This window comes from Trachurus trachurus (genome assembly GCF_905171665.1).
Source record: "Trachurus trachurus genome assembly, chromosome: 21".
NCBI lineage: Eukaryota > Metazoa > Chordata > Actinopteri > Carangiformes > Carangidae > Trachurus > Trachurus trachurus.
The window spans coordinates 17,005,055-17,056,004 of NC_139899.1; the positions used below are offsets into that span (position 1 = coordinate 17,005,055).

The following is a 50,950-nucleotide window of genomic DNA, read 5'->3' on the forward strand; positions in this document are numbered from 1 at the left end:
AGAGGGTTAGGGTTAGCAGCTAAAAGCATCTGAGCTGAGTGAACAGCACAATCACTGAATCAGATTTCACTCTGAATAATATCAAAAAAATAGTGTGTCTGCAGCAGCAGCAGCATTTCACCCTGAAGGTTGTTATGTAATCTGTGACGTATATGGAGTGCTGACTTCATCATAATCTGTGGCATAAAATATTTCATTTTGCATTTAAAGTATAAAGGGGGGGTCCAATAAGCATAATACAGTACTTGGGGGTAAAGGGAAATAATCTGGGCTGTTACAATGGCTATAACATCCTATGGTGGCCCTGGGGCTAAATTGGACTTCTATTGACCCCCAAAGTAAAACTGACTGGTTTAGAGCTATTTGATTTTTAATTATTCAACTGACTGAAAATGAATAGGAAGTTTGGATTGACTGATTAATATTTTTGGTAATTTATCTTTTAATAGTGGCCGAATACCACCTGTGCCTTTTTGGCACAGAAGAAGTAAATATAACAAAACTGTTAAGATCAGATAATTGGGAACAATCAGAATAAATAGTGGGCTATCCTATGCCTGAAGGCTCAAACAGCAGCAACTGTCACCCTTGGTCACAAGATGTGACATGGGAGAAACCAGCAGGGCTCCATTTGCAGAGCTCAGTGGTTGAGGGCACATACCAGGTCAATAAATCAGGGAGGTATTTAGGGCCAAGGCCATTTAAGGCCTTAAAAGGGAGCAGTAAAAACTGAAATCAATTTAAAATTTCACAGAAAGCCAATGTAAAGACATAAGTACTGAAGAGTGACCTTACGCCTCGGCTCTTTTTGTCTGGTAAGTTACTACAAAACACTAACCAATGATGACAATGGAGGGGGTCCTGGCTGATACCTATTGTAGATATTAGAATTCAATTTCCAATTTATTATTATATTGGTTGCTTCATCCATTCATTTATATACAATAGTCAAGCAAAGACAAGGGCAAGACCACATTTTTGTGCAGTTAATAAAACCAATCCTAATTTAAGAGATTATCTTGGGTTGAAAGCCTACTGTTTTGACTTGATGTTAAAACAAGTTTGTGTCAAAGACTACCCCTGGTTTCCCCTTTACCTCCCTCCCTTCAGGATGTAAAATCAAAGAGGTAAGATACAAGATAAGCTGGGCTGCTGTGGGTATGGATAACTGAGTGTTGTCTGCATCATAAGGGTAAAAAAAATGTGTCTTCAAATGACTGGTCTGGGCCATTATTTAGATCTTTCCATAGGCCTGTGGAAAACAGGAGGGGACCAAGAGGTGAGCCCAGGGAGGATGCCCCATCTCACTCAAGTGGGTCTTTGAAAGTGGAACTTTCAATGGTAACCAAAAAAAAAGAGGTCCTAGCTAGATGCTAAAAGGGCTAAAAGCTCAAATATGTAGCCAGCCTACCTATGATTCCTGCCTTTGTACCCTTGAATCACATGAACCAAGTGCTCACAAGAAGTCAGAAGTGTTCAATATATAACATCTATAAAAAAAATATATATATGTTGAGGTAAAAATGTATATTCTGAGAAGCTGGTTTCAGACTTTTGGAACCAGGCTTTGATGTGGGTAAACATGTCGACGATATTTGCAAACATTTGGACACATAGGCCTACCGCTTCTTATATTTTATATGTATATGTGTCATACAATATTATATACTAATATTAATATAATACCCACTTACTAGGGAAGAGATGGTCCTGAAGTTTTCTACTCCGAGTCCGAGCCCTGTGGGATCCGCCGCCATGTTTTGCGCCCAGCCGCCGGCCGCCCATCGTGTTTGATCCATTCCGGTGATTTCTTCCCGCTTAAAAGCAATCTTGCTGCAGGGAGGAGCGAGCGGAGTGCAGCTGAGCTGAGCTGAGCATCACAGCCCGCATTCAAGGAAACAGGCAAACACAGCACTTTTTTGACTTTCCACAATGTTCTAGCCTCCGTAACATCACACGTCTGTTCACACGAAGAAACACGCGCATCGGATGTGGACCCCTACGGAGGCCGTGTGTCTCTGAGGACCTGGGAATCTCTGCCCAGTCAAGGGAGACCCCTCCTCTCAATTGTTTCCTGCGCCAAGAACTGTAAAGACATGGTCATCAATCCGCAGCTGTGGTAAGGCAACGAGCTTTTCCTCTTTTCTCTTTGAAGGCGACCACGGCAGCGACAGTGTAGCTTATAGAGGGGGAACTACCGTGTCACAACACTGCTGCTGCTGCTGCTGCTGCTTCTGCTGCGTTGGATGAAGGCGCAGAGCCGCTGCTGCCGCTGCTGCTGCTGCTGCTGTGGGGCTTTATCGGGCCGCTCAGACACACAGAGGACCCCAGCATCTCATCTCTTTTGTATTTGCATCCAGTGAGTGAATCACCGAGGACCAGTCAGACATGAGCACATAGCCACCACCACCACCGCTGACTTAGCTTAGCTGCTGCTGCTATAGGCTGGCTGACACACAACAGGGAGCCGTGTATTCAAAACATGCATGTCCCAACATCACGAGGACATGAGCCTGATGTAGGACTCCCCCTCCTACACACACCACCAAAGGAGGAAAAAAAAAAAAAAAAAAAAAACATGGATGCAGCGGTGGGGGTAATGAGGCAGCCAACTCTGTACCTGACTTTGAAGAAGTAGACGTAATGCGTCACTGACATTTTCACCTTTTTTTTTTTAAACTGAGCTCCATGGTTTCTCCCACTGTCCCATCAGATCACTGTCATCACATATTAGAGGACTATTGATGGACGTGACCTCCACTCATAATCTCTTCTTTCACATCCCACTCTATATGTTGTCAGTGTTGTGTGATGATACCAACTAATTGAAAGTTAGCCAACTTCTGTCACTTAAAGAGATTGGCCCCACAACAACATCACTCTGCCTGTTTTTTTCCCCCAAACTGAAGGTCAGCCAGTGACTTTGCAGTTGTTTAAAATAGCACAGATTCACATAAATTAAAGAGCAGCAGCCGGGGCTGGAAAGCTGGATGCATTTGTGGTTTAACACTGGCAATGCCCTCTTGAATAGATATTGCTTTGATCAGCAGCGATGATTGATTTTCTGATATATTTCTTGGCCCCGGCCTGGAGAGAACCTCCTCCTGAAGGTGTCCCCGTCCCATTTAGACGAAATCTTTTGCAGAGATTGTTCGTCTCATCCTTTGAGAAAAGGAGAGGGGGTAAAGCGGAGGAGGCAAACCTCACTTTGATGCTAAAAATACTGTATACAGACAGATTGTCTTTTCTTCCTACATTTCAGTAAGGGGGAAAGCATATAAATACTAATAATCTTTACACTTTTAATTAGCTTAAACGTTCGACAAGTAATATATGGCTTCAAGGCCCATGACTCATCTATAACCTTTTGTTTGCTTTAATGATTGATTGCCAATAATCACCAGCCTGTTGTCTGATCACTCTATTAGTATAATTAGTTTTTGGTTTTCATATTTTCTGGACGTAAAGACTTTGACATGAAAAATAAAAATCCAAACACCAGATTCTAACATGATGCCTGAATTCTAGTTGCAGTACTAACACGACACTTAGTATTATATCTAACTTAGATGAGCTGCCTATAAACTAGTTTTCTTCAAAAACCAGAGTTAAAGACTTAACAAACTCAGCCAAGCATCTAAAGCCAAATTCTGTGTTGTTTTGACTGTGAGAATGAATTATGGGGGTTTTCACCAGGCAACAATTGTCTGGATCTTCAGTGCCAACTTTTGGTTTCTGACCGTTTCCACTTCTCAAGTTTCCAATATTGGCACAAGTGAGGCAGTACTAAAAGTATTGCAGTGTGATACCCAGCTCTACCTAGATGATGTAATGTGTGCAGGGCAGGATAAACTGGCTCTGTCCAGTTGTTGTTGTTGTTGTTTTAAAAAAGAGGCAGGCCTATTTCAAAGATGCTCCCTGCTTCAATACGTCATCCATTTAGCCTGCTACGGTATCCCCAGGTAAATGGTGAAAACACCTCTGCGCTGATCGATATGCATTATTAGCCAGTTGTAAATTCAGACAATGGCTGTCCTCGAAGACCCTGTAATATAATCTTGGGACATGAGTCTGTTTTTGTTGGCCCACTTAAATTATGCAACATAGAGAGGGGGTGGGGGGGGGTCACATCAGCAAACGTGGTTGGAGTGCTGGTCGATAATGCGATATTGTGGGTGGTTTTGGGTGAAGTGACAACACAAACATGAATGTCTCTCTCCTCTCCTATCAAGGCACAGTTACCGTCATGCTTCGTTCATCGTGTTACATGTTTGTGAGGACTGATGCCGTTAACGTTGGTCTGGTTTAATGTGCCGCAAACAGCAGTGGAGTGATGATGAATCACCTTTTCCTCCTTCTTATTTTCGGTTGGTTTTGTTTGGCTTTGAGACCTGCGGTGCTGCTTGTCATCCTGGGTGTCTAAATCTTAAGTTTATTTTCCTCCCCGCTCTCAGATCTCTTGGAGCTGAGGCTCACAGATCGAGGGATTACAGGGGTCCTCTGAACCTCTCTCTCTAGACGGCTCTGGCTTCGCTCTCCCTGGCTTGACCCACATCAGGGCAGATGATAGTCACTGCTTTATTTGTGACACTTTTATTGATCCCTGAGGTAGAAATTTGACTTTTCACTTGCCACCCTCCACTAAAGTCACAGCCCATTTTCAGCTAAAAAAAAAAAAAAGACAAAGAGCCTGTGGGGAATTAAGCAGCTCGTTCAGAGACATTTCAGTAGAGCAGACTGTCATTATTGCAGGTGAGTGAACCTTCGTAAAGGGCGCCACAAAGTAAAATAATTCAGCAAAATGATTCACATGGCCACAGGCGCTGTTACTGTACCTGAGAGCATATTTGTTGGATTATGTAATGCACTCACCAGTACTCAATTAAAATAACTAGAGCTCCTCAAAATTGACCTTGACACCCTGATTACAGTATAGTATGTGGTAATGACATTATCTTTTTTAATTTGCTCAGTTGATGCTGTGAAAAAGAGGGAGATGTGACATTGACACTATAGAACTATACCCTGCTGAGGAATCGACCAACTAAAGGACTGAATAAATGGGTGTGAGTGTATTTACTCCATCAGATCTCAGCAGTTGCAATCACATGCTCATCCTTAACGCTGACCAGTCTAGGATATGTTGTGCTGCTAACGAAGACGACAGAATAGTCACAAATGGAGCCCTTGTCTCCTGTTAATTCCCAATCATTAGGGCTGTTTACTCAGCTTGTTTTAAGAGTCTCCAGAGTCTAGTTTAATCAACCTGATATGAATGTGTGGCCTCAATCGTAAATTGTGCAAAAAAACATAACATGGTGGTATATGATCAGATGAAAGCACCAGAGGTCAAATTGTTTTTTTTGTTTTTGTTTTATACTATAAGTTCGGTATGTTGGTGATTGAGCTGAAAGTGTGTTTTGCTGTGAGAGGAACAGATGCAAAAGGGAAGTGAGAGTCTTCTAGGCCTTTTTATAGAAGTGGAGCCTCACAATTGGTATATTATAGTTAATGTATATTTTAATCTTGCATATTGATGTGTCACTTTTCTATAGATTAAAATGGCAAAAGCTCACTCTGTGCAGACTTAACCTAACTTAAGTCTGTGCCATTTTGTCAGGTGTGTGTGTGCAGCAAGACTCATTTACACAACAGTGAAAGTTCACTTATGATTTTTACTGTTGTTTGCACCGTATACAGTTCTCATGTTGCAGTACTTTACTGGTATGTTTCCACCCACTGGGGATAAACAGTAATTGAGCAGAGGCAGGGGTGTATAGACCAGAGGGGATTCCTCCAAATTGCACCCACAGTATATAAGTTCTGCAGTGTCAAGATTTTATTGCTCATCCACATCAGATAGATAAACTGAATTTGATAGCATTAGGACAACTAACCCCCATGGCAGCAGTGAATCTAGTGAAGTTGTTAAAGTTTGGTGGCATTTTACCCCAACATGAGGCATTGTAAGAATGTCGACAGAAGGCTCGTTTCCTCAGACTGTAACATACTAGTGTCATTGTTGCTTCTTGTAACTGAAAGACCCCTCTTTGTCCAGTTGTATGGGCAGCAACAGTTGACCATCTGGACCTTTTCCACATAATATCGAGATGTATAGTTTTTTGACTTGAAAGATCAAAATTGAGAGTCACTCTGTAACCTATATGCTTAATGGATGTCTTTGGATATCATGTTTTGAAAAATTAATTTCCTGGATTGCAATATGACAGCTCACATCTTCAGTAGCATCAGACAAAACCAATAAATGATAATGTGTTTGTCTCCCTGGGACCTTTTTTTTTTTTTTTAACAGTACATTTCATCTAATAACTGTGTTATCCTAAAATTAGGCCATTGTGACATGGGATTAGATCTCACTGTGCTGACACAGCATGCTTTATTTTCACCAAAACACACTCCCACACAATCATTTAACAACCACAATTTTGTAAAGGCACTAAAGCCAGGTGTTCACAAAGTGCTGTTGTAGTATCCACATAGCAGGGAATGCCTTGTACTCCTGCTTAGAGGGCCATAATCATGGTGACTGGATTTAGAAGATTAAGCTCATGGCTAATCGAGTCCCGGGCAGACGTTCCCCAACATGGTGACTGGCCTCATATGCAGCAGCACCGCTGTTCGTCGAACACACGGAAACAGACACTTTCACCTGCTTGTAAAGTGAAAGTTAAAGAAACTGGTGATGTTTCAGATTGTAGGTTTACACTATAAATCCTCTGTGTTGCTCACCGCAGCAGCAGCTACTATCTTCATTAGGACTTACGGGCCAACAACAGCTGGTCAGTTTAGGCAGCCACTTAAACTATTTTGCGTTTCAGTGTGTGCACAGCATCACAACATGTAATTCACATTGGCTGGGCTGTAATGATACGTTCTGCAGAAGTGAAAAAGAAGGGAGCATGATTATTGTTAAACGTCGTCATAGTTGCAAGTTTTCACTTCACTTTTGCTCACACGACCTTTTCTTAAAATGGGCTTTGGTCACTCTGACTCATCCTCATGTGCTGATGGTCGGCTCTTTGTGTCTTTATGTATAGTAATCTTAACCTATAGCATGCACATGCACATGCAGAGACTGCCAGTGTGTTAAAACAGTCAAGTTTACACTGAAAGTACTCCCACCTCTGCTTCCTTATTAGGTCAAGGAGAGTGGATCTATTAAATAGGCTAAGTGGCATACACTATCTGAATGGACTTAGCACCTTGTCTTACAGTAGCTTAGATCCTCGTTGGCTTAAGGCAGGGCAGGGATGATGACGTTGCAGAAGGATCTGAATTATAGATGATAGTATGTATGTGTGTGTGTGTGTGTGTGTGTGTGTGTGTGTGTGTGTGTGTGAGTGAGTATACTGCAACACCATTGCATGTGAGAGTACATACTGCTGAAGTGTGCAGAGCTGCGCCATGGACCGGGGGAGTTCCCCTGACACATGGGAGAGCTAACAGACACATCCTGTAGCTAAAACCACAGGGAGCTCCAGAGATGTATACAATAGCCATGAACAACAACAGTCTGTGATGTTGAAATCCTGCAATCCTTAACCGTTTTCTGTGCAGATTTTGCCTCTGTGCTTTGCCTCGTTCCATAGTAAAAAAAAAAAAAGTGACATTAGTTGAATAATGCCAAAATGTAATGTAGAACATAAAATAGATTCAATGTAATATTGTGTCCTGATATGAGACTTGATTTTGTTAAGTTAATTTTACCTTTATCCAGTTAATAAAAGGTGTAAAAAGTACAGAGTATTTCAGAGGTAGATCTGGATCAGTTACATTGAATTTGAGGTGATGGAGTGGTGTGCTGTGCTCTCAGAGTGGTGTTCCAGTTGTTTTTTAATTGATCTATTTAGTCTTTATCAATACAAAATGGGAAAATGGTCATTGATCATCAATTTATAAAAAGCCCAAAGATTTATCAATAAATAGTTTCAAATGTAACTGCACAGTGGTTGAAAATACAGCATTTCCTGCCTTTAGGTGCAGCACTAGTGACCCAGGTTAATAGATCACACCAGTGAAACAATGTGTTTCCTCCTACATGATTTATTGTTGAAGTGCTCAACACATTAGATATTATTCTGCGGGTCAGCATTGAGGTGTTTAATCAGAAACAGTGTTATTTGTTCTTGTAAAGGTCCAGTTACACCTCAGTATCTTACCAAGTGTCTCAGTTTCTAAACTGAGCAGGTTTTGTTTTCTACACTCTTGCGATCGATGTATGTTTTATAAGTGCTGAGACCTCCTCAGAGCCCAGACAATTACACAGCACAACAGCAGCCGGTGTTATAGGTGTCGGCATGGAGCAACATGGTGCCATGACTAATGATGAAAATGAGCACTCCCCGTTGCTCTCAGAAAAAAAAGGTTAACCAGGCATTTTAAATTGAGTTCATTTATTCAAATCGTGGCGCTGCAAGTGCCGACTGAGGTCTCATATTTAGACAGGACGTTGTTATCCATGGAGCCTGGGCTCATGTGTTTAAGCTGGTATAAGTTAGTTTTAACTGGTTTTTGACCCAACAAGTAGCGCTGTAGATACCTCCTAGTATCGATTTGGTATCGCCACTAATTAGCATCATTATCACAGTGGAAAGTGGATGTTTAAGGATTTATGCAGTCCTGTGGGATGATCTCAATCTTCTGCAGTGCAGGCGGTGACTGCAGTCATAAATTGACAATAGTGATTCGCCACATTTCCTAATTGAAAACACAGTTCAATGCCTTGATGTACAAAGATGCACTGTTTTCCATTGAACTGAAGCGAGTGCACGCACACAGTTAGAGGCTTGAGGTTGGAGCTGAAACGATTAGTTCATAGATTTTTCAATCAACAGAAAAATAATGGGCAATTATTTTAAAAATCAACCAATCATTACAGTAATTTATCAAGCAAAAATGGTGGAATACCACAATGTCTGAGGTCACAGCTCTTCGTATGGGAGGAATTTCTGCTTTTCTTTGACATACAGTAAACTGAACTGTTGGTCATTTTAAGTTTGCACTCTGAGCTCTGAAGTATTATGGACATGGATATTTTGATATTAAATTGACCAAATGGTATGTTGATTAATTGAAAAGATAATCTGCAAATTAATTGATAATGAAAATAACTGTGAGTTGCGGCCTTAGAAATAGGTTGAGTTTGGGTTTGACGTCATTGGGTGCATACCTCCGCTAAATGCAGAGTGTTGTGTAATCCTGAGTGGCACCAGTCTCATAGCAAACATAATGAAAGGCTTATCCAGTATTCCACATGTAATGAGAAGAATTTTAAAAACCCATGCTTCAAAGAACAGCTCAGGGTGTCTCTACTGAGCATCTGCTAGGTAACTGAACATACTGAGACTGGCGGAGGACAGTTCTTTAAGCCTAAGAAAAACCCAGTCGCTCGTTTCAAACGGGAATAAACTAGACCAAGTGGCGTTTGATCGATGGCAGCGTGGCTCTGTGTTCGGTATAAACAGCAGTACTGTGATGAAATGAGGATGATCATGAGGATGACACCACACGGTGTGTAAAATCCCTGTCTTTTGTTTCTCAGATCACCAGTGAGCAGTGAGCGAGAGGACGTGTCAGAGGATGCTCCTGATCTGCGTGATCCAGTGCTGAGGGAGGTCCACACAGCCAACTGGTCGGCGCCCACCATGTCTTACCACCAACACTACCAGCGCGGCCCCCACGGCCGCACCTTGAGCACTGAGGAGAGGAGCGCCACGCCAATCAACAAAACCTCCACACCAGTTCACAAGAGCGCCTCCTCCTCTTCTTCCTCCCAGCGCGACAGCCGGCAGGTAATTCTCAGGCAACAGGAGGAGAAAATCCATCTAGAAATATTCTTAGGGATGGGCTTTGAATGAAAGAAACTTGAGCAGAGGAGGAGGAGTGAACATAATGTTGAGTTGCTGCAGTCCTCTGTCAGTGGACACACTATGCAACAGATAAAAAACAGGCAGCTAGAAAAATAGTGTGACGATAAAAGTATGAGGACCAAGTTAGTTTTTATGAAACAGCTTCTTTGTTGACTAATGCTGTGGAGATGCAGATTTTTTTAAATCAATCTTGCATGTTTACCTCCTAAATCGACCTTACTACACGGCCAAAACATATGAGCATTGGTGCAAGTGCTCAAAACCAGTTCTAAGTAAAAACATCAGTGCAACAAAAGTCCTGGATAATGTTAAAACTGATGCATCAATTCAAGCTGCACTTTGCTGTTGTACCTGGTACAGGTGGAGGTGATGGCATTAACAACCTTATATTCTGTTTGGTGGTGTCGTCCAGTGATTACCAGTCGAAAGAGTCAGATGATAAATCTAGAAAAGTGCCTCAACCGAACCGTCTGAGGAATTCAGAGGGGAAATGTGTCTTTGATTTGTGGAACAACGCAGAAACATCTGAAACCTGTGGCAACAGGCTGCAAGTAAACAGAGTGTTACTGTGTTGTTTCCTATTGCATTTGCATTTACCTGCGTGTTGTTTCTATTCATCTGTGAAGTCACATGGCTGTCAGATCAATGTAGTGGTATGAGAGAACGTCAAAATTGTATCAATGCACAGTACTTGATTAATGATGCGCAACCTCTGCACTCACATTTAACAGGTCAATCACAGAGAAAGACATGGATGCTAAAAATGAAAGTAAAAACAAAAATCCTGATCAGTTTTGTCCACTGACAATCAAAAGTTGTTGTTTTTTTTATAAACTTTGTAAACGTATCTTCAAAAATTTTGACAAAAAAGTACAATTTTAGATCATTTTGAAAAGGAGAAAGTCAAATATCAGCTGTGAAGATTCAGATTGCAGATGCTGATATTAGATTACAGGAGACACACCATGTAGGATAATGTGCTAAGAGTCCATCTGATCATCTGACTAAGTCTAATCATTGCTTATTCGGAAAAATACTCAGGCGTCATGACCCCCTCTCAAAATAAACATCGAAAATACATTGAGAGCAACTGTTTCATGGTTGAAATTAGACTCAATCACTGAAGTGCCTTTCCATGTTTATATTTTGAGAATTGCTTTGGCTAAGTGGTTAGTTAAGTCTGTCAAATTGTTTTTCTAATTTTGCTGAGCAGTTACCTCCTCTGCTAATGACTAATGATGAATAGTTGATTCCCTGTGAAAAGTCCTAGGGCAAAATAAAAGTAATTGACTCTAAACCCTAAAAGACCTTATTGACAGATGAGCTGACTAATCAGCAGAGCGAGAGAAGCCCTAATTCCCTGGTGAGTAAATAAAAACCTTGCAGAGACACTGGTAAACAATGAGATATACTCTTATTTCACAGATCACAGGACAAGTGTTTAAACTTAACCTCCGGCGTAAGCCACCTGAAGCCCCCGGCCCTCCGTACCTCGACGGGCGACGTGCTGTGTCACTGTGGCCGTGCAGAAACAGGACACTGAAACTGGAATCTCTGACATCACAGCTTTTCCGTCGGCACTGGGTCATGAATGTTTCATGAGGGACAGGCGGAGGCTTGGTGCTCCACTGAACATGTGGCACGCTCTGGTATGCCGTGTTGGGGGCCCAGCTTGTGTCCGCGGGACATGGAGAAACGGGGTCTGTTTGAAAAGCAAAGAAGACGAGGGCCACAGCTTGATGAGGCAGACAGCTAACCCCTCCAACCCTCCTGTTCATTGTTCCTTTTTCTTTCTTTTTTTACTTTAATGTCGCCCACTTGCTTTTGATAACAAAGCCTTCACGGGTGGAAGGGTTCAGCATTTCATTTCCCTGACGCTTCGTAATCTTAAGGCTGAGTTCAACTCAGAGAAAGGTTATCTATAAGCACTTCTTCTCATATTCATCTCATTTAATCTGTTTAATGTGTTTTGCCAAAAAAGATAGCAACAAATTAAGTCTTCGTCCACCAGATCCCCCTCGATTCTACACAGCCTGCTCGATCAAGACCTCACAATAGTCGGCGCCGGTGTACGGAGAGAAACGGCAGCATGACCAGAATTTAATCGGGAATTAGCTTTTGATTGTCACAGCTGTTTTGTGTCATGGTTTAACAGTGTTTGCTAAATGATGCAATGAAGTGGCTGTCTGCAGGTGATTCAGACACTTGATGTGACGATCACAGAGGCAGGTGTATCGCTCACAACCACAGTCAGTCATACAAATCGTCTTCTGTTCTCTCAGGCAGTCTCAGGGGTTTAGCTCACAACCCTGATAAAGATGCACGAGGAGAAGGGCTTAATATGCTACCGGCATATTTCTAAGCTCATTTTAATAAACGCCGACTTTAAAGTCAGGGTGAAATATAAGTGAAAGTATCCTTAGCCACCATAACGTGTGACATATATCTGAGTGAAACCGACTCTATGGCGCAGTTTGGCTGCAGCTCCTCGGTTTTCAGTGGATATTACTTTGGTTGACTTTTAGTAGCTGCTCTGGAGATTTTGTTTTCATGACACCCTCTTCCTCAACAGATGTGGTTTGATGTTTGTTGTCATGAAAACTTAGATTTCCATTTTACTTAAAGCCCCTGTACAGACTTTTCATTTAGTGTTGATTTTGGCGGCCCCTGTGGACGAAAGCGGTGGTGTTTTGCCAGAATGAAGACTGCATTTCCCACTGTCATGAAGACGTTTGTTTAGATTTGTTTTGGAAATGCCGGAAAGAAGAGGGGACTTGCTTTTTTTTTTTTTTAGCAGCGTAATGTATCTATTCGTATCGTTTCGTCAGTGGTACGACCCGACCATGCCTTCCAGAGGTATAGAATTAGACTACTTAGAAATAGCGTATCTTCACATTGATGGGCTCATTTGCTGTTGTAGGTAACAGAGACACATCAGCAGAAACCAAAGACTTTTGCGTATCTAGTTAAAAGCTCCGCACAGGGGCTTTAACTGTACTTTCGGGAGGTTTTCCTCATTTTAGCCTAAAAGTTGATTTTTTTTTTACTTGCAACAGCTGAAAAAAACTTCTTACCACGAGATTCATTTAGAAGATGATCTGGAGCTTTTAGTTGTGTCACAATCTTCCTGATGACTTGAACTGTTGAGGATCATGTGATACAGTGGAAACCTCGGGTAATGCTGCTTTTTTATCTGTTGTTTCCAAGGTCAAGAATGAGCATAGATGAAATGACTTTTTTATTGGTATTGCACTGCACATCTGACTTTTTTTCAACATGGCAGAGGAGCAGGGAGCATCTGTGAACTTAGTTTGTGGATTAATCTTTATGACAGCATTATGCCCTCTGTTACTGTTTGCTTAGCTTGTTTTGTGCAGGGAGTTCTCAGTGAGACTCTGTGGAGAATACAGAGGAGAGTCCATCGTCCCGAGGGGGATCCTGAGGAAGCCCAGCAGACGCTGAGAAAAGACCGCAGCTAGACTGTAGCTGTCTTGGCTGGGGCCTCAGTTTTTGAGAAAAAAATGAGAGCTCGGCATTTTGTTGTGGTGGGGGGGGGGAAAGGCCGTAATGAGATCCAGCCCCCATTTTCTAAATCAATATATGTCACTTTCTCCTCTGCTGACAAGTACTGTTCACTCTGGAGACCCTCATGAGAGCAATTAGAGGCACCACCTGCAGTAAGCACACACACTCACATGCTAACCCACACAAACACTTAAGAGTTTGTGCATCAAGACGTTACACAACGAGTCAAGATGTCGGTCCAAATACCCAATTTTCTCTCTCGCTGCTTGTCATTTCCTGCTTAGATAAAAGACATTTTCAGCTTAGAGATAGTAGGAGGGATAGATGGGATCGCTGTGCTCTGTTTGTATTAAATATTTAAGAAAGATGCTTTTGATATACGAGAGCGTACAAGTCAATGATGTTATTATCGGTTGGTATAATATCAGATAGTGTCTGTTTTCATCATGATACTCATGTTACTGATGTTACTGCAGATGGAAAAATGAAGGAGCACTCCTCATCTTCTCCTGTACAGATGTCTGTCTGAGAAAATTAATGGAAACATGTAATTTATTGATTCCATTGCCTGGTTATCATAGTGTCTAATGTGCTGGTTTTGACATATCAGATCATATTATATTCTTTAGCACACAACAGACCGACTCAGAAGCAGGGGAAGTGATCTTGACAGACAACAGGGTGATTTTTCATCTTAGATCACAGACACGTTTGGCACAGTCTGTGCAAGCGGTGCCAGTCCTGCCATGAATATTTCCCTTTTTCTACTGAAGTTTTGCCATGATCTCCCCCGTGACATAAACCAGCTTAATGCCTCTGAGAGGAAGCATGGATGGAGTGAGCTGGAGTCAATCAGAATGAGCCTCAAGTGATTTTCTATATGGATTTGTTATTGGTCCAAAAACTAGATGAAACACACACACAATCAAAAACAGGATCTTTTATGAAGGAGTTTAAGTGTGTTATAGACTTAGAAAATACATAAAAATACAGATTAGTCTGTTTTTACAGTATGCTGCAGAAAGACTCTTTATCGTTAGGTTTGAATATGATTGTTTCCTTTGCTGAACAAGTAGCCCCAACACATTCTTTTTAGCCGACAAAAAATAAACTCAGAGTAAAGATAACGTTATTTATCCTGTAATCCCTGTTGTTTTTCTGAGGCAAGATAACTAAGTCGTTACCACAAGAAAATTAGCTTGTGTTCCCAAGATAACGAAATGGTTTAATTGGGATCTCAAGGTTATGGGATAAAACCAAATGATTGTAAATGCGTCCATCATCTTTAAACTTTGACTGAATGTTGTTTGAGTTGAACAATTCAATCATCTAACCTTTATTTTACTGTCTTTCGTGATCAGTGATTATGCTATTGTTTAGATTGAGAACTCCCATGAAAATGTAGAAAAATAATCGAATTCATTTTTTTTATCACTCTTTTTATTACATGATTATCTTTTATTGGAGGCTTAGTACTCTAAGGGGGGAATTAAAGGGAATCAATTAAAACACAGAGAGTTGGTTGGCGGTTTATGTTTATACAACGTCCTGAGCACTGTGGCCTGTTGATCGGAGAAGCAGGAAATGTAGGAGAAACATGTCATCAGAAGTAGGCTGTTGTGGTGATATTTATAGTACTGGTTTAGCCTCAGGTATCCCCATAGAGTGTTTGTCCTTTCCCCTGCTCAGGAAGACCTTAACTGTAATAGTTTGATTCATTGCAGCATTAAAGGGTCTGTTGTGCTACACTGCCGAGTGTCACTGCAGGTGATGGATCCCAGAAGACTTGGCCTGTGAAACTGACACAGGTATAGTGTTGGATTGATTTAGTCGATGATCAGGATTGTACTAGTCCTTTCACTGTCCGGTTTCTGCTTTTTGTTAACTTACTGGCATCTAACTAGACCTGGAAAAAGAGAAGGACAAAAAAGAACGGAGAAAAAAAGCCTAAATCGGGTCGATCTTCATCCATATCAAACAAACAGGCCCGCGGAACAAATCTTTTTAAATCTTGACACAGAAAAGCAGCAGACGGCTCCTTACTGAGTCTGCCACAAGATCCTTTATTAAAGAGGCAAACTCACCAAGAGGGACCGGCTCCTTCAGCTTTAAATTATTCTGCAGCGAGATCAATGAATGCAGGGAGAGTGCAGGAAATCACTTTGGCTTAATTCCGCTCTGTTTTCAGGGTCAAATAACAAAAGCAAACTCTCTGACTGTAGCAGTAATTTCCATATAAACCCGTCGTTGGCATATACCCTGCTATTTACTATAAGTAGAGTCAGGGGTTGTGCGGACTGTTCCTCATGGGGGAATTTGCTGATTTATATTGCTGATTGGTTTGAATGTTAAAAGGATGTGCAGCAGAGTGCATTGAATTGCAATGTTTGCTACACCCGCCATTCTTTATATAGTGTAGTATTGATTTATCAATTTAGACTCGAGTTGAAAGTCTGTTTGTAATGCTTCAGATAACACACTGGAAGTCTGTACATTGAGAGTTTCTCATGTGCTGCTGGCCCCGTTAGAGAGAGAGGGGGCTCATCCCGTGTGCATGTGTTCTGAAAGAAGAAGCTGTTGAGGTGTTGATCATTTCCCAGGCATCATTACACAGTTGACTTTTTCAATTGATAATGAGCCGGTTGCTTTGAATCTAAAGAGTACATTGCTGCCTTTTAAGGATATGATTGCTTTGAATGTTGAGGCCGATTTTTTTTTTTTTTTTTTTGGGCTAATGAAGTTGATCTCCTCCGCTTCCCTAGATGCACAGGGCCGCTGAAAGGAGGGGCTGCCGTCAGTGGAGAAACACGACCTCATTACCACACAGATCTGTTCGCCTGGCCATTAGATTAAACAAGCTGTTGTCTCCTTTTGTTAAATGTCCTGCAGACCAAGGTCGGGTGTCGCCACGCACACCCAGAGAGGTGTCTTGAAGATAGCACCGTGGCACCGGGCAGCAGAGAGACACTGGCTGTTATTTGGTTTGCCAGAGGAGCCTGTGCATGTTAAGAGTGTGGATTTTGACTCAAAGGCTCTGCCTCTACTGATTCAAGTATGAAATTAAAAATCTGACCTACTTCAAGGATATTAGGTTTGAATGTGTTCTATTCTATGAAAATATATGGCTGTGTTATGCTCAGATTTTTCTACAGAGAGTTGACAGGGTTTAAGGCTTTTACAACAAGACGGTAATGCAGTGAGAATACATGCTCTTTTGATGTCATTGTTGCTACATGTTTAACTCACAGGACACGGCTGAATACAACTGCAGCAGATGTTGCTGAATGCTAATTGGTGCTAAATCCTGATCGGTTCACAGAAGTACATTTTGCACAGTGGACAAAAGCAGTGACAACATATACTGTAGGGATAAAACTCTCCTGCATGATAACTAAAATGTTTCCGTGTGTTGGTCAATAAATTCTGGGAAATGTAGCTCTTTGTAAACTTGTAAAGGTTCTATATAAATAAAGTTATTATTATTGCTAACCGAGCTACAGTCAAATCTGTACATGAGTCCAACCCCGGTGTTGAATGAATACAATATTCAAATAGAAGTCAGCAGGTCTATCTTATTCTTCTTCTATTAAAGACTAGGTCATGGAGGTGCCGAATGGCGCAGTAGGTTGAGCAGGCGCCCCATATGTAGAGGCTACAGTCCTCCTCACTGCAGTCGGCCCTGGTTCGAATCCCGCATCGGTCGGCCCTTTACTGCATGTTATTCCCCCTCTCTCTGCCTCCCTATTTCCTGTCTCTCTCAACTATACTATCCAAGCATGATGGTGAAAGTTATTATAATGCAAGAGACTTGACTTTCACTCTAATTCAATCTTCAACAGTGATTTAGTCAAGGACCAGATTTATACATAAAAAGACCCAACAAAACCAAATCTAATGACCCATAATCATAAAAAATGTAACCTATACAAAACAAATCTGAAGTGTGTGAATACAATTTAAAACAAATTCCCACAAAGGTTTACAACTGATATAATTGTATGCTAGTGTACAGAATTTTGTTAATTAATGTACAATATTTGTCAGCGATTACAATTCTCCTATGAAGGCATATTTTACATTGTAGGATCTGTATTGTACTGTGATTCATTATGCCCCAGCCTCCACTCATGGGTGTTAATAGTAATTAGTACCATATTTGATAAGACAAGGCTTTGAAAATATCATACAAACAACAGAACTGTGCGTGCCAGTGCAATCAGTATCATCAGTGCAACAGGAGGATGATGATCCTTGACATGAATCAAAAGCTGTGATCCCATGGCTGCTGGTGTGACAGCCCCACCCCCGCCTCCACGCACTGGGACAACCGGTGCGATGCTTTTACCTGTCCCCGGCTGACCCTGCCATCCCTCTACTCCAGGGGCGTCACTTTGATTTACATTTCCACTAGAAGCAGGAAGAGCAGAGTCAGGAGAAAGCTAATGGAGTGGAAATGCTGAGGGAGCAGGTGGAATGTGAATGGGGCCGTATTTCTTTAAATGTGTAGCGGAGGGGAAAAGAATAAACAAGTATTGAGTGAGGAGGCAGATTTGTCTCAGTATTACTTGTGTGAACAAATTGACAATCTGTGTGTAAACGTGTAATCAGTAAATATTTAACACCTTGCACAAAGACTATACATAAAATACATGAATTCAGTGTATCCCGTTTGCTCTCATCTGTGTGTCCGACCGTAGACATGAGTGTATTTCTTGTTTTCTTATTATTATAGAGGAGTGAGTGGATTAGTTTTCACAGAGCTGTGTTTCTCCTCTCCTGTCCTGTAGGAGGTCGACAGCTGGGAAATCATTGAAGGGCTCAAAATCGGTCAGAGTAACGTCCAGAGGCCTGACAAACACGAGGGTTTTATGTTAAAGAAGCGGAAATGGCCCCTGAAAGGCTGGCACAAGGTAAGATCCACAGGCATACCAAGACACAAAAAAGCTTCCGCTACTGAAAACAAAAACCCACAGACTTTAAAACACAGCAACTCCCCGAATGTTAAACAGTTTGCTGTCTAGTGAAGTGCTTTTTCTTGAAAGAGGTTCTCCTTTTTTGTGCACTTTGCCTCACCCTCTCTGGGCCTCTTCTGCAAGCTTAGTGGAAATTTCATTTGAAGTCACCACCGTCAGCATCAGCTTAACTGTTGTCTTCTCTAAGCACGTGAGCACCAGTGGAAACCAGACCTCAATGTTAAAATATTTGAACTCACAACACCACATAACATTCAACATGGATGAGGGAATAACCTGGGAACAACTCTGAATTCATATTGAGTTGACAAAATAAACAGATGCTGTGTGATATGAATTTAATGTCTGCTCTTCCTGTCATTTAACTAACACGGTATTTGTGTGCTTATTTTCTCTGCAGCGGTTTTTTGTTCTGGACAATGGTATCCTGAAGTACTCAAAGTCCCCCATTGATGTAAGTAACCCTGACTATAACCCACAGGCGCAAACAGGGCAGGCCAGCCTGACATCAGCTCGGCTTGGCAGTGAGTCAGCAGAAACATCTGCAGCACCGATGGTGATGCTCAGTGTGTTTCAGGACGCCGGGGCACTTTGCAGAAAAACTACATTTCACATGACAGGATGAGAATGAGACACACGATTGTGATAAGCCCATGTATCCTGCACTTTAGTTTTTTTGGAGTCACTTTTACTGAGATTATTTCATCTTTAGAGTTTGACTGAGAACACAGTGGTGAGACTTATATTAATTAAATTTATTTTCCTGATTTTATTCGATTATTTGGCATATTTATGATCAGAAAGTAGTGAAAAATGTCAAATTAAAGTGACTTAAATTAATCCTATCAGACGAGTTTGATTAGGTAAGAAAAAAAAGCTGTTGTGTTCCAAATGAGTTTCATCATGTCAATCATGTAAAAGCAGAAATTGTTACAGTACTAGACTTTAGACGGTTTTTTTGGTCAAGTTTCACCACTTCACTATTTGTTGACCTGTATTTATGCAATCTTAATTGCACCATTTGTTACTGAATGGTTAATTACTCTATTAGTGTGATAATAAATAATCTGGTCACTGTAATTTACATACATTTGTGTGTTTATTTTCCTCCTAGACACAAACATGTACATAACTATATATGTTTTACCAAATTACCTGTAGCTAAGTTCCTCAACAGTATTTCCTCACACCCAACTAAACAGCAGCAGAGTGGGGGTATATGGCACAACTTCACCAACTTACAAGGTGCATGGAGAACGGAAGAAACTTGAAAAAGGACAGAAAAGCTCCAGCAACACTAAGAAAGAAAAATTAATAAGACCGACACGTTTCGTCTTATAGCTTTAATCAGGGTTCTTCAGGTTCTTAACAGCAGAAGTAGCCTCACTGATTTAAATGATAATTTATAAACAAAATAGATTCCAGCTCACTTTCTGTATGCCAAATGATAAATCATTTAACTTAGGTTAATTGTTTAAACTAAAACTGTTTGGATCATGAACTTTACAGTAAAGGACATGCTTGGTGGTGTGTGAAGGACGTTGGTTGTAAATGTTAGAAATACAATAATGTGAGCACCATATTTACAATGACTGTGTATTACTTGCCTCAGATCCAGAAAGGCAAACTTCATGGCAGCATTGACGTGGGCCTCTCAGTCATGTCCATCAAAAAGAGGGCCCGTCGCATCGACCTGGACACCGAGGAGCATATCTATCACCTGAAGGTAACACAAATGGGTACACTTAATACAGTGTTATTTTAACACAGAGGTCAGAGGATGACGGTTCAAAGCATTTCTCCGTCATCTTCTTCTTCAGGTGAAATCTCAAGAAATCTTTGATGCATGGGTGTCCAAGCTGCGTCACCACCGGCTCTACAGGCAGAACGAGATTGTGCGATCTCCGCGGGACGCCACCATGCGAACGTTTCCTCCCCCAGCTGCCATGGAGTCCCCCAAACCTGCTGCGACTGTCGTGCATGAAGCAAAGGTGAGTTTCCTACCCCATAAGATCCAACGCTACCTTAAAGACCCCCTCCCATGAAAATCGTGTTTTTCGTGCTTTTCACATGTTCCTGTGGCATTTTTCTTGTGTTAGAGGACATATCAGCAGAAAAGGAAGTGCAAAATTGCATTTCTGAGTTTTTCTGCCTTCAAACTGCTGTGAACCAATGGCAGACACAAACTGGCAGTTTCAGGGAGACTGGAGCTGACGTGTCACAGCTCCAGGGGAGGGCACTAGTGCTACAAGCTCCCGCCCCGCTCTGCATCTGGCTCAGAGGTGAAAGGCTTGACAGCTCGGTGTAGCTGTCAAGGTATAACAGGTATAGCTCACCTGGTAGAGCAGCTTGCACCGAGAGCAAGGACTATGTTCCAGCTGTCAGCGAGCGGGGGGTGGGGTGCGAGGAGGTGGCTGGGCAGGTGCAGAGCAGCGCAGTCTCCGCCCACCCTCCAGAGGTGCATTGCTAATGTGCATTGCTAATGAGCTGGTTTTAAAATGACCAAAAAGGGTCGCGGGAGGGGGACTTTAAAGTCCACTCAACTTTTGATTAGGTTAAAGACCCCCTAAACCCAAAATTGATTTTTTTTTAAATTATTAACATCAATGTAGTGTTTGGGTTCTGCTACAAGACATTTCAGCAGCAAAGTCTTTAATGCAGCCATAACTGAGCATTTTAAATTTGAAAATGCAGTTTCAAAGCCAGAGTCTGAAAAAGTTGGATTCAGGTTTTCAGCACCCAGTCAGGTTTAATACGTCAGAATCCCTAGCAACCAAGTTGTGTCACCATCACAGTTGTTCACTGTGATGGTGACACTTCAAATCTACAGCTAGATGTTCAACAACAGTATCTTTGGTTGACATGGCGGAGAGGCGTTATTGCCACCCTGAATGCGAGAGACCAGGGTTCGAATCTCAGTGCAAACCTCATGTTTTGACATCGCCTCTCCGTCTCCCCTGCCCCCGCTGACACGCTCCGCCGTTACCGAGCAACCTGGTGGCGGTGGGCGGGCGCAAGCCATGATGCATTTGCATACTCATGAATATTCATAGAACATGGCTTTTTCGATGAGGGAGAAGTAGTAGACGTGTTTTTAGCCTCTTTGAGAGTTTTTTTAACCAACTTTTTTGTGGGAAAGCAATTTTAATCAAAAAATAGTCATAGCAGAGCATTTTTACAAATTTTAAAATGCCTCTTTAGGGGGACTTTAAGAAACACCTCTTAAAACCTGGTAATGACCCTTGTTTGGAAGTTGGTTGTAATAAGTAATGGGTGTAATTATGCACTGCACAGATTTGATGTCGATATGAACTCTTCTTAACAGACCGATCTGACGATTTTTCATACTTCTGTGCTTTCAGGCTTAAAGTAGTTTCTCTCTTTGCTCAGAGTGCAATTACTTATTCAAGAAGGGTATGTCATGGGGAATGAGAGATTGCCTAGTTCTGTTTTTTTTTTTTTTTTTTTTTGTTGGAAAATAGGATAGTGTACCAAAATATCATCCAGAAGAGAGGAAGTAAAAATTCACACAACATCCGCAGTAATCACAGGAAGGCTCTGTGGTCAGACAGGACGGTGTTTGCTTCTGTGCTGCTGCGATCTCCCTCACCTGATACTTTGTCATCCCTGGATTTGTGGTATTTCCTTTCAGTGTACTTCAGCGTGACAATTAGAAATGCTCATGTCAGTGCAATTTGAAGCCTTGTTTTTGTGTCCTGTCTGTTGCATTATGTGGCTAATTGTCAGACTAATGGCCGTGAAAGCTGCGAATAAAGCCGACTGGACGGTTAATTGCATCCAGGTGATAATAACAGGAAGGGTTGTTTGTCTAGACTGTTACCAGGTTAGTGTGAAGCTCTGGTGCTTGTCTGAGGTGTGTGAGGGTGGAGTGTGCTGTATGTTCTCCTGGGACTGATGCCGTGCACCTCATACAGGCCATTAGAGGTGATCAGTAGGATCTGGATTTAGAGCAGCTGGCTGCAGCCTGATGAGATCTCCCAGAAGAACAGCTGAAATGAAAAACTCCAGATTTAGAGTCAAATTTGACTGCTATAATGGAGACCTTAGAAGGAAGATATTAGAGATCTGCAACAAAGGTTCTGCAGGGTAATATTTCTACATTCTCCCCATCTTTTTAAAATCCAAGAGCGTATTATTTTCCATGCATATTCATACAGTTGCACATTAGCTGAGAGCCACTGGGACCAAGCATTCCCTCACTGTAGGCTGGTGAACAGACTGACTGCAGCTGCTGCAGGTGCAGTGGTGAAGGCAGCACAGAGCCATGTGGTGAAATGGATTCATGCAAATAAAATTGTGAAATTTGTCTGTCCACAAATGTGCTGAAAATGAATTTTCTGCTGTCCAAATGAAGGCATTTATCAAAGTGTCAAATATTTGTTTCTTTTGGCTCAGCATTCTTATCAATTCATAAAATAATGAATTGCAATTTTGGATCTTGGACTTAATCCCACTAAAGAAGGAATCTGAAGACACAAAGGCTTAACCATAACCCAGACTGCCAGAGCTTTTTGACACAAAAAGTCCCTGACAGACCTGATGATGAAATGTTTTAGTTTGACAGAGATTTGCTCACTGAGCAGCACCTTTTCCGTTCGTCTCTGTCAAAAACACTTACTGACCTAAATTCCGATCTTTCTAGCATCAGAGAGCAATCGTGTCTATTGATTTAGATTCATTCCATTGTAAAAGTGCCCCACACCCCCCGTCAGATGATGTGTATTTACTCCGTGTGTGCTCCTGTATCATCACAGCAGGCCAAGCCAAGCAGCCTGCCATGGCAGCCAGTGGCTCCCAGCAACAGCAGCAACAGCAGCCTGCCCGCCTCCTACAGTAACGGCCAGAGCAAGGTGGTTGCTTGGCTGCAGGAATCAGAGGAGATGGACAAGTGTGCAGAGGGTAAGCGCAATTTTCCCTTCTTATTCTGGCTACAAATCTGATTTTACAAAAGAGTGGATTAAATCAAGCCTCGGGCCTTAGGATAAGTCCTTTCGGAACCACTGAGCAGAGGATTGATGACTATTTCATGACACATAACAATGAATGCATGTGTGTGCGCGTGGGTGTGAATTTTATTTTCAGAGCTTGCACGATGCCAGTCCAACCTGACTGAGCTGAGCCGGTTATTGCAGAGTCTGGAGATTCTACAAAGGACACAGTCAGCGCCCAATTTTACAGAAATGCAGGTAAAACACACACACACACACACACACACACACACACACACACACACACACACACACACACACACACACACACGTGCACATCCAGAAACACACACATCCATGGATACAGCAGAGAGAGCAGGAGAAGCAATTTAGTTGGTTCATTCAGAGGTTTCTCTCTACACTGCAGTGTGGAGTGTGTGTGTTTTCTGTGTGTGTGTGTGTGTGTGTGTGTGTGTGTGTGTGTGTGTGTGTGTGTGTGTGTGCCTGTTAATGATGTAGCATTCAGCATTCATTACCTGTCTACACTGATGGGAACCAATCAGCAGCAGCGACTTCTCTAACAGATATAAATCTAATCAAAGTTTTGTTTTTTTGTTTGTTTCATAGTTTTTGGCTGAAATGTGTTTTTAACACCACACATTCCATTTTGCCTCTAAATTTTATTTGCAACTCATTTGTGGTAGTGTTGTCTTATGTCTGTGCGTTAACTTTTTTCTTTTTCTTTTATTTTTTTTGCTTTCTCTGTGATGTGTTTTGTCCTATTAACCACGCTTTTCATATTTTCATCCACGCGCCCCACAAAGATCAATTGCGTAGAATTGTCAAAGAAAGAAAAGCGCTTGAACAGAAGATGGAGAACAAAAAGTGTCGGCAAAGACGCAAAATTCCAGCTGCAGGTACCAGATTTCTACATTTCTACTCTGTTTCTATTACTCCCAAACACATACACAATACAATTTGATTATAACATAGAATCAATTAATTAAGTGGTAAAACCTCTCAGATGTGAAGATACTGCACCTTTCCATAAACTGAACATCTTCGAGTCTTGAACAACACGTACACCAGACCGCTTAGCTAAAAATAACAACAGCTCAGCTCCATTAAATGAAAATCGTTGCTCTCTGTACCCCGTTGTAACACAGGCACAGCTGAGACAAAATAGTTTTTCACCTTTTTTCTGTCCTCTTTTGTGCGTTTGTTCTTTTCCTTTTTTTTGCTGTTTAATTATTCTACACTGCAATTGGCACTTATTACTGTGGTGTGTCATTGCCTGAGTAATGATTTCTCCATCATTGCTAATTCACCCATATTTTACTTAATATATTAATCTGTGCTTCCTGAAAAGATTAAATGTGTTTTTATCCGTTGTGTTTTTTGAACCAACTCCCGAAATTAGTGACAGAATAAAGCCTCTTTACCATATACATTTCTATAACTACGACAAGTAGTCAACGACGAGCAGACGTGTTTTGTCTGTGTTGTGTTTTGGATGTCAGACACACAACACATCAGCAGTTTTGTGCCTTGCAGGTGATTGACCGGTCCTGTGTGGTCCCCGTCTCTCTGCAGGTCCCTCTGTCTGCCAGCATGTCCCCTGTCCGCCTCCACTCATCCAACCCCAACCTGTGTGCCGAGCTGGTGGACTTTCAGCCCCCTGTCTCCCGGCTGACGGACAGCGTCGAGTGTGCCAGTGACTACATTAAACTTCAGGAGGAATTCTGCACCATCGCCCAGAAAGGTAAAGGCACTGCAGGCGGTTTGCATGGCTGCAGCGTTACCAGGGTGTTATCAGGCGAGATATGCCCCAATGCCCCATTACATATGTAAATCTTAAAGGACAACTCTCGAGTTTACAACAAAATGGATCTTATTTTCCTACAGCAGTGTAGGCTGTAGTTTCTGTCGGTTATGATAATGGTGGACTCAAAGAAGTCATGAGTCGGCGGAAAAAAAAAAAAAAAGAAGGACATTAACCACAAGCGGTCTGATGTTTAGATAGATTTCAAACAAATCCGCAGATTAGCCAAACACACTGGGGGATCTTTGGCTGAGCTCAGGAGATCCTGTGTGGAGGTGGGACAAACCTCCGGAAGGACAAGTGAGGCCAAACATTTCAGTTGAGTTGTCATCAGATCAGACCAGACAATCTTGTTTATTTCAGCCTGAAACTTCACTTCCACCTGGAGCTCATAATGTAGCCATGAAGCCCAGGTCAGTAAAGAGGTTTCTCACTTTCCTCACAACACATCTGGAGCTCAGCCAGAGTGACCTCTAGCTTCTTGATCATCTCTCTTTCCAAAGGCCTGAGTCCTTCTTCACAAATGTCACAGTAAAAGCTCTGAATACTTATGTCAGTGTGATATTTCAGTTTTCATTCCCTAATAAATACAAACAAATTCAGTTTTTGCTTAGTCATTTGGGTATTGAGTGTACAGTAGAAGACTTTCTATATGCAGTGTATTTTTGAAAATTGTTATACAATTATGTGGAGTTCTCGCTGAGATACTCAAGACATTTTTCGTGCCAAAGTAGAGCTGAGACACATTTGGGGTGCAAAGCAGCACAGGATTAAAATCAGGCATTAAAAGCAGTTTTTGAAGTTTCTAAGTTACAGCTACGTGAAATGTATGATGAAGAAAATAGACGTGAGAGGTTCACAGAGTGTTTTCGAGGATAATGATGATGGTGACTGAGCAACCAAGGGAAACGGTTACTGTGAAAGGACGGGGCTGATCTTCATTTTTACCGTCTTGCTCTGTCCCTACAGTCCACTCTCTGCTGAAGTCGGCCTTCAACACTGTGGCCATAGAGAAAGAAAGGATCAAACAGATTCTGTCCGACCAGGAGCAGTCGGACCAGTCGGCCCAGATCAACTCCCTCAGGAAGTCTCTGTCGCAGGTAATGAGCCGCTTTTAACCACTGCTCATGATGCCTCTGCCCTCAGACTGTTAGTCGAGCTATTAGTTAATCGAAACCTTTTGTCTTTTGCCACTTTATATTCTTAATGCTCAGTCTGATGCTGTTTAACATATAATTACTCAGAGAATTACTGCAGTGGTGCTTCGGTGTCTTTAAACTCTCACTCATTTTGTAGTTGTCGTGTTATGAGATAAGCTCATTGTGACGAGCTGTCGGATAAAACACACACGCTGCAGGTTATTCCAAGCAGTCATGGTAATCACAATTTTAAAAAAAAGAAGAAAAAAAAAGATGATGAGTTGAGATGAGAACAGAAGTGAGTCGTGAGAAGTCCAATCATATTTTTCCTGTATTAATTGGGGAGAGAGAGAGAGAGACGTGCACAGTAGTTCATTAACCGTGCTCCTTGGGGCTGTCTCTCTACCCCAGTGATTTAATTGGACGGTTCCTCTGCTAACAGTTGACGTGTTTCAGTGAAATGTTTCTGCCGCTTTATCTCTGCTTTGTGCTTAATTGGATGCTTGTGTGACAATGTTGTCACAGGCAGGAGGTCAGGTTTGTTAATCGCAAAGCTCTGTGGGAAGTTGGTGGTCAGGAGTCGTGGTTGTTATGGCTACATCTGCTGATGTCAATTATTTTAATCCCTCTCGGGAGGCAGTAGGAATTATTGTCTTAATAATGTTTTTTGTTTTAATACTTTATTGTACTTGTTAACATGCATTCAATATTTTGTGGTGACAGTGTTAACAAGCTGCAAACCCAACTTTTAGCTGTGTGTTATTATCTCACCTAAACAACCATGAGGCTAATTTGTGCTGCGTCGTTCCGATCCTGACTTTCCCTTTTTAGCTCTGATGTTGGTCTCCACCAGTTCCTAGGAAAAAATATTTGTATCTTTAGATGCTAATAGCCTCACTGTGCTCAACAGCTGGTTGTGAAAATAAACCAAAACAGTCTAAATGTGGTCCTTTTAAAACCAAAACAAGGAGCTGAAAGAGGCTAAAATACTCTAACCCTTTTTTAAACAAATATTTTAAAGATCTATTAATTTATAATTATTTATAATTTATTAATTTATAACAATATTCTTCATCATCAGTCTTGTAGCTGCTTAATGAGTAACTTAACATGATGGTTAACACCTCCAGCTTCTCTCCTGACTCTCCCACCCACAGTCACCACCCCACCACATATCATACTTTTGTCACAGTCAAGACACAGCACCCATCCACATAAAAATTCATCCCCTGTGCCCCTCTAATCATCCATCTCGTACAAGCCTCATGTAGGGACCCTATAGTTTCATGAATATCTCCTCCTTATTGTTAAGTCTGAAAATCAGTTGTTCGTAACTGGCTATTTTATTCATTTCTTCCAGCCATTCATTAAATTGTATAATATTTTTTTGTTTTCCAGTGTCTTAGAGCAATCCTACACCCAGCAGTAAGGGTCAATCTACACTATAGAGTTTGCTGGAGTGATAACTCTACTCCCTCTGTTATTATACCCAAAATACATAAAACAGGGCTCTGAGATAAATCTATCCCAAATACTTTGTTAATGAATCATATTGTATTTTCCCATAGGTTTTGTGTCTTTTCTAACATGACACTTTTAATTATACTTATAATCATACATAAATTGGTCAAATTAATAGCATTTTTCACAACTAAAAAGAACAAAGTAAGAAGGTGGATTTTTGATATTCTTTTGATGTACTGGGGATTAGAGTACATATTTTTTACACACATGTTTTCCAGGTGTAGCAAAGAGTGAGATCATTTAATCCATCCAGCCACTGATGAAAACCAGGCACACAAACATTCCTGCAAGAGATTTTTCTGTACATCTGTGTCATGCCACAATATCAACAAACTGTTTCATATGGGCTGTAGAAAAACAATCCACTCTCTCTGTCGTCCAGGCCCTGTCCCAAAACGCAGAGCTTCGCACTCGACTCAACCGCATCCACTCTGAATCTGTCTTGAATGAACAAGTTAGCGTGAACATCATCTCCACGCCTGATGAGGTAGGTCACTGTGGTCAGTCTGTCACTGATGGAGCTAATTTCTGACCCCTGTGTTGCTACAACACCGAGCCCTCCGGGGCCGGGCCAGGTAGTCGGAGTGTTTGCTTCCTGCGTTTGTCAATTGCAGTATTGATTCCTGTCCTTATAGATTGATGGTATTTCCAGTACACTCTGGCAGGTAAGCTTAATAGATCATTATTTTATGCAGAACCTGACACCAAGGTTAATGGAAAAAAATGACTAATTAGTAATGGATGGGAGGTTGCCCTCTGGCAAGGATACACATGCTGCACGATGTTGTCTTCTCGTGGTGTTTTGTGTTTGTCCGGGTCTGTGTTGGTTCTTAAAACTGTCACTAGAGCAAGGAACAGTGAACGTCTCGTGTGTTTGCATGTGTTTGCCCGCAGGCCGGCGAACAGATGGGGATCCCTCTGACTCAGCAGGCCTCTAATGAGAGCCGACTGTCCATGTCAGAGTCTGTCTCGGAGTTCTTTGATGCCCAGGAAGTGCTTCTGTCTGCTAGCTCGTCGGAGAACGAGGTATAACGGAGGGGGACAGTTGAGACGGCGGTATGGACTGAGGATGAGCAGGAGTTGCTCAAAAAGGAGGGGAGGGAGGGGTGGAGGGTTGTGTGTGTGTGTGGGGGGGGTGGGGGGGTGTGGGGGGGGGGGGGTTTGTTAAAGTAGCCCTGCTGCTGGGAAGCCAGATAAAACGTCACTGTAATGGCTGGGTGTGGTGTAGAAATTAGTCAGCATTTAATGAAGGCAGCAGGAAAAGCCGAGATAGCTTATAACAGCAACTCAAACAAACTCATGTACACAGGACGGCTTTTTATTTTTTATTTTTTCATTTTTTTAAATCTGCCCTGAGGCATAATCCTTCAGTTGTGTCTCAGAATAATAACACTCCTCTTCTGACTGCCCTGTCTCTTGATTTGCAGCCCTCTAGCTTTGTTAAAACGGCAGTTTAGCCCATCACCCAAAACAATCATTTCTGCCGTGTTCCCATTTTTAACTCCCGTGAACACCCTGATCCAAATATATGTGGCCTCTGAACAGCCATCCAGCATTGTTGCTCCCCAGGCATGCATTGACCCATGTTGAGGGATTGCTCTCAGAGGAAATTCATCAACCCGCCTCCATCTCTATCCTATAGCTCCTTACAGCAGACACATCCAGACCTGTGTGTGTTAGACTGCGGGCCAAAACCTCCACTAGCAGCAGGCGACTATAATAGAGGGCTATTACATCAAGTGGCAACAATATGCTCGTCTTCGGCGGCATCGGTGGCCCCGTTGTGTTTTTCTATATATAAAGTATGAAAATGCTGCAGTGTCTCGTCTCATGACTGCTGCAGTGGGACAGATAGCCGATGACTGCTGCAGTTTGGTAGCCACTGGCAAACTGCAGCGACTGTTGTATGTGTGCGTGTGAAGCCGATGCCGCGTGCCGCTCTGTTCTGATCAGAGTTTGCGTTGTACTCGACTGCACTGACTCACTCTCCGCTCTCTACCTGTTTCCCCCTAACAGGGCTCAGACGATGAGTCATATGTCAGCGATGTGAGCGATAACATTTCCGAGGACAACGCCAGCGTGACTGATAACGTCTCCAGACAAAGTAGGTCCAATTCCACGAGCCCCACACCAAGCATCTGTACTTCTCTATTTTAGAAATAGGGGGGTAATAATAATAATAATAAAGGAGAGGATCGACGCTCAGCGGATCAACTGTGCTTCCCACACAGAGACGTGCGCTCTGGCACTGGCGAGCTCATTTATCCGTGCGGCTGAGGCAGTTGACTTTGCAGTGTTGCTCTGTGCCAAGGGCTTCTCTTAGGCTTTATGAAAGCTCTCTGCGTGAGCAGGGATGGGATCTCCCTCCTCCATCTTTGTCACATACCACACAGTGATGGATAATATCTCATGATGATGAAAACACCGGGTTTCAGTACAAGTCTGAAGTCGTCTGGGGAAAAGGACACGGGGGGTTGGTCGTATCATTTCAAGGAGACTGGAATAATCAGGAATAGCATAAAAAAAGTAAATAAAAGAAAGTATTAAAATTTTATTACACATTTTTCACACAGAGCCACTGTCTTCACTGTGTGTTTGATGAGGTGAGCTGTAAACCTTCCAGCAACAGATCACAGCTACATCACACCTGTTGGCCTCCTCACGCTGGCTTTCCTTTGGTGTTTTAGGTCTGATTTTAAAATCTTATTGATTGTGTTTAGTGGCCTGGATCCTCACTCTGTTCCTGGCTTTTTACTCTCATCCCAGCCCGTATGAAGCTTCCTGAGATCCTCAGGCAGACATATTTTATCTGTTCCAGCGTCTGCATTGCGCCAGGCTAATAACCTGAGGAGATAGAGCCTTTTTATCTCGAGGCTCTGGAATGACTTCTCCTCGGGAAGACGACTGCATTAACCAAATTAAACTTTCCTTCTTAAAACATGATTTTAACAGGGAGCTCATCCCGATTTTACTTAAATGTTCTCTTTAATTTTGATTAGCTGATTTTATCCTGTTGAGTTAATGTAATGCCTGCACCTGATTTCCACTAATATTGCTGATTATGATTATTTTCTCAATTAACTGATTCATCATTCATCTACAAAGTGTCAGGAAAATGGAAATTTCAAGGTGATGACTTTGAATGTCCTCCTTTATCCAGTCGTATCAACAGCTGTAAATATTCAGTTAACTCTCACTTCACATGAATAAAGGCAACACTTGATATCCAAGCAGTCATAAGCACCAGGATTACTCCATATAATTTGGGTCTTCATAATTTGGTTAATCTGAAATTTATTGGAAATTGACATCACTTAAATCCTGTATCACCTGCATCAAGTTCTTCATCTTATGACCATGATCTCGTAGAAAGAAAGACTGCTTATCTAGATTATCTAGATTTGAGATCTAAATTGTTGTAGTTGATTCTGAGCTCATTTGTTTTTTGTGGGCTTTTATGCCTTTAATGGACAGGACGGTTGGAGAGAGACACAGAGAGGGGGAATGACATGCAGCAAAGGGCCGCTGGGTGGAATCGAACCAGGGCCACTGCAGTGAGGACTATAGCCTCTGTATATGGGGTGCCTGCTCAACCCACTGAGCTATACGACGCCCCGAGCTCATTTGTTTTAAAGTCTTGTTTTATGTGCCAAGCAATGAACACAGAAAACTGTGGGAGGTCGATGCAGCTGTGAATAAAAGCCTCTAAATTTAGACACTGGAAGTGAAGAGTTTTTGACAGTTTTGATTGAAAAGTGACAATAATGAACAGATACTAAACAATAAATCATCTCATTGTTGCAGCTTCCCCATTGTTCCCGAAAAAGTTTTGCATTTGATTAGATTCTGGATTTTATTTTTTTATCAGCTTGTGTCCTAGATTTTTGAAAGTGCTCCTATAATAAATAGAATTCCTCTTATTTTATTATTAAGAGCAAAGTTTCCATGATATAATGTTTATTGTTAATGAGGTGATGTGTTTTTTTATTTCCCAGTGGCCAATGGAGACTTTGCTGGCTGTTCCTTCCGTAACGGGCGGCGCACCTGCCTGCCAGCGCCGTGTCCCGACACCAGCAACATCAACCTCTGGAACATATTGAGGAACAACATCGGCAAGGACCTGTCCAAAGTGTCCATGCCCGTGGAGCTCAACGAGCCCCTCAACACCCTGCAGCGCATGTGCGAAGAGATGGAGTACAGCGAGCTGCTGGACAAGGCCGCCGAGACGGAGGATCCCTTCGAACGCATGGTAAAGAAGTCGGCGAGATGCAGCACGAGCTCTGTGTCGGATCAGATGTTAATCAGCTGAGGTGTCGAGTCTGAACAGCGTGACCCTTCACTGCTGCTCACAGAGCGACCAGTTGCTTTCTTTTGCTTCTGTAGCAGACTTTGGGGGGGGAGAGACAATTTTCAACTTGACTTTGCTGCTGTATTTACATGTCCATCACATCTATTTGTTTATATATGAGGTGACATTGCCAAACATAAGCCAGGATAAATAGTCCTCGACTCAGAGGCGTCTCTGTGAGGCGGCACTACGCTCCAATGCAGCTGTTCACCTCGGATCCTCCTGATTTTCTCTGTCTTCGTCCTTCGTGATAGTGTCCAGTGCATACTAATGTTTGTCTTACTCCTCTCAAAGCCTGTTAATGTGAGCAGGTTAATCCTGTCTCATTTACATTGGCCGTCTTGTTTTGACTCTCCCGACAGGTTCTCGTCGCCGCTTTTGCCGTCTCAGGCTACTCATCCACTTACTACAGAGCAGGAAGTAAGCCATTCAACCCGCTACTCGGAGAGACTTATGAATGTATTCGAGAAGACAAGGGCTTCTGTTTTTTCTCAGAACAGGTACGACAAATTAATCTTTTTGTCATCTCTTGCATTTGTCAACCCGCTGTGATCAGATCATTCAAGGATACTCTAATTTGAATTGCATGTGTGCACCTCTGTTTCACATGACACTGAATTTTTAAAGGTTGCACTCTTGATAACTTGGGTGTACAGTTAACCAGAGCTGCACTTAACGGTCATATCCATTATTCATTGATCTTCTTCTTGATCCATTGAGTATTTGTTTGGTCTAAATAGAGAAAAATGTGCTTTATAATTATTTCCCAAAGGTGAAGGTGACTGATTGAAATATTCAGGTCACGATCACAGATAAAACCGACAACATGTCAATGTTTCAGGAGTAGAATTTTTTTGCTTGGAAAAATGACTATGTAATATATGTATATAATGTGTAAACTCAATAACAACAACAACAGCTGTCAGAGTTTTTATTTGATCTCGTCTCACAGGTGAGCCACCACCCTCCCATCTCCGCCTGCCACTGTGAGTCTAAGAACTTCACCTTCTGGCAAGGTAGGTTACCTGACTAATTAGTGAGGGATCCTCCTCATGGGAGCTGTGGCTTATCACAGGCGCCGACATGACTCAGTTAGCCTTTTTAATATCCAGCTGACTGTTTACAGAAGAAACAGAGATAGCTTATTTTACCTTTTTTATAATTTGAGAAAAAAAAATGTCAGTGCTTTCTTCTTTAATTCTAATGAGTTTTTTTTTTTTCTTTTCCTTTTCAGATGTGAGATGGAAAAACAAATTCTGGGGGAAATCGATGGAGATTTTACCTGTCGGGACCGTGAATCTCATGATTCCCAGGTAACTTTGATCCAGATGGTCTGTGTAGCTGTTAAACCTAACAGCGTTTCTGATGCTTCCTCCTTGTCGTCCATATTATTGTAATCACCATTTTGTGACTAAATTGTGTTCACATTAGCATCCAAATTATAATTACGACAGAGAAACTGTTTTTTCTGATATATGAGAGTCGACACCAGCTGTGTGTGGCTGGTTGACTCCCCTCAAACCTGACAACAAATTATTTTACCGGTGCTGTACTTGTGCTGTGACAGCTCTTAAAAATACAAATGTCTCACCCATCCATGTGCTGCAGAGGAGTCCACGGGGAGAAGCAGGCCATGAATAATGTCCTTCAATGGGAGGTTTGAGGAGGCGTGTAATGCTATTTATATCACACAAAATCATTGAGACATGAACGCTGAAAATCTGGGACCACAGAATAGGCTCCTTTTTTTTTTTTTTTTCTTTTTTCCTCTGGATCAATGTGTGGATATAAAACGGATATTAAACTGAACAGAATGAGGATTCAGATCTTATGATGTTCACCAGCAGCACCTCGGGCTGATCAGCTGTTATTGCGTTACTCCCTAGGTTTGGAGATCAATATGAATGGAACAAAGTCACAACCTGTGTACACAACATCCTCAGTGGCCGACGGTGGATCGAACACTACGGGGAGATCACCATCAGAAACACAAAGAGCAGTGCCTGCCTCTGCAAGCTCACCTTCGTCAAGGTACAGCAGAGCCCCCTCATCAGCCATCACAGGGTTCCTGCAGTCTGCACCAAATTAAGATTTTAAGGCCTTTTTATCACCACACAGGGCAACTTCATGCCCGTTTCACAGTTCAAGTAGCAAAAGAGTAAAAATAAATTAAACTTGACATAAAGACAATTTAAATTGTCATAGCAGACCTAATTGCCAAACTTTAAAAAATGATGTCAAGTTCTCATAACAAGGACATCTCAAATAATGTCAACTTTGCATCAAAGGTGACATAACTTACCGAATGACACTTAACGACAGCTGTCATAAGTATTCATTGATGTTTATGACAGCTGTTATGTCATGGTTATGACAGTTTTATGTCAATCTTATGAATACCTATTCAAGTAAAGTGTTACCGAATATTCAGTTAACATGACCTGGGCCAGAGATCACTGTATGGATAAAACAACTGAACAAATTGAACTGAATTGAATGAAATGTTTTTGCTAAACTGACACTTTCTGTTTCTTGCAGGCAAAAAAAAAAAAAAAAAAACCTGACATTTGTAAATAAAATTAAACCTTTGCTGAAAAGGTTACAGAATATAAGTGTTAGATTAACTGAAACACAACATCATCAGTCCTAAATACGATCTACTACATATTTTAATATAATATTTGCTTCTCAAATAAATTAGCATATTCAACGTGGTAAGGTAAGCCTCATAGGATACACCTGAGCTAACAGCGCTGTCTTTGTTTTTTAGGGAAACTACTGGAGCTCAAATGTAAATGAGGTTCAAGGATTCGTGATGGATCAAGAAGGAAAAGTCATCCACAGGCTTTTTGGAAAATGGCACGAGGGCCTTTACTGTGGTGTCCCACCTTCTGCTAAATGCATCTGGAGGCCAGGTAGGCATCGTGTGTCTGGTCTTACTGGTCCACTGAAAGACTTTAAGGAACAGACAGGGAGACATATGCGCTATACTAGATTTTATTCTCTGACGCATTCAAAATATAATACATTGATATCTAACCTGTCAAAACCGATTGTTTGTGTCGTTCTGTCCTTGCCAGGATCCATGCCCACAGACTATGAGCTGTACTATGGCTTCACCAGGTTTGCCATTGAACTGAATGAGCTTTGCCCCGAGCTGAAAGACGTCTTGCCGCGTACTGATGCCAGATTCAGGCCCGATCAAAGGTGCAGCATCACATTCTCAGCAGCCTTGATAAGCCCAGATAACAGTGTGATATCTATCTAATCTGCCAATGATGTCCAGCTAAAAAAAAGCTGAGTTTAAATATTGAGTTATCGTTATGCTCTTTGTGTTGCTACCTGATTTGTGTAGATTGAGAATGCTGTTTGTGTCACGCAGGCACCTTGAAGAAGGGAACTTGGAGATGGCGTCCTCCGAAAAGCAGCGTATCGAGGACATGCAGAGAGCCAGGAGGAAGTGGAACGAGGAGAACAACATCAAACAGGAGCCACGCTTCTTCAAGTAAGCACAGGGACCAGCCGGCAGATGTGTGTAAACCTCTGTGTGGGTTCATGACTGAAACTGTCTGGAAACACAAAGACATTCATAAAATTGTGCGTCCCCATCGCTCGGTTCTATATACAAAGTCACAAAATAAACAAAAAACTCCTGGAAGCTCAGAGAAAAAAGGTGTAGACTGATGTTAACACAAACACAGTGACGGCTACAGACGTGTAATTCAACATAAACTTAGATTTATATCTATTTTCCTGCACAAACACAACTCTGTCATCACAACCTCTGGAGTCGGTCACTCCGAGTTCACAAATGTGCTGCTGAATCACATTGTCACATTGTGACAAATTCATGCCCCTTTGCAACACTTCTTGTGATGCAAAAGCTCTGCTGTCTCATTTCCACGGCTCCAAGTTTTGCAACAATTTGAATGCAAGACGTGTTAGAGACGACGCGACAGATTTGTCACTTTGTGATGTAAGAAAACACATGTGACCTTGAAGTGACCACTTGACCTCAAATACATCTTAAACCTGTAAATGTTTACACAAATGAAAATTTAAACATTTGAGATCAGCACCTTGTTCTACACGTTCTCAGACTTGACAGCATATTTCCCTTCATATACATTTCTTCGTGTATTTATTTGAATATCAACACTTCTGCCTACAAGAACACCACAGCAGCTGTTGTTGCCGTTGACACCCATTGACTCATCGCATGTGTCTGTTAAACATCATTTACTGTCTCATTCTTCATCAATAAACCTCAGAAATGTAATCTATGAATCAATCCCTTATGAGAACATCAGTAGAATGAAAAAGGGAATTAAACTACCCTTGCTATCTAAATAAGTAAGATATAATTCATTCACAACAATTAATCAAAATAAAGTGTAAATGTACAATCGATCTGACATTTACATCACTGTAGTGAAATTTGCAAACAACCTACTTATTCTTATTTGTCTCTCACCTTATTTCTTCCACCTTCATCACGCTGTCGTCTGATTGCTCCATAATCACGTTGTGTATACAATACATCATCTGCAGTGCGTGCTTTCATGTGTATGTGGTGCGTTACGTCTCACCACATATCGTATTGCTGTATTGTTTTTATTGTTGTCAAGGTTGAATTTACTGTCATTCTCGCCATACACAACAGGCAGCACTCAATGTGTATAGAGGAGTATAATTGTCTTCCTTCAGGGCAGGGGCGGAGTGGGGCACCAAAATCTACCGGGAAAATTCTGACCGCACCGGCCCACCATCGGCCCAACCCCCCCCCCCCCCCCCACACACACACACACACACACACACACACACACCATATTTCTGTACCGCTCACCGCTCAAACAGAGCTATGTGTCATTCCATATGGCAAAATATATGAGTGCCAGAAGCAAAAAAAAAAAAATGTGGGTGAAACAACTTAATTGGGGGTCTGGGGGTCCTCCCCCAGAAACTTTTTTGTAAAGGCTACACCATTTCCCATATTCTGGTGCATTTTAACCATGATTTTAACACATTGTTACTTTTATCTAGCTAAAAAAGAAGAAGAAAGAAATTACAGAAATACAGAATGTGAAAGAGCTGCAATTAGTGCCTCCCAAGCAGATTTAGCCTACTTAACACTGCTGACCATAACATTACATCCAGTCATGTTTACTCCTTTATTTCCCCCTTCTCAACTACTCTACAAATTGATTTTACTGACTATGCGCTGCAAACGCCACGGTTTCGTTTCGGGTCTCGTCCTACTCACCAACATGCCTCGGTGCCCATGGAGAAGACAGAGCAGCTGCTGCTGTGATGTGAGAGGTTCCGGCTCGTAACGGTACCGCGGTCCGCGTACCGCCGCCCCCTGGCCCACTTACAGTAAAGCACGGACTTTGTTGTCTTGTTAAATTAATATAACTTATAGATAACGTAACACACGGGCAGGACTGATCAGGTTTGCTGGGTAGCTTCCGTGAGTCGTTCTGTTTTTAGCCGCAGCTGCTAGTTTAATGATAACTTTCACAGTGACAGGCTGACGCATTTCCCATGAGGCTTTGCACCATTCTACATTACTTTAAGAACAAACAAACTAATTAAATTGCTGGTTATTTTATATTTTGTGGTCATGGAGGTTTTGTAACATTGAAGTAAAATAATTATATAAAGATAGGAGGCTAAACAAAAATCATTTAGTAGGCTGGATTGATGAGAGTCTGATTCACTATCGCAACCATGAGTGAGAGGTAGAGAGACATGAAGGGGTAGAAATAATGGGTGGATTAAGAACGTGGTATAGAGGTAGAGCTTGGAGATTATCGTGGGGACTTGTGATAATAGTTACTTTTAACTCATGATCACCACACGGCCACGCAGAGCAGCTTGCGGGCCGGCTCACTTGGGTTTATTGGCCGCCGGCCGACCGGGAAATCTCCCGGTCCTCCCGATGGCCACTCCGCCCCTGCTTCAGGGCTACGTTTCACACATAAGGACAATAAATACAATAAAATACTAATATAAAGAACCTAGTACTATTGTACATTAAGGGTGCACTCACACTAGGCAATCGTACCGTGCCCAAGCACGTTTGCCCCCTAAAGTCCGGATTCTATTGGTAGTGTGAGTGCAAGCGTTCCGTGCCTGAGCACGGTACACTTCCCTGGTCCGGCTCGGTTGGGAGAGGTGTGCTTGGGCACGGTACGCTTGGCCAGGAATGCGCACACGTAATACGCTGCGGCTCGTTCTCCACCACGTGTCTGCAACCGCATGTAAACAACAGTCACTTAACGATTACGTCGCGCCGTAAACATCGCTAGTTAACGCCGCTTTGATTAAACTTCAAGATAACCATGACAACTGTCAAAGCGCCGTTCTTTCTGCAGTCAGAGCGCATCCGCCGTGTTGGTATATCAACGTGATGACGTATAGTCGGAGGCAACCGTGCTTCAGCACGCTTGGGTTCGAGGTAGTGTGAGTGCGGGCCAGCGGGGGACAGGGGAGGGGGGGCATTCGGGCTTCAGCACGGTACGGAACAACTGGCCCTAGTGTGAGTGCGCCCTAACTCCAGCGCAATGACTTGGTGGATGTGGCTCTTAACATTAAAAACCTCAAATGTTCTGAGAGATTAGAAAACATAAAGTAGATCAAAATAATATCTACAACAATAAGAATAGAAGACATGAAGGCGGCAGCAGGAAAAGTGTAAATGGTTTGTCCACATCTTCTCAGCTCCACCACAAAAATGTACTCCCACCTCAATGTTTGTCATGTGTATGGGTTACTCAGCTGAGTTCATGAGGCTTCTCTGTTGCCTCAGTTTTGCTCTTTGTGCACTAGTGTGTGTGTGTTCAGGAAAGTGTGTATGCAGGTTTTTTTGTGCTTACAGAAAACATGTTTGGCAGCCAGGGTGACATGAGCACGATCGTGCTTCCATGTTTTCTTCTGGTTTATCAACTTACAACTGTGGCTCGTGTCTTTTCTTCCAGGAAAGTGGTGGACGCCAATCACAGGGAGCGGTGGGTCTCCAACAACATGTACTGGGAGCTCCGCAAGAACCCCGGCTTCATCAATATGGAACCTACAGCGAGCCTGTGGTAGCAAATGGATTCTTCTGTCAACCATATCGTCATCGCAGACAAGGAGGCTCTTACCTATGCACAATGAGGTGTTGAGAGAAACAAGGTTGATGAGTTAAAAAAAACAAAAAAACATTGGCGTGCATGGATAGGAGCGGCTGCAGAGCTGAGGGATGGCCTGATGCCCAGTGACCCTGGAGGGGTCTGTGGCGCCGCCACACGGTCATCCATCCATGGAAACATCCCGTAGGATCACCTTCATTGTGCTTGTCCAAGCTGGGTTGTCGGGGCAACAGTCGTACCCACTCCTATGTAGATCTACCCTCAGCTCCTTTGACTTCTGAGTATGTCCTTGCCTTAAAACGACATGTCACACGATTTAGCGCTTTTTAGTCGAAGCCATTTGATTTCCGACAGCCGTTTGGGTTAGACTAGTCTATGAGGTAGACATTTTGATTACCTACGATACCGTGCATGTTTAGAGAGCAGCTTTCACTGGCATTAAGCCGTATTTACTATGTCATCAATTATTGTAGAAAAAAGAGGTATTTTTATAAAATATCTGGGACTCAGAATTTAGTGTAAAAGTACTATGTGAATTGGCAGATTTTATTTATTCTTGCCTTTTAATACTGTTGAATCTGTGTGATAGCAGTACTCTCTCTTGGGAAGCTACTCATTTTACTTCAAAGCCCCCTCCCCCGACCGGGCCTCGTCCTCCCTTCAACCACTACTCCTGGCCCCCTCTGCATGGTTACATGAAACCAGCTCCTGAGTCACATGGTTACATAAATACATATGTAACTCCTTCCATGTGTCGTGGGCGAATCCAGTCTCAGTCAGAGCGGTAAATGCAGGTAAATGTATTTGGTTTCAGCAGCATAACGGCCTCTCAAACATTAGATGTTAAGTCATCTGAGTGTGGGGAGTCCTAAGAAAAGACGGAGTAGTAGGTTGTGGAGGTCGTGAAGTCCTCTGAGACATGTTTGTGCTCTATAATTAGAGCTGGCGGTGAAACATGAGTAAAACAGTCCTATATTTCCACTACAAGGCCAAACCCTCATTTACTCTACATCCAGCCACACCACTATTGATCCCCCTTTTAATGAACACGGTTTAATCAATAAATCAGTCATTTTCTGTCAAAGCTAATGATAAATTCCCATCACACTTTCCAAAGTGATGCCTCATGCACAGAATCTTAATTCTGACTACCAACCAAAAATGTTAATTTAATATATAGTGTGTGTGTGTGTGTGTGTGTGTAAATATATATATAAATATAACAATATATCTCTTGGCATTTTTGAATCTTTTACCAGCAAATATTTGTTTTATTTTATTGGTAAATGACCTAGATTATTAATTACTACCACAGCAGGTAATACATCTTATGATTAATTCATCAATCAAAATAAATATCTGCAAACCATGAGTCATTCAGCCTCCTGTGTAACGTTATGAAACACCAGAGACACCTGCAGGTCATCCCATGACACTGCAGTTTCAGGACACTGGAGGATGGTTTTAGATGAAAGAGCCCAACACATCTGTACAGTAACAACTATACTGTGCGAACATTGGAGATTGAAGCTGATATTTTAATGTGTGTAACTCGGTTCCCCAGAGACTTTACTGCTATGACGTGGGCTTCTGCAAAGCACCACTTACTACTTATTTGAAGTTTCTATATTTATTGCAAAGCAGATTAGCTTTAATGTTTTAACTAGTCCCCCCTCCTCCCCCTCCCCACTTCCTTTTGTGTTACAGAGTAAAGAAAATATAACACTGGGGCCTTTGATTGAAATCAACCCCAACACATTGCGAGCAGCCACACGTTGTGTACCAGAGCACATTTTAAGTTGATTGCCCCCCTCGTTCAGGGTGAGGACTCTGAGCGAGAGAGTGAGTGTATATTATATGTAGAGTGGAAACTATGTGAAGCAATTCCATCCTGTGTGCACTGTTCACATGGTACTGTAGATTACAAACCAGAAAAAAAAGATAGCACTGCTTTGCATCCATATTTTTTCTTTTCTTTTTTTTTAAACATATATGTGCTTTTTATCCCCTGATCACAAACTCATTGCTACGACTTGTCAGCATCAGTTTCACTTGCTGTGCCTTAATGCATTTATTAATGCCTCACAAACACACCACTGATGAGGACCCCCCCCCCTCCCCCACCATGCCAAGAAGAAGGTATGCCATTAACAAGTCAAACTCACATCGCACACTCTCCACCTGCCTACAGATGATAAACTGTACTGAGGAGTTAGCTGTGGACAAACTAATGTTGAGGGAAATGTCTTTGATGTTAAACGTTTAAAAAAAAAGAAAGAAAAAAAAAAGGTTTCTCTGACTGTAAAACGCTTGCAGTGTTCAAAGAGCTCCTGCATTGCTCTGCTACTCCCAACATGTAACCAGTACATTTTTGGCGATCACTGTAAATACAGCACATTTTTAGAAGATGGGTCACTACTGCAAAAAAAAAAAAAAAAAAAACCTGATTCCTTTCTCCTCCTACATCGGTGATTTTGTTGAACAAGACTGAATCCCAGCAGCGGGTGTGATGATGAGCGGAGGTTGGGGTAAATGCTTTGCGTAGTGTGTGGTATCATAGAGTCAGACTGTAGTAAAAAAAAAAAAAAAAAAAAATCATGAAACCTTCTCGTGCTTTCTTCGTCCATTGTTCTACCTGCATGTCTAGACAACTTAGCCTGCCAATGAATGTTGCAGATGCCTTATGACAAAAAGAAGAAAAAAAGAAGACGTTTTTGGTTTCTTAATCGGGCTCTCATGTTTAGTTTTTGTTTTGGACTGACATGTGTCACATGTCGCTCAGTTTCTTTCCAATCTGTTTCCTAATGGGTACCTTCTAAGTGCAATTTTAACAAAGTACATATCTCTCCATGAACACTGTACACTGCTGCTACATAGTGCTTGTTCTAATAAAACTGTAAAACTCAAGACGACGCAGAATGAGTGGTTTATATGCAAAGAAAATCCAAAAAGTCATTTTCATTGATAATGGAGCTGTGTTGAATTATCTTTCAGTCGAAAAAAAATTACATTTTCTATAGTGATGTCCTAAGAGGTCTAGTTGTGTCTGACCAACAGTCAAAAATCCCTAAATATACAGATAATAAAAATCATAAAACAAAGTAAAGCAACAAATTTAAAAAGCCAGAACTGCAAATATTCAACTTATTTTTTCTGCTCTAACTGTAAAAACTCTTCATATTAAGATAAACTACTCTTATCTTTTATGTGTGGATGTCGGAGCTTCACTGTGCAGAGTGACAGCAGGAACAGGGAGAGCTTCTCTGTGCTCCTTTTAAAATCTGCGTTTGAGACGTGTATGAGATGTATGAACATGATTTTGTGACGATAACATCCTCTGATAAAAGATTTTCCAGCGCAGCTGAAAACATCAATTGTGCAGCAGTTTATCATTTGAAATGAACTAGAATAATATAATAATGAATGAAGTAATATTTTGATTGTTATGTAATTATGAAAGGTGCACTTAAGTCACATATTAGTCAAATATGTTTACACATGTGTCTTCTTTAATACAACATAGAGCACAATTATCCAAATTATATCAATCACAATTCCTGCCAGAAAAACAATTATCAGGTGCTTCCCTTTCGTTGTTCAGGCTGAAATTCTGGGAATTTATTGTTAATAAGTCACAAAACAAACTCAGATACACTTCAAACTTCAAATACATTTCTTCTACCATCACTCTGTGTGGTGAGCTTTGAGCTTTCATGTCTCCTCCTTACAAAACCACACAAATCAGGAGCGAATGAACCCGTGCACAGGCCCTGATGTAATTGCCTTTGTACTAATACAGCAGAACGTGCTGCCTCATAAATTGATGGCTGTCAAGTGTTCGGCTCCCACGAGAGACATTTCATTCAATAACGCTGCAACAGCTCCTGAAAGCACCGCAGCAGATCTTGCTCTCTCAATACTGTCTATTGATCATTCACAGACACCTGGCTTTTTTTTTTTTTTACACATGTTGTTCCTGCTAAAGGATACCAGTCGTTAAATGTATTTAATACGTCACAGATTTTTACTTCTAGGTTCTATGAGGCACACTGCAACAAAGAGAGACAAGGCTTATAAAGTCACACGTCACCTGCTCTGAGTCAACCAGATAGCAACAGCAGGGATTGTACTGTAGACTGCATTATGACAGATGGGAAAGAGGAAATAGGAAAAATAAATGATTCAATTGCCCCGTTGCATATCAAAGCATAGATCATTCTTTCGACTTTAAAAGCCAGAATAATCTCTCTTCTTCAATTCACTTCCATTTTCAGGTGACTATTGCTTATTTAAGTCCAACTAGAAGGCGGGGGAACTCTGAAGCAAATTAAAGGTTATTGGTTTTCTCTGCTGGAGAGGAAAACTATGTGGAATAAAAAAATTTAATGAAGTCACCTGGAACGTTAAAGCATCTCCATCCTATTTTTTTTAAAAGAAAAAAGGCCAATCATTCCCAACATCGTAAAAAATAAATAAAGCAAAACAGCTTCAGCTAATAATGTAAAAAATAAAAGTTAAGAGGAAGCGTTCCATAATAATTTACACGCATGAAGTTCTTCTTCACATAATTGATGTCTTATATAAAATATGATGGTATCTTAAGTTCCTGACGACAAAAAATGTAAATGTGATTTTATGTGTATAGTTCATGGTGATGAGCCTTTTATACTCTGGAGCATGATCTGCTTTTGTAGCATTTACATGAACTAAAAAAATAGACCTGACCTCACAATGTCCATGGGCAGGAAGACTACGTGGGAAGAACAACCTACAGCCTCATCATGACTAGACATCAGCTGATGATATATGTGGCAATGTGGGTGAAACGGCTCGTGGACTTCGGTGGCGTTTACTTGTTGGAGGCCATGATCTTGATGTACTGGAGGGCGCTGTGTGCCGCGTCGTTGTGCGCATTACCACAGGAAATGCCGGTGCCGTGGCACACGGTGACAGGGGAGGTGGACAACTCTGCCAAACACTGGTACTGTCCGTTCACGGTCAGCTCATCTGCAAAAAAAGACAAAAACACACCATGTGACACAATAGGTAAATATGAATAAAGCTGTTTTCTTTAGGGGTGTGACATTCAGTTCAATGCACCTTCACCTCTGTTGCTGCCATCACAGACAATCTCCCAATTCCTTCAACTCTCTGTAGGTCCGACCCTCTTATATTGTCACTATGTATAGATATAATAAATATTTTAATTAAAATATAACTTAATAATAAATAATATAATAATATAAATAACAATCCTTCAAATCTTCAATCAGAACCAGTTTTTCCTCTGTACCTAAATTCTAGCTTGGTGGAAACACAGACAACAGCACCAACAGCGTGAGAGAATTCTGTAAAAAGATATTAGCTATCAAGTGTCAGCATAATTTGAAGCATGTACTAATAATTCAAAACAAAATTATACACTACTTAGAGATTTCATTATTACCCCAAATATGATTTGATCTATTATGAAATGGATTATAAGTATCTTCTTAATGTTTTTTTTTTTGCTTGTTTGTTTTTAATCATGCCCTGATGCCACAATTAAAGTAAAATTTGGATATAAACCTTCTACTTAATAATCTGCTTTATCAGCCTCTGTCCTGGGGACAGCTGAGACAGGACTGAGGAAAACAGGAGCCATGCTGGATTGGAAACACTCATCACAAACACAGATGCAGTGTGGGCCGTCTCACCAATATCAAAGTATGTGACCTCGAAGCCTTGTTCCTTAGACAGCTCCAACATCATCTGAATGTAATCTGTGTTGGGAATACTCAGGGGGTTCCTCCTCAGTAAAGACATCTTCTCTGCCGACGAGTTCCTCAAGTTCTCAAATCGCACGCTTGGTTTAGGCGCCTGAAAAAAAGAGACGTGAGATGTTACAAGAAAACTCCTCATATTTAACTCTGAAACGCTGCTGCTGCTGCCTTCAGAGGTCGCTAAAAGAATGCTAGAAATATTTGACATACCCATGTGATTTCAGAGCAGCCAGACAGACTTTGAAGCTTTACCACCATTTTCTCTGCCGCTGCCTTTTTTGCTGACTTTTTCGAGTTTCCTGTAGCTGTCAAAACACGAGACAAGAGAGTGAGAGCGGGATGGATGATTTAAGAGTTACAGCCACTTTGATGCATTTTACATGAATATCTCATACCCTTCTCTGACAGGGACTCCATTCGACAAGTAACAGTGAATTCTTTCTTGTGCGGCGGACCAGCCTCCGTTACAACTGTGTATTCAGGAAGACGCCATCCTCTCTGCAACGCCAGCTCCTACAATGAAAAAAGAGAAAAATAAGGGCTAGTATATTATTTACTCAACATTTATAAACCATGTATACACGGTGCATTCACAGGGAATCCACTACAGCTTACACACCTGCAGTATCCCCACTGAGTTGGGGTGGTTGTTTGGTTCTGGTGCATCACCATTACTCTCAGGCTTCACAGGAACGTTCCTGTTGGGAATCATATCAAAGCTGCAGCAGATCACCACAGACTGTCAGCGACTATAATGATGGATTCATCTGTCATTTACTTAGCTGATTAATTAACTCGTGCTAACTTCTGACACTTTAATTTGCCTATTTTATTCATCCAACACAACAAATCAAAAATATATTCAGTTTGATGAAATAAAATATTAATTTCGATAAATAATAACAATAAACATTACCAGGGTATATACAGGAATCTTAAAGCTAATTTTAATACCTTTTTAAGACTTTTTCAAGACCATCTCAATATTTTTTAATACCTCACCGCCACTTCAAGCTGTACCCATTTACATCAGTGACACTTTTAACGCAACAGTTTTAGTTTGTGATAAAGACTGGACCATGATACAACAGAATTCAAAATAGGCTAGGATAATAAATCAAAGGCAAAAAAAATCTTCTTTTGTTTTTTTTAATGTACCGGTTCATCTTTGTTTTTTAATGAAATGAATAAATTAACACACTTTTACAATGTTTTTAGGACTCAAACTCTTGGACAGCTAATTCAGAAAAAAATAACTTTTATTATTTATTTTATTTTAAATTTAAGACTTTATAAAGTTGTGAAAAGACTTTTTAATACTTTTTAAGGGTCTTAATTTTCACAAATTTGATTTATCACCTTTTAATACTTTTCAAGACCCCGCGGATACCCTGATTACTTATATGGCACGTTTCATAATGTAGCTCAAATGCTGAAAAAATAGGAATACTAATAAAATAACTATTAAAATAGAAATTACACTATAAAAAAATGAAGGTCCAGAAACAGAAAAAAAGTATGGAGGCTGAAAAAGGTAAATATTTGGTATTTGTTTACTAACAAATGACTAAAAACAAATTGATCACTACTGCTACACAGCTCTGCACTGCTAAAAATGTTACGTCAGGTTCACTTTAGGGCTACAGCTACTGTAACCATTTTCATTATCAGTTAATCTGTTTTTATTGTTGTTGTATTGTTTAAATTGCTATCTCAATTAATTGAAACAGTGAAAAATTAACAATGTAATTTACAAAAGCCCAAACTAACACACTCAAATTTATGTCAAAATATTCACACTTAAGGAACCTGGAAATAGTGAATCTCTGCCATGTTTGCTTTTATAAATAATAACGTCAATGATTAAATGATTACTAAGTTAATTGCCAATCAATATTATGACCATCCACAGCGAGTTTCTGTCAGATCTCTACTCACACTGCTCCGGCGTCTATTTGCAGAATATTCAGGGCGGCCTCTGCAGCCATGTGTTTAGCTGCCTTTTTACTGGGACCTTGACCTGAAACACAGCCAGACACAACAACACTGATTATGTAATATGTTACAGAAATGATTCTTTAAAAAGCACCACCACCTCAAACCACTTAGCAACCAGTCATGCATGGCTAAAGAAAAACAAACATGCCCATAACATAAAACTTTAATGACTATTTTAAACGTTGGAAACCCTGAATCAAGTTTTGAAATGTGTCTCAATTGAGTATCAGTATGAAAAGGGAGTGGTAAAATAAAGAGGAAACAAAAAATGTTACTCTTTATGACTGGATTATTTCTCATCAGCTTTACACTTTAGTGTAATACAGGGCTTCATTCGTTAAGCAGCCGTCAGCACAGTCGGCATGGGACTGTTCACGTACCTGTGCAGTTCACCTCTCCGATGTTCACGCTGAAGACGAAGCTGGGCTGATGAGCCTCTCCTTCAGCCTTCTCCAGCACATACACAGGAAGGTTGCCAGATTTGGTGCCATATTCATGCAAGATTTGTATGGGTGTTTTCCCAGGACTGTTCCTCTGCACCTCAGGCGTGTTCAAGCTTGTGTGTATTAAACAAAGTGTGTACAAACAGTTAATCAGAGGTATAGTAGGGTGCATTGATGACAAAAAACAGCAGACATTAACGAACGCAGCATGAACATGTTGTCAGTGTCAATACTTGTGCCTTATTTTTTCATTTTGTTGGTTTTCTATAACAGATATTGGTGAATAATCAGCATAAAAACATAACACCAAAAGAAGTCTTCATTGTTATGGATGTATTTTTAAGTTGACTAGTTCCTGACAATCAATTCAAAACTGTAAATGCTTTATAGCTGCAACAAACCTCTATTTTCATTATTGCATTCCCAATTAACTCATCAAGCTGTCTATAAAATGTGAGAGAATAGTGTGAAAATGCTTGTGTTCCACGTTCCTAGTGTCCATGACACCTTCATGTTATTTATGTTATAGTGTTTACAACAGTTAAAAACAGAGACAAGCTGTGAATTCTCGATTGCGAGAGGCCTCACAGCTTTTCTGAGCCCTTCGTGCACACTTGTCACTGCAGTGCTGCAGACGTATTCCCTGAGAACATTTCACAATTTACAGTCCTCTGACATAAACTACACTGGGTTTATATGGGACGTCTCATATGATGCACATTTAAAGAACTGACAAGAACAACTTTATGGGGCAACATGTAGCTCAGTGGGTTGGGCAGGTGCCCCATATGCAGAGGCTCCTCGCTGCAGCTGGTCCCGTTTACAATCCTGAATCTGGTGGCCCTTTGTTGCATGTCGTTCCCCTTCTCTCTGCCTCCCCATTTCCTGTCTCCCTCAACTATCCTATCAATTTAAGGCAAACAGCCCCAAAAAATATACTTTAAAAATAAAGGAATGACTTTACATAGCCTACATGAACTAAAACAATCACTCTGTCTGCTTCATTGGTCTCTGAGGTCTTGTCGAACTAAAACGTTATCATATTTGATTAACCCAGGCCACAGAAACCACTCTGCTAAAGATGAATGAAGTTATATACGGTAAGCCTGTGAGTCCTCAACTAAGCTGCTTGCTGATGTAAAGGATGCTGCACTGAACTTCTATGTAACAACATCTAGGCTATTGCACGTCTGCCCGTCCTGGGTGAGGGATCCCTCCTCTGTTGCTCACCCTGAGGTTTCTCCAATTTTTCCCTGTTAAAAGGTTTCTCCATGGAGTTTTTCCTCAGTCGATGTGAGGGTCTAAGGGCAGAGGATGTTGTTGCGATGCCATGTAAAAAGCCCTTTGAGACAAACTGTTTGTAAAAACGGGCTATACAAATAAAATTGCCTTGCACCTTGCATCAGAAACAGCCTGTACACACTCACACACAGCAGTAGCACTAAGGAGGCTGCCCAGTGAAACCTCAGTCTGACCCACTGACACCTGAGCAGCTTCACAGGAGCAGATGGAGGTGAGGAGGCGTCTCCTCATTGTACTCATTTGTCTTTCCAGATCATAAGTTACCATGGCGACCCTTCGGTGACAATGCACCACGGATGTGACTGCATGACTTCTTCATTTTAATCAAATACACTCTCGTAAAAATAAACATGAACTACACGCATGCGAAAGGGATAGATGATTATTTTCATGCAAATTTTGTTCAGCTATAATCACTGATAAATATCATGACAGATTATTTTATTAGTTTTATTCTGAAAACCCAAACTAGGCTACTCTATCCTCTCTGCTAGCAGCCAGCTAAGCTAACACGGGTCAGGACAGGCAGCTCGCTAACAAACCGTCTTTGACTCAATTAAAAGTATATTTATTCATACATACACACTCTGCAGATAAATGTAGAGGTTTAAATTCAGTGATATAACTTCATGAGCGTTAATAACATTAAGACCCAGTTATTGCTGAAACAGTTTACATTTAATCGTCGCGTTTATTTGATCGGTTGCAGTTTCATTTCCTCTTCACTGGTTATTATATTATATTTAGCCGTGTTAGTAGCTCTTACTTTAGGCGTTGGTATTTAAGAAATGATGTCACTGTATTAGCCAATGCGAAACACATTTCAATAAATAAAAAAATAAAAAATAAAAAAAGACTTTACAGGATGAACTGACCTGGTGTCGGCTGGTGACTGCTGGTATCCCTCCTGAGACATACTGACAGGTTTCTGTGGTCAGTGACTCCGCTCCGGGATAAATGCCACACACACACTGCTGGAAGGGGTCCTCCTGAGCATCTAGTTACGTTACTGTGAGGAAATGAAGTGGCCTAAATGCAAAAAAACAAAAGAAACTAAAAATTTCATCAACTCCTCATTGGAGCCTGACCCGGGGAAAACTAGTGTACCCGCTTCAGCATCGGCATCAACATCCAGGTCAGCTGCTGCAGGTCGACTAGGAGGAGCTGAGCTGATTTACCGCCATCTGTGGGTGGGGCGGCGGGAGCTCAGCTGGGGACTCAAAGGCATCCAGGTCTTCACTAACCACAAAAAATTATGAATTAGCCTACATTTAAATGAAAACTAGACCTAGGCTCTGAATCAACCAAAGAGCTGCAGATAGATTTCTGCAGGAGGACCAAACACTGTTTCACCAGTGATACAAATAGCCTATAGCCTACAATAAATAATATAAAATAATATAATACAAGCCAGGCCAGAGCAGTTTTTTTTTTTTTGATCAAGGTCTTTTTATTTTGTTTTTACAATTTAACACAAGTCCAAAGAAACAAAACAGGAAACTACTACTGTAGCTATTCCCCACCCACCCCATCCCACCACCCACCTTACCTTCCCTGTCTGTAACAACATCTATTGCATGTCTGCCCGTCCTGGGTGAGGGATCCCTCCTCTGTTGCTCACCCTGAGGTGAGTTTTTCCTCAATCGATGTGAGGGTCTAAGGGCAGAGGATGTTGTTGCCATGTAAAGCCCTTTGAGACAAACTGTTTGTAAAAACGGGCTATACAAATAAAATTGCCTTGCTTTGCCTTCCCTCAAATATCCAGACCCAAAAAAATACACACAGATAAATAACTGAAATGAATAGAAATGACAGAGGGCAGCAGCAGACCTACTATATTGTCAGCCTTTATATCTTCAACAAACATTAAGAAACGCTGCCAAATTATACAATTTTCTGGTTGAACCCCCCGATTGTGTATCTGATCTTCTCCAATTTGATTTGGTACATGATTTCCCTGATTAAGTGATGTATGTAAGTATGTTGGAGTTGGTGCTGGGTCTTTCCATTTCAATAATAGCCTATCAGTCTCCTCCTGGCTAGGAGAAAGCAGAAGGTCAGCACCGTTCTTTCCCACATCTGAAGAGGGGGCACATGGGTTACACCAAAAATCTTTAGAGGTCTCAAAGATAGATTGCCAAA

The 50,950-nt window shown here is 41.4% G+C and overlaps 2 protein-coding genes across 4 annotated transcripts; one reads left to right on the forward strand and one right to left on the reverse strand.

Moving 5' to 3' along the window:
* Positions 1 to 1,907: 1,907 nt before the first annotated feature.
* Positions 1,908 to 40,848, forward strand: osbpl6 (oxysterol binding protein-like 6). 2 transcript variants are annotated; one of them, XM_083997428.1, is made up of 23 exons: positions 1,908 to 2,119; positions 9,563 to 9,812; positions 18,203 to 18,325; positions 18,789 to 18,842; positions 20,001 to 20,114; positions 20,209 to 20,379; positions 23,164 to 23,308; positions 23,492 to 23,595; positions 24,162 to 24,254; positions 24,931 to 25,099; positions 26,129 to 26,259; positions 28,205 to 28,309; positions 28,717 to 28,848; positions 29,839 to 29,926; positions 31,818 to 32,071; positions 32,533 to 32,670; positions 33,123 to 33,186; positions 33,405 to 33,483; positions 34,057 to 34,201; positions 34,941 to 35,085; positions 35,251 to 35,377; positions 35,553 to 35,675; positions 39,151 to 40,848. In XM_083997428.1, the coding sequence occupies exons 2-23, from the start codon at positions 9,666 to 9,668 to the stop codon at positions 39,260 to 39,262; spliced, it is 2,763 nt and encodes a 920-aa protein (XP_083853554.1). In that variant the 5' UTR covers positions 1,908 to 2,119; positions 9,563 to 9,665; the 3' UTR covers positions 39,263 to 40,848. The 2 variants fall into 2 exon arrangements, with proteins under 2 accessions (XP_083853554.1, XP_083853555.1); XM_083997429.1 differs by lacking the exon at positions 24,162 to 24,254.
* A 1,950-nt stretch (positions 40,849 to 42,798) lies between these two features.
* On the reverse strand, positions 42,799 to 49,917 carry prkra (protein kinase, interferon-inducible double stranded RNA dependent activator). 2 transcript variants are annotated; one of them, XM_083997497.1, is made up of 8 exons: positions 49,684 to 49,917; positions 47,444 to 47,619; positions 47,004 to 47,085; positions 45,685 to 45,763; positions 45,461 to 45,578; positions 45,276 to 45,370; positions 45,000 to 45,162; positions 42,799 to 44,310 (listed from the first exon to the last, which is right to left on the reverse strand). In XM_083997497.1, exons 1-8 carry the CDS (start codon positions 49,722 to 49,724, stop codon positions 44,153 to 44,155), a joined length of 912 nt encoding a protein of 303 aa, XP_083853623.1. In that variant the 5' UTR covers positions 49,725 to 49,917; the 3' UTR covers positions 42,799 to 44,152. The 2 variants fall into 2 exon arrangements, with proteins under 2 accessions (XP_083853623.1, XP_083853622.1); XM_083997496.1 differs by having other exon boundaries at positions 45,685 to 45,784.
* Between the last annotated feature and the right edge of the window lie 1,033 nt (positions 49,918 to 50,950).

Coding starts and splice junctions, on each gene's coding strand:
- prkra (XM_083997496.1), bottom strand. CDS start 49,724: ATGTCTCAGGAGGGATACCAGCAGTCACCAGCCGACACCAG. Junction 47,620..49,683: donor CAGTCACCAGCCGACACCAG/GTCAGTTCATCC, acceptor AATACACACAAG/CTTGAACACGCCTGAGGTGC. Junction 45,371..45,460: donor GGAGTCCCTGTCAGAGAAGG/GTATGAGATATT, acceptor GTGTTTTGACAG/CTACAGGAAACTCGAAAAAG.
- osbpl6 (XM_083997428.1), top strand. CDS start 9,666: ATGTCTTACCACCAACACTACCAGCGCGGCCCCCACGGCCGCACCTTG. Junction 18,843..20,000: donor ACTCAAAGTCCCCCATTGAT/GTAAGTAACCCT, acceptor TACTTGCCTCAG/ATCCAGAAAGGCAAACTTCA. Junction 29,927..31,817: donor TGATAACGTCTCCAGACAAA/GTAGGTCCAATT, acceptor TTTATTTCCCAG/TGGCCAATGGAGACTTTGCT.